Source organism: Phyllostomus discolor, chromosome 12 (genome assembly GCF_004126475.2).
Source record: "Phyllostomus discolor isolate MPI-MPIP mPhyDis1 chromosome 12, mPhyDis1.pri.v3, whole genome shotgun sequence".
In the NCBI taxonomy this organism is placed as follows: Eukaryota; Metazoa; Chordata; class Mammalia; order Chiroptera; family Phyllostomidae; genus Phyllostomus; species Phyllostomus discolor.
The window spans coordinates 67,119,304-67,191,392 of NC_040914.2; positions in this window are offsets into that span (position 1 = coordinate 67,119,304).

Below are 72,089 nucleotides of genomic sequence, written 5' to 3' on the forward strand. Positions count from 1 at the left end.
CACACTTCCTCCGGAAGCATACCGTGGTTAAAGGTGTGCTTCTGGGGAGTTCAGTCAGCTGATTGGCCGATCTTACCTCTTTCCCTCAAAACAGAACAAATTGTATCTGACTAGAAAAATGTGGTTTATTTTTTTTTAATAAATGGGATTTTTAACTTCGTTTTTATTACTGACACTAGTACAGATGTCCCTACTCCCCCAGCCTTTGCCCACTTCACCCAGCCCCCACCCCCATTACTCTGGCCGTCACCACACTTGTCTGTGTCCGTGGGTCATGCATGTATGTTCTTCAGCTGATCCCTTCACCTTCTTTCATCCAGCCCCCTCCCCCTCCCCTCTGACAGCTGTCTGTCTGCTCCATGTATCCAGGCCTCCGTTCCTGTTTGGTTCATAACTTTATTTTGTTCATCAGATTCCTCAAACAAGTGAGATCATGTGGCATGTGTCTTTCTCTGATGGGCTTATTTCACTTAGCATAAAATGTTAAGTTTTCACATGTTATTTGTCCTTCATATTACCAGATGTACTAACATTCAAATCTTTAAAAAGTACTTCAAAATATTTAATATTGGTAGTAAAGTACTAATCTACAAAAAATCAACATTCCTATTGATATGTTCTTATTTCTCCAATCTATGTTCCTTGTGAAATTCCTTCATTAAATCCTTACTATGTTATGTGTTCATTCTATTATCAACGGTTCATTAGGACTGAAATACTTCAGACATAATATAGTAAACCCATAATGGATGGGTCACAATGTGGATGTGAACTATTTTTCCAAGATTTACCATAACAACATCAGTTTATATACATATATATAAATATATGTGTGTGTGTGTATACACACATATACACACATATATTTATATATATAATATTTGGAATATATATATTCCAAATATTTTAAACTTTACCATTTCTACCAAACATATGATTATACTGTTATTAGAAGTTTCACATTATAATTTCCAATTTCCAGCTGAATGATTTTGTCCTAGGCCCGTCCACATTCGGGCGTCATCAAAGTGTATCAGGCTCTGTTTGTGAAGCTCCTTAGACCTGCTCAGCTCACCTGCACTTCTGTTTTAGTTTGTCAAAGAGTTGTCATCTATTTCTTACTCTTGAAGGATAATTTTGCTGGGTACAATTTTGCTAGGTTGATGTGTTTTATTTTGTTTTTCTTTCAACACTTAAAATATCTCACACTACTCTCTTCTTGCTTGGAGGGTTTCTGACAAAGAGTTCGCTGTAGTTATTGCCCTTGTTATTCTAGAGATAAGGTGACATCTTCCTGCCCCCAGCGTCCTTTAAGATTTTATCTGGGTCTTAGAGTTTCTGCAGTTTGAATGGGATACAATTAGGTGTGGATTTTTGTTTCAAGTTGACTATGCTCTCTAGGGTTTAGTGTCTAATTAATCTTGGAAATATATTGGCTGTTATTGCATTAGATGTTTCTGTTTCTTTCTGGTACTCTCCAATTAATCATATATTATCCTTTCTGAAATGGTCCCACCGTTCTTGGATAGCCTGTTGTGAAGTGGTTTGTTTTGTTTTGTGTTTTCCTTTTGCTTTTAAGTTTAGGAAGTTTCTGTTGGCGTATCTTCAAGCTAATTGATTCTTTTCTCGGCCAGGTCCAGTCCACCGATGAGCCCGCCAGAGGTGGGCTTCACCCACCCCATCCTCTCACCCCCACAGTTTCCACTGCCCACCTGTTCCCACCACTTGTCTGTTCCCGCACGTGGCCTCATTTTGCCACTGGAGCCTCTTTGTAGCTCCAGAGGCTTCTGCTCATGGTACCCTCTGCTCATGGTACCCACAGAATACCCTGTGATTCTCTGTACTTGCCTGCATCTCAAGACTTAGGGCAGTTTTTCACCCTGCCACCTCAGCTCTCTCGTGTGTCCAAGTCATTGTTTTTCAGATTTTATTGTTGTTGTTTCTAAGGCCAGAACTGGCACCTTCTAAGCCCCTTCCATGCTGAAGCTGTCATCATAGGCCCATAGCTACTCTGCTTTATCGTTCTGATACATGTTGTTCCTTTCTCATGTTTCACTCCACTTTTATCTAAACATTTATCTAAATATTTTGTTTCCAATAATTGCATAACCTCTAGTTCCTAGGTTCTGATTATATTTTTTCCCGACACCTCTGCTGATATGCCCCTTTCCTTCAGATGTCTTATAATTACGCATTGTGATCTCATCCTTTGTGGGGCTACCTGGGAAAAATCAACCTCTTGGGTGAATGGGGTCTTTCTTCTGCAGATGTGTTATTACCTCCTGCAAGAGAGAGGTATGCGGTATCGACCACGGACAACTTTACATTTATTCTCAGCCTGAGTTTTTCCCAATTAAAATGGTATTGTAAGTTCAAAGCCCAAATACATAGGAGGGCATGCCTCTGCTTATAAATACCGGGTGGGGCAAAAGCAGGTTTACAGTTTTCTGTTAAACAGAGTTTACTCTTGGACTACTATTTATTAATCATTGTATTATGTTTTATTTTAAAACTATAAACCTCCTTTTGCTCTAGGTGATTTTTTAAAATTTATAGTCAGGCTGACACAGGCACAGTCCTGCAGTGGCTCCTATATTAAGATGGTAGGAATTGGAAGTCTCTGCTAGAATGTCTTCGAGGATTTAAAAATTCACCTGTCTAAATGTGAACCCTTGACCGCTTCCCTCATAGATTAGCTGTGTTACAAGGGAATTGTTACAACAATCAGCAAGGTATCATCATATCATGTTGTGATACCCTCAACAAACACCATCCAGTTACAACACACCAACAGAGTCAAGAGTTAGTGAATTGAACACAGCGTTTGCCACAATAATCTAAAGCCATGGGCTTTAAGCTGTCTAGAGCAATTCCTATCAGGCCCTGCATCGGCCTTATAAGCCAATGAAAAAAAAAGACTTAAAAATTAATCACCACCATATAAATATTGCATGATTTCTGCAGAACACAATGTCAGTATTTCAGTGCAGAGCTCCCCGAGCATGAGTTCTGCCTCATGAGTTTCCGATGCTGTAAGTTACTGGCTATGTTGAGATATTGTCGCCCATGACGAAAATAGGGTTCTCTTAACATAATGACTAATTCTTGATGCTCTCTCCAAACCCACCCGCCCCAACCTGTGGCCATCATTAGCTCTCCTCTCTCTGTAAGTGGCAGGTCTCCTAGAGTTGTTCAGGCTAAAAAAATCTTGGGGTCCTCTCAATACCCCTCTCTTTCTCCACTCCTATCTACTCCTCCAGCAAATCCTGAAAGCTCAGTCTTCCAAAAGACCCAGATTCCAAACATCTCTCTCCTGTGCATTTGTGTAACCTGGTAACCAACCTGCGTGCTTCTGCCTTGTCTGCAACAAAGTCTGCCCTCCATGGGGCAGCCCCAGTGCGCCTTTCTTGTCTGTTCAGAATAGCTCACTTTACTCACCGAGTCAGACCACATCCCACCCTGCTCATGACACTCGTGACTCATCTCCCTCAGAATAAAATCCAAAGTTCCAAAGCCACATGCTGGCAAGGCCCTGCGGGATGTGGCCGGGAACCTTAGAGACGCTGTCTCTGACTGGGGGACATAACACTGTACCACGTCCTCTTGTCACTTTATCCCCTACTCTGTTTTACTATGTTTTATTGTCATCATGCAACTAATAACACACTTCCCGATGTTGATTTGTTTGCTCATTATTACCTATTAACAATTTGTCTCCAAGGAGCTTCCTGTTAGTTCTACAGGAGCCAGGTCACTGCCAGGAACAAGGAGGCACTTCACTAATACTTGTTCATTCATTGAAAAACACTTATTTCACTATCTTCTGTGCTTAGGATAAAATGTTGCGCCAAATGCCCATATCTTCAATACATTGTCAAACATGTAGCAATAAAAAGTGTGCATGGATACGATGAAGAAAGGGTGTGTAAACAGGGTCTCTGGCCTGCTCTAGGGAACTGCGAGTCCCTTCTTGGGAGAACTGACATCCTGCAAACTCGGGTGTATGACAGATGTCTTGAGTGACAAGGGCATGTCAGGCCGAGGATTGGCCGTGCAGAGGCCCTGTGGCGGGAGGGAGTAGGTTAGGTAGCTGAGAGAAGCCCCTGTGTCTGCTGGATACAGAAAAAGGGGGGGGGGGGGTTCCTGAGAGGAAGGCTGTGGTTGTGGTGGGCTGAGCGGGAGAGTCTGGACAGACTTGATAAGAGCATTCTTTATCCTTGGATAATTGAGCAGTGAGTGCAGTTTCAGGCAGGCAGATCAGCTGGTCAGGTTCCTACTGTAAGAAAACAATTACGCCACCAGTGCAGAAAATTTAGCGACTTCTGCAGTAATCTAGGGGCATAAAGGTGACACTATGAACTAAGAGATTACCATCGAACTACCTGTGCATAGTCTCCAAGAGATGCTTGGAGGTTAAAAGGGGCATGACTTAGTGAGTCATCAGACTCAGAGAAAATAGGGAGGAATCAGAAATCCATTCTAGATGAATGGTTTGCTCAGATGTAAGGCAGGTGGTGTTATGCCCTAGTTTGGGAAGGGAGGGAAGGTGCAAATTAATGAACTTGGACTCACACTTTTCTGTTGCTTGGGCACTGGTATTTAGAGGCTGTATTATTGTTCTGAGGAAACTCTGCCCTCCCAGTTATGCAAACGGCACCAGTCGGGAGCCTGGTCACTCAGAGGTTATCCTCATATGTGCGAATGCTTCCTAACTGTGGCACAGTGCAGAACTGACCGAGCAAATAACCTTCAGCTGCCCCTCATGACCTTTATTTTCTCTTTGCTGTGCTGCTGAGGAGTGATTTATTCATGCCGTTTGCAAGACAAGGTAGAGAATTGGAACCTAAAGAACATTTTTAAAGTAATTCTTGTCACCAATTTCAAATTTGAAATATGTAATAAATAATATCTAAATAATAAAGCAATACATCTCCTATGAACAGTTCTCTATAAGAAGCAGGTCTCATGGATTATCTTCATTGCCAATAAAGAGAATCTTAAATCAGAGGCAAAATATTAGCCACTGAAATATTAGTGTCAGTAGAAAAATACAGAGGTGCCTCCTCATTTAGTTTCTGTGCCGGCTACCTGAGTGTTTCACAGTAAGTGAGAGAAATAACTCAGCTAAGCATGTTGTTAAATTAAAAACTGGTAGTGGGTAGGTTTGAAATAATGATTCTATTTTACACAAACATTATTAAATATGTCTTTAAGGCAACCATCTGGGCTTGAATTATTAACTATGTAATCTTTACCTGGATGTTTTGATACAAAAACCCCAAAATAGCTAAATAATTATATACATATTTCACTTTTTATATAAATGGCCACGACTCTTAAAAAAAACCACAATTGTAAATATTCCATCAGTGGTAAGGAACTATAAATATAATACCTACATTTTGCATTTTGGTTCAGAGTAGAGTATATTATTGAAGGAAACATAAAAACAGCATTTGATCTAATTCAGAAGGGAGCGAGTGAAAATAATACACACCATGCATGTGACCATTTTCCATGATTGCAAAGTATTTTCTGACTTAGAAAGCCAGCCGAATGTCCCACAGGAGAAAGAATCACAAGCAGCTTCCTTTGAAGCGAATCTGACTTGAACTACCTGGTGCAGAAAGCACACGGAGAGGCGTCTCACCTGCGGTGACTTGGAGGGAGTCACCACACTCTCCCTGAGCACGAGTGGGTAATTAAAGTCGGAGTGGAAATCCCAGAAGGAGAAGTTATTTGAAAACAGATCAGTTATCCTCAAACAGGTATGAATAAATGATAAGCCTCACATAAAAACATGGGATTATCATCTTTGTGCTTATATGGTATTTATCTTGATATTCTGGAGACAATGCAAATTGCAAAACTACAAGAAAAGTATGTAACAACACTTGAATTATTGAACACACTTGGCTTATAAGAAACGTCTCGCTGGTGTCCAGCGGTGGGCTGACGCGAATACAGTCGCCGTGAAGCCTGGTGTGCGTGCCTTTGTGCGGGCGCACGGTTTCATTTCCTTGAGTAAATATCGAGGAGTTGAACTGCTGGATGATAGGCGAAGTGCACGTTTAACTTTTTAAGGACCCCTGAAACTGCTTTCCTAAGTGGTTTTACAGTCTCACATCCTGTCGGGCGACACAGGGGAGTTCCAGCTGGGACGAACCCTCTCTGTCCTTCGGCGTTTGTTTGTTGTCAGGTGCCGTGGTGTCTCGCTGTGGTGTCGATCTGCACACCCCTCGTGACGAGTGAGCGTCTTTGCACGTTCTGAACAGCAATCTGTACACTTCATTTCGTAAGCTGTGTGGGCAAATACTTTGCCAGTTTATTTAAGTTTCTTATTGAGAAAAAAATTGGATTTACAGAAAAACTGTGACCACCATACACAGTGTTCCCATAAACTTGGCATCTAGTTGCCCCTACTATTCGTTAGCATGGAGCATTTAGCTCATTTTGCCAGGCTGATACTGATATATGACTATTAACTAAAGTCCACACTTCCTTCAGATTTTCTTTTACCTTATGTGTTTTTTCCTGCCCCTAATCTCATTCACGAGAACCTGTACATTCAGTAGTCACCTCTCCATAACTAGTCCTACCTGTGATAGTTTCTCAGACTCTGCTTGTTTTTGATGACCTTGGCAGTTTTTAGTAGTAGTTAGGGATTTTGTAAAAATGTCCCTCTATTGGGATTTTCCTAATATGTCTCTTATGGTTAGCCTAAGGTTACAGGTTTGGGGATGAAGAAAACAGGCAAAGTGTCACTTTTATCACCTCATATCAAGAGTACATAAGTCAATGTGACTTAAAACTGTTGAACTTAACCTTGATCATTGATTGGGCTGCAGTAGTACTTGTGAGGTTTCTCCCCCTTCCACACTGTGTTCTCTGGAAGGAAGTCACTATGTGCAGCCCACACTTGAGAAGGACTTAGGCTTCACCTCCCTGGGGGCAGAGTATCTACGTGAAATACCTGGAATCCTTCTGCAGAGCACATTTCTCTCGTGTCCTCCATCTGGTTACTGACCCAGTCCTGTGTTGGTAACGGTATGAGCTCGTGGATATTCACCTTGTACTTTGTGTCGAGATCCAGTACTCCTATGTCTTGGTGCTCCAATCATCCCAGCTGAGCCACTAGAAACTTCCAGGTGGATCAGGTGTCCCTCTGACATGTCCCCTCAACACAGCTTGTGGTTTGCTTGTGCGGTTGGTTGTTTTGAGCGCACCCGTGCTTCTCGGCACCTCGAGATGCACCAGGCTCACCTTGCGTATTTCCTGTCCCAGTCCCACAGTAAGCATTTCTCCAAAGGCCCCTAGATCACGGGACTGGCAATGCAGGTGACCAGGAGAAATACTTTTCTGTATATAGTTCTGAGTAAACAGGGAAAGGTTTTCATGGCAATTTGATAAAGCAGGATAATCCAAATAATCTCTCTTTATCAACTTTCTATTCTACTGTTTGAATAGAGACCTTGGAATCTGTGTGATGCATCATGTTAACCCTTACAAAAAGTGATCTCTAGATGTTTCAAATATTCGAAAAAACCGTCACACAGAATTTTATGACGAGTGTAACATTTCACTGGAGCCACCCTGTCCCGTGTTGTTTCCAGTTCTGCCGTACTCCGGGGCACGAGAAAGCCGGCCCGAGGCACTCGCTGCCCACCTGCCCCACCTGCAGTTTCCTGGGCAGTGTGCGCTGTGGAAGGCACGCAGGAGCCTTCCAGCTGCTCAGGGAGATAAGAGGACTGCATTTTTTTAACTGAATCTATTGGGATGACTTTGGTTAAAAAATATATAGGCTTCTGGTCTACGTCATCTGTATATTATACTGTGTGTTCACCATCTCGAGTTCAGTCCCCTTCCATCACCTTTTATCCCCATTTACCCTCTCCTCCCTCCCCCCAGCCTCTTCCCTCTGGCAGTCACCACACTGCTGTCTGTCCATGACCCTTTCTTTTTTTTCTTTACTTAATCCTGTCACCCTTCTCACCCAGCCCCCAACCCCCTCCCGTCTGACAGCTGTCAGTCTGTTCTCTTTATCCGTGAGTCTGTCTCCATTTTGTTAGCCTACTTTGCTCTTTAGATTCCACCTATGAGTGAAATAATACGGTGGTACTTGTCTTTCTCTGACTGGCTCGAGTACTGCATTTCAAAGATAGCAAATTCCTGCCTTAGACATCAAGGAATGTAGTCTTATTCCAATTCTGTCGTACATTAAGTACCTCATAGAGATACTGTAAAAAAAAATCACTGTTTGGGGGGCACTTTCTGTTAGATGAGGACGTTAGATTAGAGGATTGATCTTGAAAGATTCTTCTGAGCGCTAACATTCAGCTCTGCAGAGACCACTGCAGTTATGTATAATTAAGAGCTGAAATGCTGGCTGTAATTAACTACCTGTGGTCAGAGAACAGGAAGAATGATGTTAGCGAGAACAATGGGGAGGAAGTGATGAAAGAGGAGTGAGCAGGGACTTCAGGTGGCTGCAGGATACTTGGTGCTTGGATTTATCACCAAAGTCAAACATTTATGACCTGGTAATCACCCTTATGTTTTATTTCATGTGACTACAGCGGCGCTCATCTGAGCCACGTCCACTCCACTTGATCAGTTGTTTTATTAAATGGCTTCCTGCTTATTGTGATTGGAGCGGGGCTCAGAAGAAATGCAGGGCGAGTGTTTCACTTAAGAATAAAACACAGAACCCAACTTCTTTTCGAGAGTGAACTCCTAAATTTAGTTGTTCCTTACTAATGAACCATTCCTAGTGCCGATAGTATCAGTGCTGGAAGGAAGATAAAATGGCTTTTTAAATGGTTCCCAGATGTTGGAGAGTTCTGGTTAGGTATTCGACTGGAGTTAGTGTTCCTGGCCCCAAGAATTGTGTGAAGCCGCACTCGCAGTCACAGAGCAGCTTGCAGGAGGATCCACCAAGTGTGGCAAATGATGTTTGCTACCAACTGCTGCTCATCATTTTCTCGGACAGATTCGGCTCACGATTAGAAACTAGAGGAAAGCTCCCCATGGCGTTCGCATGTGAGCTCACGGAACGGGCCGCCATCGGTAAACATTCTAAGTGTTGAAGCAGCATCTCCTTCCAGTCCCAGGGAAAAATGCACAGAGCAGGATGACATTAGTAACAGGAATGGATGTGTCTCCTAGGTTTAGGTCATGTATCACTGCAGCACATGGGGATTCATGGGGTTGAAGACAGACAATGAGAGAAAAGGTCATGTTTTGTCTGATTCCTTGCAAGTCGAATGTCCCAGATTAAAGAGTTAGGAATGTGTTTGGGCTATGTTAAGAAAATCTCAAGATCACTTGGATGGTAAAGTTCAGGTGATAAAACTTTTTTTTTTATCAATGAGAATCTGTTCTTGGTGATTATCGCATTATTTTTTTAAAAGATAAATATTCACCTATTATAACCATATTAGCATTCTCACATGTGTTCTTTAGTCTTTCTGCTAGGCTGGTAATTGTTAATTGAAGGGTACTATATCTGTACCTGGAGTGAAAAATAAAAGCCAATGATAGGAAGCAGAAAGCAAGGTGTCAATTAAGCCCTAAATAACACGCTTGGCCCTGTTGAGCTGGTGCCCTGGGGGAGGAGGAAGTGCTCCTCCCTCTTTGTGTGAATGAGGCAACCAAGAATCACGGCTTTACCCTGACTCAATGCGGAAACTGCAACAATTCACGCTACTTGTCAGAATTTCAGTTCCTACGAAACATGAGTGAGAGGAAAAGGAGTGTCTGTCAGATCGCTCGCAGACACAAATAAGTGACATTTACGTCAGTGACAACCCTACCACCGGCGAAGAACCTGCAGATACAAGGGAGGCTCCACAGAAGTGCAGGGCATAAATAGCAAAAGGAACTAAAACACCAAGAAGACTGCCAGACTAAAAACAAAATCCTGACAAGAATCTCGGTTGGAAGGAGGTGTACTATCCCAAAGATAATAAAATATTTGCATGCCAAAGTTTGATCTTCATAATTCAAATGAGGAAACCGAGGCTCAGAGGCGTAGTGATTGGTTCGAAGGCAGGGAGTGTGAAGAGGGCGTGACTGGGGTCCTGGGTCCCCAACTGCCAGGAAGACGCTCCCGATGCCTCAGCTGCTTAGGCTCCCCAGGGCCATCCCGTGACTGTCATCGTGGTTTTAATGTCCTGTTTTCCCTTTTTTCCCCATGGTCATGGGGTATTAGATGTTCCCCTCCCACCATTCGTTCAGCAAATACTGGCTGAGCACGTACTATGTGCCAGGCCTGTAAGCAAGGGTTACTGTTGTAGGGGATGGGACTTTTTATTTGTCATGAGAAGCCCTCCAAACAAAGATTATACAAAAATATTATCCACAGATAAAACTCCAGGCTTCTCCAGTACTTCTATAGTAGGTTGGAGTAAGCTCAGATTATTTGCTAGCAACCAACAGAAAACCGAAAGTGGATGTTTATATTAAAATGATTTGAACATGGCCTTCAAGCAGCTAAAAGTTTGAAATAGAAATCTTCAAGGCAAATCTTTTTGGTTTCCTAAAAATATTCAGAAAGTTATTGGTCTTAAGTATATGTAGCAAGTGCGTACTAAATGAAATTCATCCGCTTGAACATGAACCCACCACTCTCAGAAAGAACACTGGCTCGGTGTCAGGGAATAAACCATTGTGTTTCTGTAGGACTGGAAATATACTTATTGATTTCAATATTTGAACATTTTATTTTAATCGTATGTACCGTTGACGCTTGAACGATGTGGGAGTGAGGCGAGCCAATCCCCAGTGCAGTCAAAAATCCACCTGTAAGTTTGTGCTCTCCAAACACTGAACTACAAATCCATCCCTTGGTGCGGAGGGAGATTGGTCCCAAACCCCTGACAGACACCCAAATCTGCAATGCTCACGTCCCCTGTGTAAGACGGTGCAGATGGGTGCATGCCATTGGCCCTCCGCGGGCTCCCAGCTGCAGATGGAAAAGGGTGCAGTGATTTACTGGAAAAAATCCATGTGGAAGTCAAACTTAGCAGTTCAGACCCGTGTTGTCCAAGGGTCAACTGTATTTATTTAACTTATTTTAATTTTGAAAGGCTATTAATTATAGAGATATACTTACAGAGATTAATAGAGATATCGACGCCTCTAGCACATCAGCTCTCTGCTGCTCTGTGACATGAGTAATGTATAAAGAAAAATTGTAAAAGCACTAACAAGAATGCTTTCGAACATTTATATTATTTTCCCCACCCTTAGCCTAAGTTGATATTTTCACCCATCTCTGGGAGATGTAACTAGACTTCTGTAATACTTATGTAAACATGTCAACCATAAATGAAACAAAATTTGAGCCTGCGGTTTCTTTAAAATTCCTCTAGCACTGCAAAAGTACTATGGGTAATCTTGGTGTCACTTAAAGTAATTTTACATAGAAGCAAATGAAATATTGCTTCAGAAAATGCATTAGATACCCAAATGATTTAAATTGCTTATTAAACAGGGAAGAAAACAACAACAAATACAGTGAGAAATTTGTAAAGCAAGTGAGCAAACCAAACCTCATATTAAATAAATTGATACAACTGTTAAAATCAGTTCAAAGACTACATAAAACATAGAGTGACAAATGTGTTTGAAGTATAAAAAGCATGCCAAATAAACTTGGCTATTTTTTACGGATAATTATCAAAAGATGAGAGTGTAAAATAAAACAATGTCTTAAATCTCACAGTTAGCGTCTGTGATTGATGAGATGCTGGAACTAAACCAACGTGCTCAATCTGATCATTGTCTCCCCCATGAAACTCGTCAGCTGTGATTGGCCGGTATTGGAATCTCTAACTATAAAGTGGTTTTTATTCATACGTGCTTAATGTTATCTCTAGCTCTTCTCACTTTCAGTATATCTTACATTTAGCAGAAAGAAAGAAAGTGACATTTTCACTTTGCACGTGGGAAATACCTTGCCAGGGCCTGTAATTCATTAGACGCACTGTTTCTGTTTCCTACTCACCACAGAAGTCAGTCTTGTCTGTAAACTATAGGTCGCCATCTTTCCAGCCATACTAAAAAATGTTCTCACCGTTTTCCAAGCCTTTGTAAACCAGTTTGTTTGGCTTCTTCTTTTTTTTTTCTTCCCCAAGCTCTCGGTAATATTTTTCTTCTTCCTGATGCCACATATTTTAGATTTTTGCTATGGCAGCATTATCTTTGTAGGTTCTACTTCTTGTACCATGTTTCTCATTCTGCATAGCAGAGCATCTCAAAACTTAGTGATTTAAAAGAGTAATGATGTTTTGTTATCGTTTACTTGGTCTATGGGCCAGCTGGGCAGTTGTCTGGCCTCAGCTGGCTGCAGGTCAGCTGGGCATCTCTCTCTCATCTCTGGGGGTCATCTGGCTATAGCTTCCTGCATGCAGCTTCCTACCCACCAGCAGGCTACTCAGGCTGTTTCTCAGTGGGGACAGAGGGTTCTGAAAGACAGTACAAGCAAGCAGCCTCCGTGAGTCATAGGCTTGGGACTGGAGAGCATTACGCTAAGCAAAATAAGCCAGCCAGTAAAAGACAAATACCATGTGATCTCACTTATAAGAGGAACCTCATAAACAAAATAAACTAATGAGCAAAACAGAACCAGAGGCATGGAAACTTGGAACAGACTGACAGTGACCAGCGGGGAGGGAGAAGGAGGATAAAGGTGGAAAGAAGGGGAAGGGACCAGTCAAAGAACATGTATGGATGACCCACAGACATGGACACCAGTGTGGGGATTGACACTGGGAGGAGGAGATTGTGTGGAGGAGGGCAAAGGGGGAAAATTGGGACAACTGTAATAGAATAACAATAAAAAACCCTGGCATAACGATACTTCCTTTGACTTCTATCAGCCAAGAAAACAACAACAAATCATGAGACCAGCCTAGATTTGAGAAATGGGGAAGTCAGTCTCTCTCTGTCACCCTCTTTCTCTTTCTCTCTCTCCCGGAGAGGCTGAATCATAGAGGACAACAACAGGAGGAAATAAAGTCGGGTCAAATCAACATTCCCCCCCCACCACATTTCCTATGTTCTGAGTTAATTAATGAACTAATTAATTAAGTACAGGAGCACACACGCCACAGAGAGCCTGTGTCATCAAGGAGAAAGACCCCCCTTCTGAATGACCAAAAGTAGTATATGTTTATGAGTATCTAGCCATTTACTAAGGGCAAATTATACTGATTATATCTAGTTTAATCTATACAGTGTGGTTCTATAAAATATGTGTAATGATTCCTTTTTTCCTTTCCATACTTTCCACCAAATAGTGCGAGTGAAGTCAACAATATCATAACTGGAATTTTAATGCCACCCGCAGAAGTAAGGAGATCAGCTTTTGTTCTTATTTACATTTTTGGCATTTCATAAAATACACTAGGTATGCATCTTATTTCATTTCTCTCATGCCCTAAAATCAAAAAATAAAATTATTTCCCATGGTAATTTTTGTATCTATAATTTATTACAATTAAATGAGTGAACAAAATGTAGCAAACTTCCTGATGGCTTAAAAACCATCCGGATTCCTTGTGGGCTGGTTCCATGGGGCTCCTTTAATAGGTCTCTGGTCCCTGTTACATAGTTTCCACTCCTGCTTCCTCCCCGTTCCTTCTTTGAGCTCCCTCCCTCTGCTTTCTGAGCTGAAATCACACCAATGATAGGGAAATAGCACTTTTTGCTCTTTTTTTCATGATAGCAATAAAAGATTTCCCAAGAAGAACCATATTATCAGATAATTATGGGCTAGAGGCATATCGTATTTATTTATATTTTAAATATGTGTAGGTATTTAAAATATAAATAAACATGTAAGGTTGATAGGCCTGCATTTGTGTTAAAAACTATTAAAATGTAAAGATATAAAGGATTGTTATAGAAGTGCTCTATAGGTGTCCCTTGCTATATCACGGTTCGCTTACTGCGGCTTCACTGTATCGTGGGCTAGCTGATAGAGCGAGGGACCGCTGTGTACTTCACTGGTGAGTACCCATATAGAATTTTATATGTTGTGAAAATTATATAGCTTTAAGAGTGTAGAACATGTTTAAGAGCATATGAAGTGTTTATAAGAGTGTAGGAAAGGTTTATAGGAGTGTGGGAAGGGTTTATAAAGCCTTAAAATATATATAAATAAAATAAATATAACACCACTATTTTGAGGATTTTCACCTATCGAGGGGGTCTCTGGAACGTAACTCCCGCGATAGGTGAGGGATCACTGTACTCATTTTCTTGGGAAACTTTAAGGGTTCATTTCTTTCAATAGCTCACCAAGTGGCCCCCTCCTACTCACACAGATTACATAAAATCCTAACCACGCAGGTGTAAGTGCCTTCAGTGCGGAAACTAGGCACTATTATGGACACTTGGCACTTCTGCACTGTATCTTCGAAAGCACCGTCCCTACTAACTGAGCTCGCTGGTCCTCAACCCTGGCTACATATTAGAATCGCTCGAGCAGCTTTAGAAGATGTCACTCTGCAGAGATATTCCCTCTGATTAGTATATGGCTGGGCCATTGTTATGTTTTAAAATGATCCCTGAGTGATTCTATTTTCAGCCCAAGTATTACTACCCGCTCAGTGAATGTCACTTTAAGTTAATATTTAATTGTTAAAAAACACTAATTTGTTTCTGACCTTACTGACACATTTTGAAGCAACAGATCATTGTCGTTCTCATGATCTTCCTTCCTGATAATGGTTATTGTTAGGTTATCTGAGCTGAGTCACCACGTGGCAGAGACTCAACATTGTGTGATAGGGTGTACTTAGCATACTAATCACTTCAACTAATCAGAGTTTGAGGACATAATTAGTAGCCTAGGGAAAATAAACAAAGATAGCTACAGGTTCTTAGCAGCATCTTCAGGCCTTCATCTCTCTGGCGTGGGAAAGCTAAATAAACGCACTCTCCTTTGGGATGGGCCGAGTTAAACGGTGGCATATATTATCACTCAGCACCTTTGATGAGTTACAATATTAATTAAATGTGACAACTGAAGGGCATCCTCTGCAAATGAGGATAACTTTATAATGCGATTTTTAGCCTGGCTATCTAGGTCAGAAATAAGAAGTGACTTCTGTTGGTTTCCATATAGGCCAATAAAACTACATTTTTCCATAAAGTGAAATATCTGTAGACATGCCAAGCCAGTGCATGTTTTTAGGTAAGGGAGAGACACACTTGGAATTTTCTTATTAAAGATTTGGGGCAGAGGAAGAAAAGCATCCGATTATTAATGAGTCTACTGGTTGTGGAAGAGAGCAATGTTGATACCCAAGACCGCATCTGGTAACATCTGGAGGCATTTTTGATTGTTGTTGATTGGGGGAAGATGCCTCCAGCATCTAGGGGACAAGCCAGGGATGTTGCTAAATTTCCTGCACTGAATGAACCGGCCCATCCCCCTAACACGCACGTATGCACACACACACACATGCACACACACTCTGGCCCATGTGTCAACAGTGCTGAGGCTGGGGAATCTTTCAATTGTCTGATACAACATCAGTAAGATCTGAATTAGGGCAACTGCAGTGGAGTTGAGGTCAAGTTTCATTCATTCATTAAATATTGATGTGGATCTACTTTTGTGCCAATGACTGTGGTGCACTCCGGATGAAAAGGACAAAGGCATGGACAGGACAGGGCAGCCTGGTCCTCACGAGGCTCACAGCCCAGTGGGGGAATACCAATGAGCAAGGAGCTACTCGGATACAACATGTTTTGTGTTTGGATTGTGGTGGTGGAAACTCACGCTGTGACGGAAGCACATGGAGCGTTAGCCTCCCACAAGAGGCTTACATTGTGTCAGAGGAGGAAGATATGAAACTTTTCATTATTTAATCACAGTTGATCTGTGTGTAACGGAAGAAGTTCTTCCAAGCACACATATGCTATTACAAGAGCAGTGGGTCTGCATGTAACTTCCTGATCTGCATAATACTCTGTTGAGGAGGTAACATTTAAGGTACAATTTTAAGGTAAAGAGAAGTGTCCTGCAAGTTGATCAAAGGCCATGTGCAAACATACTGAGTCAGAAGGAGGAGAACAGGAAATGGTGACCAAACCAGAAAAAGTTGTGGGTGGCAAGGAGGAGGCTGGTAATGGAGAAAGCAGGGGCAGGGGCATGTGGACCGGTCACTGTGTCTAACCCAGCAACAAAAACCGATTGCCTGCGAGGGCTGATCTATAACAGAACAACATCCACTGACCCCAGTGGAACCCTTTGATGATGTGAAAATGAAAATGGCGCCCCTCACTCAGTGCAGCCGTGCTTTCTCAATGGTGCGGGGTGCGACCAGAGATCGGGATTCACTTGCCCCCTCTTGATGCTGAAGAAAGGAATCATCTAGAAAGGTCTTGTGAGCTTTGGAATTGTGACTTTGGTATACACACACACCCACACACATACTCAGGTATGTTATTTAAGTCTCAGGAAACCATTGCAGTGTCTATGAATTTGCTTATTAAAAGCCATCAGAATTAAAGAAATAAAGCATCCCTAAATGTGGCATGTAGTGAATTGTGGCCTTCCCAAAAGACATTTTTAAATTGCAAATGAGGCTTTCTAGCTTTTTTTTAAAAAAAAGAGATTAATACTGAAAGCAGGGAATTTTGGGGGGTCAGTTTTATATTTTCTTAATAAAAATTGGTTTTGGAGAGAAATGGTATCCCTCTAATGTCATAGTATTTGTATGAAAGATTGTGCCTTTCCCAGGGGTAGTAATTAAATAACTGGGAATTAGTGAGCAAAGAATATAGCTGTTTCTCTGCCTTTAAAATACATCTGTGAGGTTTGGCATAGCCACGCTGTGGTAACATTGTGGGTCTGTGTAGTGTTTAAAACATTTAATGCACAATTTACCTGCGATGTGATTAAAATGAACAGTGAACTAACAATTTGTACACAGAAGCAAAATGGCAGAGAGAACCAGCAGAGACATCAGAATCTAACAGACCTGACTGTGAGCCTGGGCTCTGGCCCCGCACTGGCCCAGCGGCCAGGTGGGTTTGTGGGAAAGCTGGTTCCATCGCTGTGGTGGCTCATATCTGACTGTCACTCAAAAACTAAATATTGTTGGAAAAAAATATGTAAAAAACAGAAAGCAAGACACTGTGATCATCTGTCAAACAGATACTATCAGTAGAACCACATGGCTTCTGTGCAGAGTGACGCTCTATTTGGAGTAGCTGACACCATATTCATGGTAAGATGCAGGTACCAGCATATGACTTATTTTAACTCCTTGAGAATATTCACCTAAACCTGCACAAGTGAAAAGGCAGACTTTTATATTAGGATGCAGAAAACACATGACTTCAAACTGACAAATTATTTCTTGCCTCTAACATTTTCATAATTTGAAGTCATTTGAACATTGAAATGACATACTATTATTTAAAGTAGCATCGATGTGGTCAAGAGCACAAACACGTCTTTTTAAAAAAATGGTGCTGAATTCAAATTTCTATCATTAATGATAACTAGGCATAATAAAAATAATTAACAAAATATTTGCATTTTTAGTTTTAAGAGAGCTGTGACATGAGTTTTAATGAATATTTTCAAATTGCCCAGAGGGCCTGAAGAGCTTGTTATAATGTCACTTGCAATTAAATGACAGAAAAACAATGACAGATGATGGCTTTGTTTCCAGGGAATTATGCTAGGATATAGAAAATCAATATGGAAAGCTAGAATATTTTCCAAGTTGTAAATTTGCTTTGAACTTGTCTGTATACTTAGAACCCAAAGTTTGGTAAATTTCCCATACCAAAATAAAATAGTGTGGTTCCTTATTTACAATGAAAGGTGAGTTGACCTGTGATTTAAAATGTAAAACAAAGTGTCGAAGCTGCCAAAGCATCTTTAACAGACTGGACAAGGGAGAGGGTAATTAAAATTGGACAGACTAAGCAATTAATTCCATGGTTCATCAAATCACTAAATCTCCCTACTATTTTTTTACGATTTTAAAACAAACCCCGTGATACCCGAAAGGCTTCCTCCTTGTAAGTTAAGCATGTAAAACCACATCTGCTTCTTCAGGATAATTAACGCATTGACATTCAAATCAATTGATAAGAGCACAAGTTAGTGCCATTAGGTAATTAATAATTTAAGGAAACGGGCGCGGAGTGCTCACTGTGTCCCAAGTAGTGCACCGAGTGCTGGTGAGCCAGGTGCGCTAGTGAGTCAGACAGTCACTGCGCTCACAGAACATGTGGCGTGTAGGAGACGACACCCCAATCCTGATTTTCGGCTTATCAGGAAGCGACTGTGGGCCAAGCTGGACCTAGAAAATGATCAGGGGCCGGTTAGTTTGGGCCAGTAGTAAAGGTGGAAAGGAAGGGTTTAGACTGTGTTGAACAGGAGAATGAATACACAGATACAACACAACATGACAACAACCACGCCCCACGTGTCCTTGGAACAAAGTAAGTGTGAGCACTCACTTCCACACGGCACTCTCTGCTTTGGAGGCCTGGTGGCGGGGGCATCCGGGGAGAAGTGGAAAGTCAAGCGGCATGAGGTGACAGCCCACTGTTCAAGGGTTCACCCCTAGGCCCCCATCAGGTCAAAAACTGAACTGGATGGTCTACAGTCCCACCCAGTCCTGGCAATTCAATTCTGACTCGTGCTTTAGGAGCTAATTCAGTGATGAGAAGACCGCCTGCAAGGAGAGGGCTTTCAGACTGAGATCTGGGGAGAGTCAGGGCTCAGCAGAGCTGCCGCGGAGGAGTACCCGGAGTGGCCCTCATGGCCGCACGCAGACGTCCCTCCTCTCTCCCCACCCCAGCCTGAGCAGCCCCTCTCTGCTCATTATTACCCAAGATAGGAACAGAAATGGCTTTTCTGCCTTAAAAATATGAAGGCAAATGGAAGAGAATAGCTAATTCAGTACTAAATTCTAGTATTTAATAAATTACATATTTAAATAAAACAGGAAGTAACTATATAAACACACATATATTTACATTAGGAAATGTATAAATGATATGTAAAATAAATTAAAGAGGAGATACACACGTAAATTAAAGTCATTTTGGCTCTTGGGTGGCTCTTTCTCAAGACACCAGCTGGGCTGCTTGCTGGACGTACGCCATGGACCAGGTCATCTCACTCCAGCCTCAGTTTCCTCTGAACCATGGGAGCAACAAGGGAGTCTGTGTCCTAGCGTGGCTGCAGGGATTAACGGAGTCAGCACATAAAGTGCACAGAACAGAACCTCGTACAGAGGGACTTCCCAGTCACTGCCACGTGTTTTCCTTATGTGGATGACCAGAGGCATCTGTGGCATCAAGGATTTTAACTGGATTTTTAAAAGATGGAGGAAGCCCAGCATCTGGATTCTGCTTTTGATTTGTAACGAAGATTTTTGAGTCCACGGTGATTAATAGCTTTTGTCAGATGGAGAGGCTGTGTTTGTGAGAGAAGGGTGTATTATAGTCAAGACCTTTCTTCTGCACTTTAAGAACGAAGCCAGGATGATTCAGAGTGTGCAGTTGCACGATGAGTAATGGGGTAGTGTAGAGAGTGCGGAGTTTCCCTGAGAGTGAAAATGCAGGGTAGATGCCGAATGGCCGGTGGGTTGTATGGCAAAGTCTTTGTCGCCAGGAAGAGAAAGCAGAGAAGGGGGAGCAGGGGTGTCATATCTAGGTTCGGTGACCTGACCTGGACTTGGGGAGCGGACCAGCATACCACATGCCCCTGGGACTTGGTCAAAGGGTGATGTGAGTGACAGAAAACTCTACCAGAACCTTCCCATGATGGTACCACCTCCATATCACCCCTCAGGTGGCATGAGAGCTATACAATGCCGAGGGTGAAAGGGGGTCCCTGGATAAATGTCTTGAAATAGTGTCTCGTGTCTGAGCCCTCACAGGTGGCACTGCCAAGCACAGTGCCCCGAGGTTCCCATGTGCTTAGATCAGGGACACATCAAGTGCACACTCCCCCAGTCACCTGTGGAGGCCTTGGAGTAGGAGAGGGGACTGAAGACAGTGGGAACCTTTTCACTGGAGACAAAGGGCTAGAAGCAGCAGCAGTGGGTACCAGGCATCATCAGTCCCCCACCCGCATCAATGGCAGGAAAGGTAAGTCACTCTAAGGCCGATCTCACTGCAGGGTACCCAGGAACTGCCCCCACCATTCACTTTTGGGGGAGGAGCAGAAGGAACAGAAAAAGACTCACACACATTATTAGGGTTTGCAAGTCGCCCTCCACCAGTTGCCCTCTTGGGAATAAGGAGGGGGGAAAAAAAAAGAAACATGGGTTATTGACCATGAAAAGGGATTTAAACTTTGCTGGCACTTTCTCCGAATGAACCAGAATTAGATGGAAAGAGATGGTTTTGAACCGGAAGAAACTGTTGCCTTTGAATTTGTTTTTATTCATTTCGTGGGTTCCCCACCTCCCTGTCATGGATTTCTACTTTAAGGAGTTGGGTTCCAGAGCAAGCTACAGAACATTAAAACAAACAACCAAACTATTTTTATTGGACATGTCACTTTGAACAGGATAAAATCAGACCCCTCTGCAGAACATAAACGGCCTTCAGGTTTTGCATTCTCTAGCTGTCACTGATGGAGTGAGCACCAGCTTCTCCCTTTCCCACAGGGCCCCTCCCCAATCACAGAGTCCTAGTGCACCTGGCTCAGAGTAGTCTCCCTGGTGTGAGGTTCTTAAGATGGCTTTGCGTGCACACCCAGTGTCTGTCCCAAAGCCAAACTATCCCTGAATGGCAACTCGGTGTTTTCTCCCTTTGTGATTTCTCTAGGGTGCCAACCACTCAGTGAAAGCTGACCATGAAGCAGGGACCATTTTTTTATTTTTACTTTCTCTCTGCACCCTGAAGCACTTATTATGAACATCCACCTTGCTTTTAATAGCTTCCCCTTGGGTGAGCTGGGAGGAGTGCCATGGAACTCTCAGAATTAGAAGCAACCTTAGAGAGAATCTAGTCGAACTTTATACATAAACTGAGGTCCAGGTAAGCTAGGTCCAGCCCAGAGCCCAAGGAGACCTCAAACTGCACCAGGGCAAGCTTCCAGATCCACTGATCGGGCCCATCATTCCATTTATGAACCTTGATGATAGAGTCATTACCTGAAAATATTGTTAGCTCCTGCAGAAAGGAATTTTGGCCACGGTTAGCCACTTTTTCTGAGTGCTTGATTTCCTGAGGGAACAACCGCTGGCTGTTTACCCATCTGGGGCCTGATGCAGATGAGGGAGCGGAATCTGGTTTAGATTGCGTTCAGAAGAGGGAAAGCGCTTTGATTTATGGGTCCCCCCAAAGCCAACTTCACTGCAGAAGGGAAGGGCTTCCAATCGAGAATTCCTAGGCTTTATGGGAGTTGGGGAAAAGTAGGAGCTATTGATGTAGGAGGTTAATGCCTGTCACAGCCTGGGCGTTTGCAGTGGCTTCCTTCACAGCGTGTTTGCTTTAAGAATAAAGAGGTCTTTATGGTTAGTGGAATTTTAATGAGAATTACAATGGCCCCCCAGATGCTTACAACTCATTTAAATAACCCATAACCTCTATGTTTATCATGAGAGGGAACATGCCAATTTAAAGTACTACAAACATTCTTTTGAAAAACTTTACAGTTTCCACAGGCATTTTACATAATTTTCTTCTACATTCTGCAATTTAAAAATTGCAGGATGTGTGCCACTATGGAAGTGACCTCTGGTCTGTCTGTTCCTCAAATGTGTGAGTGATAAGCCTTGGGGATATGCCTCCCCTTGTAATAACTTTCAGTGCTGTTTGTCCCTAAATAGTCCCTTCTGCTGTTACACTTTTGAGCCGTGTGACTTTAGAGTAGGTATTGTAAAGAATGCAAATATGGAATGAAATAAAAGCACAAACAAAATGAAATAAAATTCATTTCTGAAAAATGAACCAAAATAGCCTAAAGAGTACAGAAAAGGAAGATAAGTGATGTCACTGAAGTCAGTATTTGTTAACCCCTCATAAATATTTCCTTCCGTAAATAAAGCTGAAACCTCAGCTTACACGTAGTCAGAGTCCCCTAGAGGGCTTGCTGAAAGCACTGCTGGGCTCCACCCGCCGAATCTACCATTGAGCAAATCTAGGCTGGGGCCTGAAGACCTGCCTTCCTAGCAGGGCCAGGTGCTGCTGGTGCTGCTGATTCTAACACCCTACTGAGAATTGCTCCACGTGATATGCAAAGGATTTTTAAATTGTGGTGAAACATATATAAATAAAATTTACCATTTGCACCAAGGAACAAAGAGATCACAGTTCAGTGGCATTAATGACATTCACTCCACTGTGCAACCATTACCACCATCCACCTCCAGAACTTTTCATCATCCCAACTGGAACTCAGTACCCGCTGTCAAACAGTTCCCACTCCTCTCTCCCCCTAGGCACTGGCAGCTGCTATTCTACTTTCTGTCTCTATGAATTTGCCTGTTCGTGGTACGTTAAAAAGTTCAATCACCTAATATTTGTTCTTTTGTAACTCTTATTACAGTTAGTATAATATGGCCAAGGCTCATCCCCATTGTAGCATACCTCAAAATTTCCTTCCTTTTTCTTTTCCCCCCAGGTTTTATTGAGGAATAATTGACATACATCCCTGCATAGCATGATGGTTTGATTTACAGTTATTGTGAAATGATTAATAGGTTCAGTTAACATCCACCTTCTCTTAGAGGTACAATAAAAATAACAAAAGAAGAAGGGAAAAAATTCTCCTTGTGATGAGAACTCTTAGGATTTATTTACCTTCTTAGCTTTCCTATACATCATGCGGCAGTGCTAGCTAGAAGCATCATGTTGTCCATTACATCCCTAGTATTTAGTTACCTTATAACTGGAAGTTTAGACCTTTGGACAATCTTTTTCATTTCACCCTTCCGCTATGCTCCATCTCTGATAAACACAACTATGGTCACTTTCTCTATCACTTCATTTGTTTTTCTTAGATTACACATATAAGTGAGATCATACAGTATTTGTCTTTCTTTGGCATATCTGACTCAGCATAATGCTTTTGATGTCCATTCCTGCTGTTACAAATGGTAAGAATTCCTCACAAAGGACCCAAGTAGATATTTCTTTAAAGAAGATACATAAATTGCCAACAGGTACATGATAAAATGATATACACCACTAGGTATTAGGGAAATGTGCATGAAAACAACGAGATATCACCTCACGCCAGGCAGAATGGCCATCATCACAAAGACAAGAGGCAACAAATGCTACCTTGGGTGTGGAGAGGAGGGAAACCTTGTGCACTCTTGGTGAAACAATAATGGGTACAGCCACTGTGAAAAACAGAATGGAGCTTCCTAAAAAGATTAAAAACAGAATCACCAATTTTACCTAATATTCAAGGAAGATCTAACACCTGTCCTTCTCAAATTATTTCAAAAAACTCAAGGAGGTGGGAAGACTCCCAAGCTCGTTTTGCAAGGCCAGTATTATCCTAATTCCAAAAGCAGATAATGATACCACAAAGATAGAAAATGATAAGCCCATATCCCTGATAAACATAGATGCTAATAGATATTAGTACACAGGATCCAGTAATATATTAGAAAGATCATACACCACGATCAAGCAGGATTTACCATATCCCAGGGATGCAAGGTTGGTATAATGTTTGCAATTCAATAAATCTGATACACCACATAAACAAAATGAAGACTAGAAACCACATAATCATATCAATCAATGTAGAAAAAGCATTTGATAAATCCAGCAGCCATTATGATAAAACCTTTTAGCAAAGTTGGGAATAGAGGGATCATACCTCAATGTAAGAAAAGTCACACATCTAAAACCTACAGCCAACATCATACTCAACTGAAAAAACCCAAAAGTGTTTCCTTGAGATTAGAAACAAGACAGGGATGTCTGCTTTCACGACCCATTCAATATAGTACTGGAAATAATAGCCACAGTAATCAGATAAGAAGAAGAAATAAAAGGCATTCAAATTGGAAAGGAAGAAGTAAAACTGTCGTTATTTGAAGATGACATGATAGTCTATATAAAGAACCCTAAAGATTCCACCAAAAACTACTAGAACAGATTAATGAATTCAGCAAAGTAGCAGAATACAAAATAAATTTCCAGAAATCAGTTGCATTATTATACACCAGTGATGAACTATCAGCAGGGATACTAAGAAAACAATTTTTTACAATTGCATTAAAAAAATAAAATGCCTAGGAATAAACTTAAGCAAGGATGTAAATGACCTGTACTCACAAAATTATAAGACACTGAAGAAAGAAATTGAAGAAAACACAATATAAATGGAAGCATATATTATGTTTATGGATAGGAAAAATTAACATCATTATAATGTCCACAACACCCAAAGCATCTATAGATTCAATGCAATTCACAGGACTAAAAAAAATATTCCAAAAATTTATATGGAATGAAAGAGACCCTAAATAGCCATAGCAATCTTGAGAAAGAAAAACAAGGTAGGAAGAATCATGCTACCTGATATTAAACAATACTTAAAGGATATAGTAATCAAAACAGTGTGGTTCTGGCAGAAAAACAGACATGTAGATCAATGGAGCAGAGTAGAGAGTCCAGAAATAAATCCATGCCCTTACTGTCAATTAATGTTTGATAAGTAAGACGAGGACATGTAATGGGGTAAAGATAGTGTATTCAATAAAAGGTATTGGGACAGTGCAAAAAAAATGAAATTAGACCACCTTCTTATACCACACAAAAGAATAAACTCAAATGAATTAAAGATATAAGTGTAAGACTCAAAAGCACAAAAATCTTAGAAGAAAACAGGGGCAATAAAATCTTGGACATTTCCCTTAGTAATATTTTTCTGATATATGTACACACACACACACACACACACACACATACATACAGGCAAGCAGAACAAAAAATAAATGGGACTATATCAAACTAAAAAGTTTTTGCATAGTAATGGAAACCATCAACAAAATGAAAAAATAACCCACTGAATGGGAGAACATATTTGCCAATACATTGGATCCAAATTTTATAAAGAACTTTTAACACTCCAAATCAGAAAAGCAAACAGTCCAATTGAAAATGGTAAAGCACCTGAACAGACACTTCTTCAAAGATGACATACCGATGGCCAATAGATGTATAAAAAGATGTGCAATGTCACAAATCAGAGACATGCAAATTAAAACCACAATGAGATACCACCTCACACCTGTCAGAATCGCTATCATCAATAACTCAACAAACAACAAATGTAGGCAAAAATGCGGAGAAAAGGGAACCCCTGTGCAGTGTTGGTGGGAATGCACACTGGTGCACTGCTGGGGAAAACTATGGAATTTCCTCAAAAAATGCAAAATGTAACTGCCGTACAACCCAGGGAGGGATCCCACTTCTGGTGATACACCCAAAGAAATCTGCAACACTAACTCAAAGAATGTTAGCACCCCTGCATTCACTGCAGAGTTATTTACAACAGTCAAGGCTGGAAGCAGCCTGGGTGCCCATCAGCAGAGGAACGGAGAAAAAGCTGTGAAAGGGAAAGTGGAAGAGACTACAGGGGGGATAAATGGTGACGGAAGCAGAATGGACTCGGGGTGCTGAACACACATACAATGTACAGATGACGTGTTGTAGAATTGTACACCTGATACCTATAGAATTTAAACAATGTCACCCCAATAAATTCAATTATTTAAAAAAAAGTCATGGTGATTAAAAAAAAAAAAGATAGGATCACCACATAACCCAGCCATTTCACTTCTGGGAATATATCCAAGGAAAACAAAAGCCCTAACTTGGAAAGGTACTTCGTGCCCATGTTGAAAGCAGCATTATGTACAGTGGCCAAAACATGTGAATTACCCAAGTGCCCCCCGGTAATGAATGAAGAAAGAAGTTGTGGCTTGTGTATACAATGGAACATTTGTATGTCATAAAACAAGAAAATACTCATTTTGTAAGGCTGATGTTCCATTGTACGTGTATAGCGCATTCTGTTTATGCAGTCACCTTTCAGTGGACACCACGCTGTTTCTAACTGGTTATTATGAATAATGCTGCTTTAACTATGGGTATGAAATATCTGCTCAAGTACTTTCAGTCCTTTCAATCCTTTTTGGGAATATAACCAGTGGTGAAATTGCTTGTGCTAAACATTTTACATGCATGATTTTACTTCACCTTTAGAAAAAGATGTGTTTTTATCCCCACTTTAAAGGTGAGGAGACCAAGACACCCAGAATTCCCCTCATTTTCTTCAGGTCTGACAGCCCCGGTAAGAAGAGCCTGGTTTCCGGCACAGGCAGGCGGGCTCCGGCTGCTGCTGGACCCTGAGCTGTCTTCTCCACCTGGAGGAAGCATTTTATTTTTCATAGACAACTTCCCTCATTAATACAGACATTAATTTTCTACAATGAAGGTGGAAGTAATTACCTTTCAAAAATAATGGCTAGCGTGGGATTAAATACTCAAGTGTATGTAAGAATTTTGTTAGAAGATAAAGCAAATTATTCTTTCTAGTTTGTTGATTGACACACTTCTCTAAATTATTTCTGAAACAAAGTGGACTAACCTGTTTCGAAAATCTGCCATTTAGGGGTCAAGACTATTTTCAGTTACCCAAACAGTTCAACTCCGGGCAGTGAAGATGGCCATCGGACGGTGGACTGGAACTGTCCTTCAGGTGATCAGAGAGTGGGAGTGGCCTATTGCCCTGTGTTCGGTTCTCTGAATAATTAAAGCAAACCATCCACTGTGAAACTGCTGCAGTGGGGTTTTTATGCAGTTAAGTTAAATGAGTATGTTGCATGAATTAGAAGCCCTGAGCTGAATATTGTAGGGAAAACCCAGCAAGCACATGACACAGGATAACAGAACAATGTGACTGAGAAAATCATAGGTGGCCACTGTCAGTCAAGCCACCAGCTTCTATGTATTTCGAGAATGCACGTTCCTCCTATGTGGACTGTCTACTTCTGCACCCCAGCCTTAAAAGAGCTAGTATGTGTGACAGCTTTTAAGTATGACAGACAAGGAAGACAGTGGATTAAAATGGTTCAAAGGGATGAGGGTATCATTAATTATGGATATTTTAAATATGTTTTAAAGGTGTGCATTTGTTCTTCTTCATTTGTAATCAGGATGTGGTGGGTTTTGAGGCTGTGTGTCGGCAAATATGCATTTTCATTCTTCGAGCACTGTCTCGGGTCTCACACGTACATTTTTTTCCTTGCCAGCCTCAGTACTCTGAGACTATTGGAAGATTATTAGAGGACTATTGTGTTTTTATTGAAGTCCAACCTTTAGGTGAAAGAGACATAGGAGAGGATAAAAGTATCTGAGAAAGGCATTATCCCCACTCTTTGGTCTGGTTCCTCTGATAGTCAGATGCCGAAATACCCCTAGAACTCTAGGGAAGAGAAGGAGTTCTGTTACAGAAGCAATGAATTGATGAGCCCTGTGTCCTGCACCTGACAGTCTTGCAAATATCTAGCCTTCCTTGCTGCTGCCGGCTCTTCCAGTTGATCCTTAAATTCCATAATTTTCCATCTTGTCGGTGCAGCTCTCAATGAACTGCCATTTATGGGAGATTCTACCTCGCTCCACTCTTCCAGAAAATAGTCTCCTCCCCCTGAATTACCATGAACATGGTTTCAGTAGTTCTTTCAGTGTAACACCCAAGATTGCCAGTTCATGAATTTGGAATTTATATCATCTTTGACTAACAAGGGGCTTTTACCATATCCCCTAGGTTTCCACTTTCATTTAAGTATTTTTCTCTTCGCATTTCAAAGGTTGGTGATAATTAACGAAATGGGAGAAACACAAATTAAGGATATAAAATTGCATGTCTCTTTTTAAAGCATCTTGCCCCACCCCAAGTCAAGCCTTTCTTTACCATGTTGATTTTCTTGTACAAAAAGACATCAATTTTTTTTTCTGGTATTCAGATGTCAGGTATAAGCTTAGATGTATTTTGGATGAGAGTGTCCATGATTAAATAGCTTGATTTACTATTTATCTTATTATTCTATTTACCTCTCTATTAGCTTGTGAGTTAGTGTATTCTTTTGTTAGAAGTTACTCTAGAGATTGCAGCAGGTGTCCTTGATTAATTAAAGTCTAATTTAAATGAACACTTCGCCACGCCCTTGTCAATGCATGGACCGCGGAGAACTTACCTCTTTTGGGGGCTCGTGAACTGGGAATGTTGAATATTTCATTTTCTGTGAATTTCAAATTCCACAAGACATTATGCTGTAGTGTTATGTACAATAAATAGTGGATTGCTTTTTGATTTCAGGGAGGGACTGTTTATTAAGAAGGGGAAGGACTGCTGTAGAAGTTGCATTGAGTCCATGCCCCTCGTGTGGAACGTCAGAAAACAAGCCAGGGAACGGGCAGCTCGGTGACTGTTACTGACACACCGCTGACTGGAAACATAGTGTTCTTGCGTCACTGCTGAGTGCTGAATATTGGTTATGTTATTCCTTCTATCTTCGTGTTTGTGTTTGTCCTTTTTGTTTGTTTAAAAATGTTTTGCCTCCCTTTCCTGAAAGATGTTTTTAATGGACACAGAGTTCTTTAGTGACTGTTATTTTCTTTTAGCACTTTCTAGAAATAATAAGAAATAATTGTATTTTGGTTTTCATTGTTTCACGTTGAGAAGCTGGCTATCGTTTTTATTATTCCTTCTATAAAGGTAATGCATTTTCCCCCCTTGGGCTGATATTTGATGTTCTGTATGTCATTAGCTTTCAGCAGTGTTTAGGTGTGGTTTTCTAATAATTATCCTGCTTGAGGTTTGTACGTCTTAAGTTTGTGGCTTACTTCCTTTCCTAATTCTGAAAAATCATCTGCAATTGTATTTTCAGATATTGCTTCTGCTGCATTTTCTTTCTCCTCTTTTCTGCAAAGTGCAAGTACATGTTTGTCATTTTGGTGTTTGCCGTGCCTTTCTCAGTCTCTGCTTCATCCTTCATATCGTATTCTCATGCACTCCCCTAAGCTCTCTCTCAAGCTGTGTCTCGGCTGCCATTATATTCATCAACTCAGCGACTGTTTGTTTTGTACAGTTTTGTTTCTAGAACTTTCATTTTGCATTTTATTTGAGTTTCCAGTTCTCTGCCAATTCCGTACTTTGCCAATTTTCATACTTTGAACATTTTAATTATCATTATTTCAAGGTACATATCCGATATTTTCATGGTTTTTCTTTTGCATCTGTTTTTATTATATGGTTTTTCTTTGGTCCTTAGTCGTTTCTTCTTTTATGTCCAATGTGTTTTATTGAATTCTGTATGCTTACATAAAAACGTGGAATTAAGGATTTCCTTTTGCTTCAGACAGACAACTAGATTGGAGACCACTGTAATCGCGTTGGGCATTGAGCAGATTTGTGAATTAGATGTTTCAGTGGCAGGTGCTGGTTTCTGCTTCACCTATGACCTTGAGTGGAGATTTCAGGGACCCAGCAGGAGCCCTTATTGATTGTCAAGGGTCTTTCCTCCTGGGCGAATATAAACTCCATTTCTGCTTCCTCCCCCTGTAGGCCTGTGGAAATTTTTCTCTTCTCAGGCTCTTAGCAGCCAAGTTTAGAACCATCATTGCCTTGAGTGGAGAACGGGGCCCAGTGCCAGACTCGCATCTCTTGGCTTCTGTCGTTTTCTCACATCTTGGTTCCTCAGATGCCCATTGCCTTCAAGAGAGCTCTCGGATGCCTCCAGACAGTTTTGTTTGTTTCTGTCCAGTTTCTTCACGAGTTCTTAAGGCAACTGTCAGTCAGTCTGTCACAAACCAGGCTGCTGGTATCAAGCTGAACTGCCCTCCTCAGACCATAAAAGCTAAAAGAAATTTGATGGGATGTTTGGACACGCACTGCTGTATTAAAGGGAGATCCCACGGCCTGGTCTCACCGGTGTCCCTGAATCCCACCCCCTTCCTCCAGACAGCTCACGGGCCTGCAGGGCTAATCCGATTCGCATGCTCTGGCTCAGATGCCTCCTGCATACCAATGCACAGACCAGCAAGGTGATAGCATCTTCCATTTTTGCAAGTATTGCTTGCTGGAAATTAAAATATTACTTGTTTAGCCCTGGCTGGTGTAGCTCAGTGTATTGAGCATGGGCCTGCAAACCAAAGGGTCACTGGTTCAGTTCCCAGTTGGGGCACATGCCTGGGTTGCAGACCAGGTCCCCAGTAGGGGGCACGTGAGAGACAACCATACATTGATGTTTCTCTCCTTTCTTTCTCCCTCCCTTTCCCTCTAAAAATAAATAAAATCTTTAAAAAATTACTTGTTTAATATTTTTTCCTAAATGATAGAGGAAATGTGGATACTGAAGAGAGTAAGAATTTGCAATAAGAATCAGTATAGTTGCAAAGCAAGAGAATAGATAAAGGCAGTGTGAGGTTGTTGGTAGATCTAAAAAACTGAGCAAATGTAATAACAGTAGTATTTCCATGGAGCATATTATCTTCTCTTTGGGGAGAAATAGTCTTATTGCATAGAACCAAGGGCATGCTAACCTTAACAGATAAACATAAATATAAGAGCAGAACAAAGCAAAAGCTAAAGCCAAACCAATGTTCAGCTCTGGTTTAGGTTGACTTTGTTGATAAATGATGGTGAATCTTGATCTTTTTATGAATAATTAAAATTTAAGAAAATTAATATGTTGTGAAAATTATGCACCTGAGTAGAATACAGTACCTTCATCCTCACACACGCCTCCATCTGGATGTATCTCTTCCAGATGTTGGCAGGCAGATAAATAAGGCAAGCAGAACATTTCAAATAGGACAGTGTTATTCAAGCCATCAGAGCTACTGCAATAATCCATCTTGTATTACATGCAGAAGGCCAAGTCGAGTACTAATGCTTTCATAAAAAGATTATCCTAACGTGAGAAATGGTGAAATAGCAATGTCCAACATGCTCTGTTCAGAAAGTTCAGATTATAAGTATTCTTCACTTTGCAGAATCTGAGGAAGACAATAATCCCAGATAGAGAGAAGACAAATACTATTTCCATGTAAAGACGAACAACAGAAACTTATGGTTTGGTTTGACTATAAAATAATGCTAATTATATTAAGGTAAGTTTGAGGGGTCCTGAGGGACTGAGTTCACTTTGTTAGAGAAGATGGACATGTCACAAGGGTTACAATCTGATGCATTGAGAATGAGCACAGCCACGTAACCGTCATCTTTGTTGAGATAAAGTGCATTTCCAGTAACCCCAAAACCCTGACTCACTGTTCCTGGTCATATGTTCTGCCCAAAATAACCACCGTTTGGACTTCTAATCCCATTGACTGTTAGTGAAATTTCTATAAATGTGCTAAGACATCATATTCACATTTATGTCTAATTTCTGTTGCTCAACAATATGTTGTTACGATTTATCCCTGGTTGTTTTTATAGTACAAAGTAAGTTACTTCTATTTCTATATAGTACTATTCAGTTGCATGGACACACCATAAAGTGTCTATTCTATGGCTGGGGGGCATGTGAGGTCTGAGTTACTACAAACGATGCTGCCATGAGCATGACCGCTTTTCCATCTGTGCAGGATGGCAGTTAAGTTGCTGAGTCATCGGGTACCCATGCGTTCATATTTAGGGCCAAAGAACTGTCCAGAATGCCGGTAACCATTACCCCCTTCAGCAGCAGGACACAGGTTGCGCTCTTCCACACCCTCTCCGACACGCCGCCACCCTCTCAATTTCCCTCTGCTGGTCAGGTAGTACGAATTTTGGAAAGACTGATGAGGTAGAGTATCTTGGTTTTTTTCATTTGTGAAGTGGGATTTGTTAAAGTTGTTGATCGATTCTGTACACGAGTCCTTTGTTACAGATAGCAGATACTGTCCCCCACTCTCTGTTTCGCCTGTCTAATCTCTTGTTGGTGTCTTTTAATGACCAAAATTTCTTAACACTCATGAAGTCCTATTCATCAAACTTTTCCTATATGATGACTGCTTTTACTCTCAAAAATCCTATTTTATTTAACTGTATATATCTAAGGTGTCCATCATGATGCTTTAAAATACATATACACAGTTGCATGATTACTACATTCAAGCTAATTAAGGTATCTCCTCAGGTAGTTGGCAATTGTTGTTGTTGTTGTTGTGTGTGTGTGTGTGTGTGTGTGTGATGACAGCCCCTGAAATCTATTCTTTCAGAAAATGGACATTATTCAGTATAATATTATTAGCCATTGTCATCAGGCTCTGCATGAGATCTCCAGATTTATTCAGGCTCCATAACCACAGCTTTGTACCCTGACCAATATCTCCCCCTCCCCCGGCCTTCCCCCTCCCCACCCCTGGTAACAACTCTTCTACCCTCTGCTTCCACGTGTTTGGTATCATAACAGCCAAGGTTTGGAAACAACCTACATGTCTATTGACAGATGAGTAAAGAAATTGTGATTTATATTGATATCTGCCACACACACACACACACACACACACACACACTGTAGTAGTATTCACAGCCTTTAAACAGGAGATCCTGACATTTGCTATAACATGGATGAACCAGGAACACATTATAATCACTGCCTTTTGCATCTAGTTTAAAAAAACTTGCCTCCTCCAAAATCATAAAGGAATTTTTTATAGATTTCGATTCTCTGCAGAAATCCTTTACCTTATCTCTCCTCTCGATATAAATCACCGTTTTAAACTTCTTTCTGCTTACTTTAAAATATGGATGATCACTGGCTCCATTTCTAATGCTGCTATTTTCTTAGGCCTATTTCTTTGTTTACCTCTGACCTTTTTCAAATTAAGTGTTGTCCATTTTACATGAAACATTTTACAGGCTCTAAATGCTGATATATTCCTCCAGGGAAAGAGAGTTCAGGTTCTTTCCCATAGTTAATTTAGGCATTCCCCAATGCAAGCAGGATGGGCACAGATTCAGGGGTGAGTGGAGGCATTTCATAAGACCTGGTCCATTTTCCCGTCACTCATATCACAGGTGTATCAGGATCCCTTTCTTCTTTGGGAACCTAGATGCCAGTTTTTTTCACTTCCCTGTGCAGTGAATCTACATAAAATCTGAGTGTCTTCTCAGACCATTAGGAGCCAACCCCTGCTTAGCCTTCTGCCCTATGACCCCTTTTCATGAGCAACGTTGAAATGAAAATTGGAGCAGAGTTAGGGTTTTCTCCTTTTTCCTTCACTGAGGGATTTGGCCCCTCCGGTCCTGGCTACTTTAAAAGGCCTGACCCCCCAGTATTTGGCTGCTCCTCCTGTCAGACTGTCAGGAACACGGCTCGGCTGCTACTCCCTGCTCAGCTTCCCTGCATCTGGCCCCAGCTGCTTCACGGTCTGCAAGTGCCTTCGTGGAACCTGGAGTTGGGTTCACCTCCATGTTTTCCTTTTCTCCAGGTTCTTGGCACCGTCCATTCTAACTGCCTCCATGCCTCTCGGCTACCTTCAGAAATATGTGTTTTTATTGCATTTACCAGTGTTCTTGGCACTCCGTGTGGTCAGTTGCAAAGTACTCCATTAGGGGCAGAAATCTTCAATCCCCACACTCTTGAGTTTAAAAATAAAGCCAGGAAAATGAAAGAAAGTGATTGAGAGAATAAAATTACCATCTCTCTAAAATACTTACGTAAATGCGTGATCATATTCCAAATGAGATTGTTTGCTGATTTGACAATTCAAATAGCTCGTGGAGTTACAGTCATTTGGCCCCTCAAGATTCCAGCATTAGATGTAATTTGGGAACTATTATTATATATTTAATTCAATAGAATGCCTAATTTAATTTATTTCACTTAAAAATCTAAGAACTAGCCAATTCTTGCCACGGAAAGCACTTTCGTGATTAGCTCTACTACTAGCTGGTGTGTATTGCATACAGACACTTTAATCCGCATCTTCATTGAGTACAACTCATTAAATACACAAAATGAGTACTGCTATATATTTCTTGATTATGTGGAAATAGGCAGAGGGAGAAAAGAAAGTTGTTCTAAAGTACACTGTAGTAACCAGAGAAGTCAAAATTGTAATGCAAGTGTGTTTCATTCCAACGCCCAAAGGTACACGCATTGCCTATGCTGTTCAATAAATTTAGCTGGAGGTATATTTGGAGAGGTAAAGACTGAGTATAAATATAATTATACATACGGAATGTTCATACAAAGCTACTTACTAAAAAAAAAAAACCTCTAGCATTCCTAATGTATGTACCAACAAAAAGGACAAATGAAGAAAATGTTTTCCACCTCTACTCATCATAGTCACCTAATCTGTTCCAATTCTTTCATGGTTTGCGGTCCCCGCCGGGGAAGCCAGCTGTGATTACACAGGCTTCACCAGGGGCTGCAGCTGGCCCCGGGTCGGGCTTGTTAGCTCAATAACATGGGAGTGAGTATGAAGGCTGTGGGGGCCCCGGCGATGATAATACTGTTGGACTTCAGGATGTTATTAACAATTTGCAATACAAATGAGTTGTCTGCAGGAGGGGAGATCACACTGTGATCATACCTAATCAATGTAAGAATTAAAAACAAGCGGACATGTGGGAAGGCACAGATGTGGATATGAGGAGCTGAGCTCCAGCCTGCCATTAGCCTGACAATCACCGGATTCAAGGTCAGAACGAATGCGCTCAGGTTATCTCATTATCCTTTCCCACCTCTTTCACTGAGCATGGGCAAAGCTGGAAAATCTTCCTGCACAAATGTGGATAGAAATTACTCCTTGACTTCTATCTGAAAGAGGCTCGTGGGGCCACTCCCTAGAGATCACACAGACTAAACTGAAATACAAATAAATTCACCACTCACCCAGAACATTAACCACCACAACATGCTTAGTGGTATCTTCATAATATTGTAATCTAATCTCTTTACTTAAATTCTTTCAGTGCATTAACTCTCAAGCATTTAAAGCAACCCCACATTCCCGGTGTCTAGAAGCCAACTGAAATGCCGTAGGAAACAAGAGTTGAGCACCTTTCAACAGACAGAAAGATTAGGGGCATAGGAGGACTTAAAAGTATGTCATGTTCCATGTCCATAATTTATAGTCCCCAGTCTCATAATTTATAGTGTAAAATGAGTGCTGCGTTTAGTCGAACTTGCCTTTGATTTAGCTCAAAGGATAGGTTTTGCTTGTTGTTTGTTTCACTGTTCTAGTGGAACCCTTGCAGTGGGTCTTAAAATTACATTTTCACTTCGTACCTGTTCTAAAATTTAATGTTCATTATTTTGGCAACACATTTTAAAGGTGATTGAGAAATGATTCACTGATAGCAATGAAATGATCTTTAAAATATCACCAGCAGGCTAAGGCTGGTTGTGTTGTAGTCTGTCCTTCCAAGTTTAACCAGATCTTTCCTCCTGTTTCAGTTTTAATGGTTTTTTTTTTTTTTTTTTTTTTGGCACAATACAACATAAGTTGTATTTTGTCCTCCTTAGTGTATTACATCAGTAGGCACAGGCTGTCACTTAATCCTATTAATAGTAATGTTAACTGATCCCTTGGTTAAGGCACTGTGCACCAGATTTCTCCACTGAAAAGTTATCTTGATCCTTTTGTTATTAATAAGTAGTCTGTGGTGAGAGATTTTGAAACCGCCTTAGCGTCTTGTTCTGAAAGAAACTTTCACCTAGTGGTTTTAACGACCATTGAGGTATCAGTTTTGTCTAGCTAATTTCAAAACAGTGGTTTTTCTGTATCCCTTCTACCTTTGTAGAAATGCCATGTGTACGGCTGCTTACTGATGTTGTGAAATACATGGAAGAACCAGTTTGTGGAAGGGGCTAATGTTATGCTGACAAATCACCCGTAAACGCCCATTAGATCGGATGCCAGTTCTTTGGGGAAGTTGGCACAACAATCTGCGAACTCGAATATGACTGGCACGAAACCCTTTCCATTTCTCGGTACACTTTTGATTGGCGCATAGGAGTTTTCAGTTCACGCCAGCTCTTGAAACATTTGCATGGCTTAGAAAGAACATGCCAGAAAGGTGGAGAGGCAGAGGATTTTCTAGACTGAATCCCGTACTCAGAGGTGTGCTTTTCTGTGTCTGGGTCTGTACGTGGCTACTGATAAGAGGAGGTGATGCTGGCTTTTCTCAGTCCAAGAACCTAGAAGTTCTTCCTTTCAGTTTTGACCAGTTGCTTCTGTCTTTTAAATGTGCATATGCAAATACAAATATGTTAACCAAATCTATTTAAGAGGGCTTCATGTTTTTTAAAATGGTGTGGCTCAGTGCTTTGCAAAACTTTCTAGCTTTATGAAAGCCTTTTGATGGTGACAATTAAATTATTTTATGAACTCTAACTAATAGCTTACTTATATTTCACATAAATCTAGTGGTCCTCAAGCTCTAGATGTATCTAGAATTATTGGCATCAAATCTCAACTTACTGAGTGATGTGCTATGTCCTCAATTTTGCTTACAGAAAATATTTTTAGACATCGTGAAAGCAGAATGAGTATTGGGAATAGTGGATCTTGCCAAAAGGCAACCTTGCCAATAAATATAGAAGTTTATTTTAAAAATTTTAATAAGCACACTAAAGCTGAATTCTGGTTTTATCAGCAAAGGTAGATGAGATATTTTCTGAAATTTGGTTGGTTTGGCATTTGGGGGAAAGTTTTTCTTCTAAAGCTGGTAGCTCTGTGGTCTAGAAATATGCTTCATAAGAATCATCCTTATTTAGCCTTGAAATTTCAATAGCGACATATTAAATGCATTAGGTAAAAGACAGCACTTCAGCGTGGGAGAAAACTGGGTGGAAGAGCAAGAAATGAACGAGATCTAGTTTAGAGCGGGCTCTGGAGATGCTGGTGAGTCCGTGCTGTGGGCACAGCACCCCCACCAGCCCCTGACCAGTCAGTCACTCCAGGTCAATGAAATGTTGGAAGTGGCCTTGAAAGAATAAAAAGGAAAAACAAGATTATGTAGCAATTTGTTTTGACAATATTTTTCTTTTCACGCTATTTGCATGTATTAAATATGGAATACAGGACAGTACGAAGGAGAGGAAAAGGTCAACTTTGAGAGGTGTGCAATCAGCATGTTTTGTCTTGTGTGGGAACGGAATGAAATGTAGGACGACTATCTGGCCCAGTTAGCTTTCTTAAGTGACGTAAACTGCCGTCTCATCGAGACGAGTTCATTATTGCAGTGAGTCAGAGAGTGGACAGGTCATTTGTCATGACCGCATCGGTCACTCCGCGGGGACTCAGACTCAGCCCGATGCTCATATGTGTGCACATGCAGACAAGGCATTGTGTGTAGGTCATCTGCTGAAGGTGACACCTGCCATGTAGTCTCAAGATATAAATTAATTTGTAATTTAAAACTGCTCATGACCAACTGAAAATAAGCAAATTATATTTCAGAGTTGCTCAAATATAATAGTCTTTCAAATTATTGATTGCTAGAGAGCATGGTAATGTCCTGATGCTACAGAATTACAGTAGTAACAACAGAAAACATTACTGGCCATTTTACTGTCTACCAGGCTCCATGCCAAGCTTTGTAAAGACAGACATTTACGAATTTCCCCTGAGAGCCCTTCGAGTTACCATCTATTTTATATGTGAGGAATTTGAGGTTCAAGAATGTTAGAGATTGTACCCAAGGTCATTCAGGAAAAGTAAGTTTCCATATGCAGTGGTGGGCAAAAGTAGGTGTACAGTAGTGTGTACATGAAACAGAGTTTATTCTTATACTATTATTTATTCTTGTATTATAGATTTTTTTCATATAACTATAAACCCACTTTTGCCTACCCTATGTACCCTTGAGGGAACTGATAAAATATGTGAGATTTATAAACATTTCTTCTTTCCTTTATCTTAAAAATATGAACCTATGTATTCAAGATGTCACCATCTAGTCCTTTTGGGGTTGCATACAGTCTGGAAAATTAAAACAAATGTTTGTTTACAGCTTCAGAGTTCAGTAACATGTGGCAGTGGACAAAAATATCACCCTCGTTGTATAAAGATTTATTAAATTATACCAGTAGCGATGGAGCTTTTCTTAGCTTCCGTGGTTTTTCAGACAAACCATATTTCAGACTGTACTGTGGCCTTTATTTTTTTTTCAGTAGATTATTCTTTAAAGTCAATTTGTGTTAAGGACTATGCAGTGCACATTATTTTAGAAGCTTTCTTTTCATGTTTAAAGTGTCCCTGGTGTTTTTGCTAAGATGTATATTGGAGGAAGTGTGTGCAAAAAAGAGAAATGTATAGCAAAGCATTACAAATGGAAAGTAAATAGATAACTTCTCAAGACACCAAACGTTTACTTTTTTGCTCCTGTGTTGCACAAATCAAAATGAAGTTTTATAGGCACTGCATTTGATTTGTTTCCTTCACCAAAGGATAATGTTTTGAGGCAGAATCCATCTGAGAATTCACCTGTGTATGAATATATGTTTGTAAGCCTGCGTGTTTGCGACAAGTTCTTGTTTCATCTGGCTGAGGCTGCTACACTTTTCTTTCCTTAATCGAAAATTTCCTTTGGGATATGTTTCTTCTTTGCCTGAGATTTTTTTTTTCACTAATTAAGAAATTAGAACTCTTCCATTAAAATTATGGAGGCGAAGGAAAAAAAAAAAACCATGGGCAGACAAAGAGAACGGCGCCTGACAAAGAAAGAGTGGGGGAAATGGCAGGGAAGATTATTGGTGAGATTTTATTTCAAGGCCAGTACTTCTGCTTTTAAATTTATAAAGCATTTTATTCCACTAATTAGGTGCCTGAGACCCTAGGATGTTGAGGTTAATTTAGTAAGATATCAAAGCTCAGTAATGTGATATAACAGCGATGACACTCACAGCTTCTCTGGATTTGCACTTCCTCCTCTGTAAAATGAAAAAGCAAAATACATGCCATCTAGTGTGGCCTATTCCAGATCCATCAAACAGGTGAGACTCGCAGACTTGTGTTTGTATTACATCACTGACTTTATAAATGAAATAACACTTCTGAATGTGGTTCCTTGTTAGACCTGCCCTTAGTCCTTGGTAGAGGATATTACTTGCCCACAGTCTCTAGAAGGGGTATGCTTATTTTTCCTGGCCTTCCACCTTCCCCTCCCCCATCGTGGTCATGGGTGATCACACAAGAATGGACACCTGATCAAACACAGCTAACCCTGTTCTGTTTTATGTCCTGTGAACTTACTTGGGGGTAACCACAGCAAACCCAAGTACAGGGAAGCAGAGAGTGGAGCGTGTGCACAGGAGAGTGGGGGTAAGAGACCACCAGGCTCAGGACAGAGCTGCCCAGACCTCGGTGCAGCCCCTGTTCCCAGAGACAGGTCACTCAAGGCCAGGAAGTGCTTTTTATCCTGGGTTTGGATTCCAAAGGGGCTCCTGCCATAAAAATTTTCTTCATTGTATAGAATTTAGGTAGAACTGGGGGCCTCCTTTCCTTAGAATCAAAATGAAACCTTCAAAAATATTTCATTGGGAAGTTCTGTATTCAGTGGACAAAAGTCAGTTGTAAAAATAAATGAAGTCCCAGAATCACTTATCATTTTGATAAAAATATATGAGTATGTCATATATACTAGGCATTTTGCAAGGGTCGGTGGATACAGCAGTCAACAAAATGGACAAATGTCTTTGTCCTTATGAAGCTTGAGCTTCAGCGGGGAGGAGAGGTGCTAAATACTGTGAAGGAGTCATAGTTGTTAATAATGTCCTTTAAAGGGGAAAACCAACATGAGGGACAGGACAGGAAATCCTGGGGTCAGAGCAAGGGGATTGCACTGTTCAATGAAGCGTCCAGAAGAACACCTATGTGACCAAATGGCACCTGAAGATGATGAGGGAGTGAGCCGAGAGGACAGCCAGTGGCAGAGAAATCCAGGAAGAGGGAAGGAGAAAACAGGGTTTGAGGTGGGAGCATGACAAGCAGGTCAGGTTTCCAGTTCTGCAAGTAAGGACCTTGGAAGTCACCACTGGGTCCTAACAGGTGAAAAGCTGAACAGACTGAAAAGCCAGCAACTGCTCCTGGCTCCCTTGGGTGCAGAAAGGTGAGGACATGGCAAACCGCTGATGCGAGATCGGAGAAACAGACGCAGATAAGAGGGAGTTGCATTGGCTTCCTGGAACACAGCAGTGTGAGCTACTGTGCGGACAGGGAACTGGAAGCTGAACTCTGACTGCGGAACAGCTCGCTGGTGGCTCAGTGTGCACAAGTCTGAGAGTTAAAAACTTGAGGGGACCCCGTCGTAAGGACCTGCCCATACTACTGAGAGGTGTACTTCCAGAAGCTCAAACAGGTTCCCAAAGTAAATATTAATATCGGGGAAAATCCCCTGCTGAAAGGGAGAAGGAATCATTTTTGAAATGCACCTGAGCACTCTGTTCTTAAGTCCTGCTCTCGGGAGACACTGCTTAACCAGTACCTAACCTGCTCAGGTATCGGCATCACAGCCTCCCCGGTGTGGGGAAGGGGCATACCCAACTCCAGCCCACTTTCCCCATCCTGTCCCACCAAGCGGGGGAGGGGATAAAAACTGAGATGGACTTGTGCAGTTCGCAGGCCGGAGGCACTTTGAAAGACTGAGACCTATCAGATTGTAGAACGCTTCCCCTCCCCCCGCACCTCACCGCCACATCACTGCTGGCTTATTTCCTGCAGTTCCTTTCGCCCTGTACATCATGTCTGCCTATCAAGAAGAACGTCACAGGGCATGTCAAAAGGAAATACACACAATTTGAAGAGACGAGGCAAGCATCAGAACCAGACATGGAGGGGCTATTGGAATTATCAGACCGTGAATTTAAAACAACTGTGATTAATGTGTTAAGGGTTCTGATAGATACAGCAGTCAACATGCCAGAAGAGATGGGCAGTGTGAGCAGAGAGATGGAAATCCTAAGGAGCAAAAATAAATTACAAATATAAAAATATTGTGACACAGATGAAGGTGCTTTTGATAGGCTTAATAGTTGACTGGACATGCCTGAGGGAAGAATCTCTGAGCTTAAGCACACCTTATCAGAATCCTCCAAAACTGAAAATCGAAGACAAGAAAAACTGAAAGACCACCACCACCACTAGGACAGAATATGCAAGGACGGTGGGGCAACTACCAAAGGTGCCCACGTTACCCATGACGTGGTGCAGCGATATGTGGAAGTGGACTTGGATTAATTGCAAGTGTGTAATTAATAGGGCACCTTTAGGTAGCTATTAGGTAATAGGGTAACTCTAGGGCAACAACTAAAAACAGTGAAAAAAGTATAACCGATATACTAAAAAGAGAGAGAAAATGGAATCATATAAAATGCACTTAAAAGGCAGAAAGAATAGAAGACAAATATAGGAACAAAGAGCAAAGGCAACAAAGAGAAAACAGCAATAAATATTGTAGATATTATTCTTATATCAATACCAATAACTACTATAGCAATATCAATAATCACTTATTCAGTAACCCCTTTGAATGTCAATGGTCTAAATGTACCAATTAACAGAGATTGTCTGAATGGATCAAAAAACATAACCCAACTCTATGTTGTCTACAATAGGTCCACTTAAATACAAAGAAACATATAGGTTTAAGGTACATAGATGGAGGGAAATAAATCGTGCTGATAGTGAGGTGGTAGGGTGGCTAGAGTGGAGGGACTGTGAGGAGGGTTTTGGGGTAGAGATCCCTGGACGCGCAGAAAGGGAATCCGGAGGGAAGCCCCAACCACGCATTTACCAGTTAAATGCCAAGGGCAAGTGGATGTCCTCCCCTGGGAAAGGAGCAGCCTGTGAACTCCAGTGTCCGCAGGCAACAAAAACGACATGTAATTTACTGTTTAGGAAGCATTTTGGCTCTGTATCACTCAGTCCTCCTGATATGAGGTTCCTCTTTGGAAATCCGCAGAAGAAACTGACGAGGAGTGAAGGCTCCCAAACTCATAGTGTGAGACCAGAATTACCCTCATACAAAAACCAGATAAAGATACTACAAAAAGAAAATTATAGGCCAATATCCCTGATTAACATCAATGTAAAAATCCTCAACAAAACATCAGCAAAGCAAATTCAGCAATACACTGCAAAGATCGTACACCATGACCTTTATGACAGAGACACCTGTATGTATGAATGTCACATAACTGGCAGCACATAGTATGTAGTCTACTAAGTCTGGCCTTTTTCACTTGGCATAAACCCTCAGAGAGCCATCTAAGGCAGTTATTGTGTGTATCAGGAGTTCTTTCCTATATATTGCTGTGTGGCATTCTGCCATGTAGTTGTAATTTTTCCATTCATCCACTGAGTGACTTTGCATTGTTTCTAGCTTTCTGGTAATTACAAATAAAGCTGCAGAAACATTCATGTAAGGTTTTTGTGGACCCCGTCTTCTATTTTCCTTGGGTAGATACTCAGTGCAGCACTGCTGGGTCGTGTGCCAGACTCTAACCAAGGGTGGTATCCTTTTGCTTTTCCAACCAACAACATATGAGAGTTCTGGTGGTTCCACCCCTTTGCCAGTATTCCTCACTGTCCATTTTTAAAGGGGATTTTTAGAACAGAGCTGATGATGAGAGAGAAAGCTTGAATTCAAACATAAGTCTTTTCACTCTGGATGATATAAATGAAATGAACCTGAAAGTGGTTCTCTACAGAATTATGTAAAGGTTTTTATGTGTCGTGTTTATTTTGTATATGGGATCCCAAGGCAATGAATCATAAGTTATTACCTAATCATTAAAATACAGAAGGTCAGATTAGAAAAGTCCCCAAATAGATTGAGCGTCCTAATTTCATTTCATTTACTGACTTCATGGCAGAACAAAACCTGTCTTTCATCAGTCTCAATAACCCAAAGAATTTGGAAGACTGAAATTTTAAGAATTTGGAAATTACTAATTTTACTTTGGGCACAATTTAGCTATATTTTCCTTAGAATAAGAAATGCGTCTGAAGCCTGATGGAGGTCCCTCCTAACTCGAGGGATTTCGTATTGAGAAAAGAGTAAACTGTGTGCCCTGTGCTCTCTCCCATGGCCATGAATTGAAGACCCTCTCTCAGTGAAGCTCATGAGCGTGTTGGTGGCAGGTCAGAGCCCCTCTCGCCGCCCAGGGAGATGCCCTGTTTCACCCACGGTGTATAATTAGTGCTGTCCTCACTACATTTTCAGGAAATAATAATTGATGGCCTTTGCCACCGCAGCTCTTCACGTAAGCGGGAGCTATTTTGAAGCTCCTTGCCAATAGAAATTCATCCTTGAGAAGTGGAGGGTGTATGGTGGAGAATATCAAACAGATTCTTAAGGAATGGGTTTCTGTCTTGCTCATTTCATGCTGCTGCCAATGATGTTTGTAGTCCCTCTCTTGGGAGTGTCATGCTATTGCATCTTTTCCCCCCTTTTTCGCTAGATTTTCCTTATTCCTTGTGCATGGTATCCTATTCTGTCTCGGTGAGAACAGATTGCAATCATTTCCTAAAGCATGCTTGTGTTTCACATGAGAAAATTATTTCAACTAACAATCTATTACCAGGAAGATGAAAGACGATCCTGAAAAATGGTTTCATTTGTTTCACATAGTTTTCACTCAAAATGCAAGATTTTTTAAAAATCTTGCCATGTGTTTTATTAATTTCAGAGTATTTTGGAAGTCTTGGACGGCACTGAGGAAACAGCTGTTTGCATCTGTGATGTAAATTACTGTGAGGAAATTCAGTCTCTTCTTGGTTATCTTCCTCACCAATAAGCCCTACACTCTTCAAAAGAAGCCAAAATGGCAGACACTGAGGCTTTCATTCTGTTTTGAGCCTATATCATGTGCCAAAGAGAAAAATACCCAGTTTTATGTTGGCCGTTGATTTCTGTTTCCCTCTGCACACTCCAGCCCACCCAGCCATCAGGTGTTTCTTAGTGGCTTTCGTCTGACTCAGGACTTCAGTTACTTTCCCTGGGGAGGTTCCAGGTCCATCCCTACTCCTGCCTTTACCTTCTTTCCCCCACCCAGGGGAAAAAAAAAGTCAAAGAATTAAGATAGCAGCAGCCTGTGAAACCGAGCCTTTGGTTCTCCTTCCTAACCCTACCACTTCCAGCTCTGTGTGGTTGGGGAAGTCATTTAACCTCTCTGTGGCTCGCCTTCCAACTCGGAAAAGTGGGTTAGTTACACAGGCTATCTGATGATTAGATGCGCTAATACATCGGCACACAGTTGTTTTCCTGGCACGTGGTCGGGGTCACACTGCGGTCAGCCAGCGATTTGGGTCACAGTCCACGTGGAGTAATTCAGCCCTTCCTCTTTGCACTCTCAGGGCTCCGCTGACACCCAGGCCCCCGGGTTCTCTTCTCCTATCGCACAGCGCATGCTAAATAATTTACACACAAAAAAACGGGTTCCTGACGCCGAGAAATTCTGATATTAGATTGTGCGAGAATCCCTCTGTCTCCTTGTAAAGGATCCCCGTCTTACAAAGTGAACAGCCTGGGAAGTGGCGTGGTGACGCCATGTCCTTCTCAGCTATGCTGTTACTTTTATTAACACTGTCTGCAAAAACAGTGAGGAGGGCTAACCTGGGGTGGCAGCTAACAATTAGGAACCAGGCATTGGGATACATTACTTACATTTATCATTTTATAAAAAAAATAAAGATTAATATCGTCCGCTCTGTTTTGTGATGAGTCTTACGTTAAGTCGATGTGGCAGCAGTTTCAGGGAACTGGGATCATTTCACCGTTGCTGTGCAGTCAGACGCCCTGGAGTAGTGGGCAAAGAATGGGCTCTGGAATTTTTTAAAGGGTAAAATACCCCTTTTAAGTTTTTAAAAAGGGTAAGATATGAAGCTGGGCATTCCAACCCACAGCAAAATGTCCTCCTTACACATAGTACGTACTCACTAAACTGTATCTACTTCCCAGTCCTCACACAGACCACAGATAGAAAAATTAATCTTTAGCATCTCATTAGTTGAATAATTCATTCAATTCCTCACCTTGTGGCTGCTTCCTGTAAAAGCTGGTAAGATGTAATTTATACCAGATTCAGGCCTAAGACTTATGCAGTCAAAAAAAGCAGCAGAGGTCGTAGGGCCCTAGGTGGCTACACTTCCAAGGTGGATGCCACAGCCCACACGGAGGCAGGACTGAAAGTGGAAGGGACAAAGGGAATTCAGGTCCATAGCAAGAGGCCAGGGTCGAGAATGGACATGGGCAAAATCAAGTGACTTTGGTAGTGTTTGCTACATGAAAAATGACCCCCAACTCTCGAGGCATACAGAAATAAGCAATTTATTTTCATGGCCCTCCAGGTCAGCTGGGGTTTGTCTGGTCCAGGCAGAGCTGGCTGAGCAGCTCTGCTTCTGGCTGCAACAGCTGGGGCGGCTCTGCTCCACAAGTTTTGCATCCTTCCTAGATAATGAGAGCCAGGGCTTGTCCCTCTCACGGCCAAGCCTGGCACGCAGAAGGACAGGTGGAAATGCACAAGTCTTCTTAATGCCTAAGCTCAGATTTGCACAATCTCCCTTCTGCCAACGCATCACAGGACAAAGTACTTAGGATGGTCCAGCTGTTACACAAAGCTTTGCCATGTTCTTGCCAATCCTGACAAAGTTCTAGCTGCTCCAAGGAGCTCAATCATGTTATCGAGCGAGGCTCACTAAAAAGGCCAGCAAACCACCCTAAAAATCATCTTCAGCCCTACAATTACTCAGCACCCAAATTCTCAGCCTGTGGCCCAGCCTTCTGCATGGCAACAGTTACTTCATTATTTCATTCTTTTGACCAATGCTACAAATACTGAGCACATCCAGGGAACTGGGGCTGTTTCTCAATTATAAGATGCCAGCAGCCCTGCCATTGAGACAACGGTGTAAGTCATAATGGCAATTCTCTTAGAGTTGCACGTGACAAAATCTTGAAAGAAGTTTGTGATGTGGGTATTAGTCACTTTAAGAAGCATCTTAACAATGCATTTATCTTTGCAGGAGGGTTTTCTAAACACAAAATATTTGCAGTCAGAAAACTAAACTACTTTTAAAGCTTTAATTTATATTCTGTCTCTGATTTTTCATCCCAGTTATTGGCTTTAAAATAATGTCATATGCACTCCACATTCTACAAGTGTAAATATAAATGAAACTCATAAAATTTATCATGGCTCACTGAACCACAAGTAAATGGCTTCTCTCTTTTTGGTATTATAACAAATTAATTGTCAGTCATTTGCCTAAAATATCTTCTTATTTTAATTCATGGTTGATGCATTTTTTTTCTCATGAATGTGGGTGTTTTTTTTTAAGCTCCTTTTGTTCGTGGTACTCATTACAAGTACAACTGGTGTCCTCCCAGGTCCCAGGCGCATCCATCCATCAACCACTCTAGGTCTGGGCTACTCACGCCTCATGTAAACCAGCCTCCTCCCCCTCCTGGGAATTGCCCCTAGTTCCTGGGAGCTGCTTCTCTCAGGGAGTAAATTCCTGTGCTCTTCACCACGATATAGTCTTAAGGTGGCTTGCAACACTGGATATGGTGTAGGACATCATGTTGGTCCATTATATTTATGCCATCATATTAGTCCAAGGCAGAGGCAAAGAGAAACAAACACTCCAGATGCCCTGATTGTGAGAGAGAAACTCCACCAAGGAAGGCTCACATGTTGTAGATTTGTTCAGGTTCTGCATACTCCACACTTGAGGGCATCGTTCTGACCTACTTGTTAGGTTTTGTGGAAGACTTTTAGTCTTGAGTGTGGTTCTGGGGGGGGAAAAAAACAGTTTGCTGTAGTTGCTCCTGGCTGAGGCACATGTGACCTGCTGCTTCAGCCACATGATTCAACAGACCTCCTGGAACTACAAGTATCTATTGTAAAAGAAAAAACAAAGACATGGTATAGTGTATCTTCAAATACACAGAAACGAGTTACGATATTTGCAGATGTGTGTAATTGACCCTAATCATGGGAGACACTGCTAACATCAACCAGGCTTTTCATGGTTATGCTAATCTTGGTTTCTTCACTATAAAGCGTCTATTTCTTCCCTTTCCATATTTGATTCTTTGAAAGCTAGTGATTAAATCCATCCCACACTCAGCGGGAAAGAAATGGTTATACCATCTGGAGGGGATGTATCCTTCCCCGGAGCAGATGAATTATTTGGAATTCTTCTGTAAGGAAGATTCATTCCTTCTCCCATATTTATTTCTGCAATCATTTATTTATATCAATATGGGCTCAGATGTTTCTTATTTGAGTTATAATAAAAAACTGTGATTTTGTGTTGTTCATGATTTTCCAGCTTTGGTCATGGGGAGCTTGCTCCATTTAACTCCTGTACATGCTTCACGTGCCTGCCTCATTTTTGTTTTTACCTTGGCAAGTCTTTACTTTCTGGCACTACAAGATCTTCCAATTCCATCTTGTATTTCCTACCCCAGACCAAGAATCAGGCATCTCTTCAAAGAGCCATGAGGCTATTTTAAACTGTACTCTAGAAAAATGAAACATACCAAAGAAAAGTTTATACACCATAGAATAAGTTTATCGTGAAGTGCGTTTCTGAGAAAATGGTTACGATGCTGGAAAATATCCTCTTCTGGCATATAATTTGCCTTCTCTGCTCTCTTTCATTCTCCTTATTTTCAGTGGTGACTACTTTCCAACTCTTCAACATGGACATGGTCACAAATGCTTATGATGATAATGACAACCCAGAACACGTAGATTTTGTAGATTTGCATCATAATTAACCTTGCTTCATCACAGTACACAAATGGCTCTTCCTCCTTTGGGTATTGCTAGCGGCTCAGATGGTTGAAACTGGGAAGAATGTAACATCTTCTTAATATAACGCCTTCAGTCATTCAATGGGAAACCTAAGGAGTCGCTCCTGAGGGACTGAACAGAGGGGTAAGGGACGGACAAGACATCAGGAAGCATGCCCTTGACCCATGGTGACCTTTCTCCATTCTGAGGGTGACAGGCAAGGCCCAGGCACTTTGTTGCAAGCACGGAGAAGAGAGCAGGGGCTCTTCCTTCTGCGCACGTCTGTTCACCTGCTCTCTGACCCACGGTAATAGCAGTTTGATTACTTGTTTAGACACTAGCTAATTGAAAACCCATACACTGGAAAGATAAAAATTCCAGTGTTTTCCATTTTTAGAGCAAGTGTAATGTAAAAAAAGCCCTGAAGTTAATGAACTTTAAATTAAGTTCATTGAAACACATTCAAATTAAAATGTGTTTCAATAAAAGACTTCACAATTCATTTACGACTCTCACCTGTTCTTTGCCCTCTCTACAGGAGTCGCTTTCTTGTCATTCTCATACGTTTTCTTGAATACATTATGTAAATGAGGGAGCCGGTAATTTGCTGAAAGGCTTTAGACTGGTGAGAAGCTTTGAATATAGCCACTCGAAATTTTCAAATACTTGCATTAATAATTGTTGGGTGTGATAATTTATTTCTAATAATAATTTAATTTCCTGGGGATGAAACTTTATGGCATCATCTTTATGGGGGCTGAGAAAATGCTTCCATTAAATTCAAAGAAGTCAAAATGCAAAGCTTAATTAGTAGAATATATTTACCAGTAAGACATAACTAAGTGCACATAAATCAATTAAAATAAATGTACCAGTATGATGATCTTTTTAATAGTTGTGCTCATTTTGCTCTGTTCCATTAAAGTGTCTTCTCTTTGTTTTATTCACCGCGCTCCTGGCTTTGCCGCCTCATGCACTCCTCCTCACTCTCCTTCACGGGCTCATCCTCTGCTTATGACCTCTATGTGCTGCTTTGTCCCGAGAATCCAGGTTCGGTTCTCCTCTCCATCTACCCATGTCCAATAAGACTCCTTCTTTTCAAAAACATTTGTTTTATCATCTGATTACATGGTTTGGTTGTAGTTCTGTTCAGGTTGCATATGGGCTACACCTGTCTTTTTAAATTTTTAAAATTTATTGATTGATTTTAGACAGAGAGAAGAAGGGAGAGAGAGAAGCATCTATGTGTTGTTCCACTCATTGATGCATTCAATGGTAGATTCTTGTATGTGACCAGGGATCGAATCTGCAACCTTGGTGTATCAGGATGTCACTCTAACCAACTGAGCTACCCTGCCAGGACTTTTTTCTTTTTTTAATACTTTTAACTTAAGGATAGTCAGTATACAATATTATATTGGTTCTATTAGTGTACAATATAGTCATTCAACATTTTTATTTCACAGTGTGATCACATCACTAATTCTAGTAATCAACCATCAGCACGCAAATTTATCACAATATTTTTTACTATCATCGCTTCCCCTTTTTACCCATCCCCCCACCCCTCTCTTCTGGTAACCATCCTTGTGGTCTCTGAGTTTGTATTTGTTAAATTTAGTTTTTTATATTCTACATATAAATGGAACCCTATGGGATTTGTCTTTATTTGCCTGACTTATTTCACTTTGCATAACACCCTCTACGTTATAGCTAATGGCAAGATTTCATTCTCTTTCATTGATGTGTAATAGCTGATTCTGTGTGTGTGTGCATGCAGGTGTGTGTGTATTTCACATCCTCTGTATCCACTCATGTATGGATGGACATCTGAGTTGCTTCCATATCTTGGCTATTGTAAGTAATGCTGTCATACAATGAACGTAAGGGTACAGGTATCTTTTTGAATTAGTGCTCTCATTTTCTTTGGATAAATACCCAGATTGGAATCGCTGGGTCGTATGGCATATCTATTTTTATTTTTTGGAGGAATCTCCATAATGTTTTCCATAGGAGCTGCACCAGCTGGCAGTCCCACCAACAGTGCAATAAGACTTAATCAAGTCACAACTTTAAATACCATCCATATATTTCCAACCCTGACAATTTCGACTCTTCCATTCGACTGCACCTGAGACTTACCCCCGGACTCTCCACTGGGTATCTCAAACTTCTGGCCCCCTGGTCTACCCCTGCACCTCATACCCCAGTCTTCCCCATGTCATTAAAGGGCTGAAATCTACCGTCTTCCTTTGGCCAAATGTTAGACTTTATCAATGATCTTCATTTTCTGTTACCCCTACATCTAATCCATTGGTCTAGCTCCAAAGTATTTCTGGAATTATCCACTTATCTAAATGTGTTTTTTTTGCATCTGATTCCTTAAACTTAGCATGAAGTTTTTGAGGCTCATTCATATTGCAGCCTGTATCAGTTATTTGAACCTTTTTAGTGCTGATTAGTTTTCCATTGTGTAAATATACCGTGCTTGTTGATCCATTCGCAGTTGAGAGACATTTGGACTGTTTCTACTTTTGACTATTAAGAATGCTGCTGCTGTAAACATTGCATAAAAGTCTTTGTATGGAAATACTTCTCCCCTTTACTTGGCTAGATCCCTAGGAGTAGAATTCCCAAGTCGTATGGTAAATAGGTAAATTGGTAAGAAACTACCAAACTGCTCTCCAGGGTGGCTGCCCTATTTCAGACCCGCAGCTCCGTGGGTTTCCCGTTTCCCTACCTCAGTGCCACCTTCTGTCTGATCCCAATCACTTTTATTCTACAAACGTCAAGGCAGTGAATTCTAATGGAAACCACTAATTCACATGCTGAGCAAATGTGAATGCCCTTTGACATTGTGTTTCTGAAGGTTTCTTTAAAAGCCATAATAATGAATAAATAAAAGGAAGCTGGGAATGGCTATGCTATAAGCGAGGATAACCATTTCCCAGTGTAGCAGACCAACTCAACCGTTCTGGAGAGTTCTGCTCATCAAATTAGGTTAAAATGAACCTGCCTCGCTGTTGCAGCCACACAGCCAGCTAGGCTCTCCAGGACTTGAACACCACGCACCCACCACATCACCACGCACATGTCACAGAGAGGGGCGAGATTAACCGCTGTGCACAGAAAAAAGTCTGTAATTAAATACAAGAAGCCAATACAATAAAGTATTACTAAAAATGAACACCAGTGACTATTAAAAAAATAAACACAGTCCCTAAAGAGTTTTATTTACTTCTAGGGAGTTAAATACTTGTTCAAAACATACATAAATATTAGAATGAATTTTATGGTAAGTCATCAAGGGTAGAACAAGGCAAATGTTCGAAACTGATGGATGGTATACTGTAAGTTAATTACTAGCTTGAATTTAAACTGAGGTCACTTTATACCCTTTAAGAATTATTAGGGTCCTAATGAATTTCTCTATAATATTTGAATCTAAAATATATAAAGAGTAAACCCACTGGAAGCTCCCCTGTGCAAGAAGATTTTTGAAGTCATCATTTTTTATAGAATAACAATGAAAAACTAATGTAATATCTTTTAAGATCTTCCAATAGTCATAATATGCACAAACTTTGTTAACAGATGTTAAGTTTTCCATTATAGACAAACAGTATAAGACAAGTTGAAAGATTATTTACTTTATGTTTTGGAATATTACATTTACCCAAAGGTCAAGAATATGATATGTGAATATAGCGTAATAATCATTTCTGGCAGAGGGTAATCAAGGAGATCAATAATATCACCTTTTGCTTTGTTATTGAAAACAAAATGAATTTCCTATCTTCTTTATATCATATTTCTTGTGTATTTCTCTCCCTGTGTTTGTCACCCTTCTTATACACAATAAACATACATTAGAGAATATAAATGCAACACTTTTTCAGGGTTACCGTATTCTAAAAAGCAAATATTTACATTGACATTACATTTATAGATTTTTTTTTATCCTCACTTGAAGACTTGCTTATTGATTTTAGAGAGAGGGGCAGGAGGGAGAGAAACATCAATGTAAGCATCATTGATTGTTTGCTTCCCTCACACATCCTGACCGGGGACCAAGCCTGCAACCTAGGCACGTGCCCTGACCAAGAGTTGAACCTGCAACATTTTGAGTGATGTTCCAACCAACTGAGCCACACCAGCCAGGGCTACTCATAGGTTTTAAAATTAAAATCAACTTATAAAACTCACTTATCATAGGGCCCTACAGAAATTATTATAATTGGAATTTTGGAATTATTCAACAAAATGGTATAACATGCAGACAGTTCTAATTCAAGTAAATAACAATGTAACATCTCTAGCAGCCCAAACAGTCTCTTAAATAAGTACTTACACTCTTTTATTTTTTTTTAGATTTTATTTACCGTATCTTTGGACTATAAGACACACCTTTCCCCTACCCAAATTTGGGAGGAATAATGGTTGTTAATGCTGTTTATTGAGTTCTGTTTACATTTATATTGGTGAAATATGTTATTTATGTTATTAAATATTTTGCCACATTTTTTGCTTCAAAATTTTTTTTCCCATTTGCCTCCTCTAAAACCTAGGTGCATCTTATGGTCCGAAAAATATGGTAGAGAGAGAGGGAAAGGGAGGGAGGAAGAAAGGGAGAGAAACACCAATGTGTTGTTGCCTCTCACATGCCTCCCGCTGGGGACCTGGCCTGCAACCCAGGCATGTGCCCTGACTGGGAATCAAACTGGTGACCCTTTGGTTCATGGCCCATGCTCAATCCACTGAGCTACACCAGCCAGGGCTTAAATAAGTACTTATACTCTTTAATGAGCAGCTGTTTATGTTCCTGGGCACTATGCTGAATACTGCATATTGCCTAATTTAATCTTTCCTCCCATTCTATGCATAAGTACACTTACTCAGTTTTCACAGGTGAGACAACAAAGAGTTACCAAGTTTAACCTTTTGTCCCTGATCCTTGGCCTCAAAGTGCTGTGTCTCAGATTTGAATTTTTTTTTTAAGATTTTATTTATTTTTAGAGAGGGAAGGGAGGGAGAAAGAGAGAGAGAGAGAGAAAGATCAATGTGCAGTTGCTGGGTGTCATGGCCTGCAACCTAGGCATGTACCCTGACTGGGAATCGAACCTGTGACACTTTGGTTTGCAGCCTGTGCTCAATCCACTGAGCTACGCCAGCCAGGGCAGATTTGAATCTTGGCATAGCTGATGACACAGCTCAGTGGGGTCATTATTATGCTCCTCTATCTTCTAACTCCCTGTTGAAGGAGGCTGCACATAAGTGAGACACCGGAGTCATCTCAGTGTCCCTAGGCAAGCAAAGGTCACGTGGGCCTGTGGTCCTTAAGAGGATCCACTGTTGGAGTCCCTTATTGGGACAGCATCCAGAAGTAGGAGGAGGATGATTCAAGGTAGAAAAGAAAATAGAGGCTGGGGACACAGAGTAACAAATTAATTAGAGGTTTGGACAGAATGCTGTGAAGGGCACGCTTGTCTTTTGTGTGTTTCCCACTGGCTTTCTCCCTCTTACTAATTTTAGAGACCCTGTGCTTACCAGGGGCAACTAAGGCAGAACTGTGGCCATGTTACCTCTCAGATCCAGATCTCGCCTGTACCGATTCTGCTGTTTCCACATTCCTACCAGAAACGTACCAGGCGTTACAAGACAGTAGAGATGACTAAACCACCATTGTGATCCTCCAGGAATCTATACTTAGAGATAAACAACAAATTCATCCACTCCAACCTCCTGATTGAACCTATAATGTTTGCAGGACTAGAACTCACAAACATTTCATCCAACCTGCTTTTGGAAAGCCCACACTTGTCTAGGAAAGAGTCACGCGTGAACACTTTGCATGTTGCCCAATGCATGTATAATACAGAATGAGTACGGGCTTGGTAAGCACATCAGAGGGTCATGTCTGTTCTCACACTCATCTCCAGAAATACGACAGTAGATGTCACAGCCAAGATTACTATAGCATGCATGCTTTGCTGGGAATCATGGTACAAGCGTGAGCCGATGACCACTGCTCTAACCTTCGCCCACTGAAACACACACGGCGTGTAATAGAAGTAGGTGAGGAGAGGCGCACCTCTCCATGCATCTCTCCAGTTCACCAGCGTCTTTCTGAGCATTATGATGGACACCACGTTGCAGTGGTAAAAACAGGGTCTACGAATACCATGTATTAAAATATCTTTTTAGCAAAGTATTAGCTGGGCTAATTCTATCTGGCATTTCCATTTTGAGCCAATTTGCTTGATTTCGTGGGGTTTCTATGCTAGGCGGACATGCCAGATTGAGACTGACAGCAGCTTCCATCCTTTGGCACAGAAGTCAGCAGTGTCACAGTCACTGTCATGAACTGAGGACAGGCCACCCCTCGTGTTCTCTCAGGAACACCCTCCCCCAAATCTGTGAGACTCTCGTGTGGGAGCCTCAAAGTATGTCTGCAGCTTCACTTCTAGAGCACCCAGTGAGGGAGGAACACGGGCTTCGTTTTAAAATGATTAGGGAAATTTATATCATTTGCTGTATAGTATGCTGGAAGAATAAATTACCTTAGAAAAATTTTTCTAATAAAGACAATTTGTTAAGTGCCAGGAAAAACGTTACAATGTGTAGCTCTTAAAGAATAGCAATGAAATTCACCAATAGAAGTTATTCAAAGTTCTTCAGTTATTGTTATTGCATGCACAAAATCAATTATGTCAAAAAACATTTGAGCTGCTTACAGAGCATAACAAAATTAAAGTCTCTAATTTGCATTTGAATATATTTGCAGATCTCTAATATGTTTTCAGGAAAGTATTCCTTGAAGAGAGAATAGATGGACAGATGTATACTGGTATGTGTGTCTATCGGTATGTAGACATACAGACGTAATTCCCATCAGCTGTGAATCACAATGAAGAATGGAAGTCGTAATTCTTTTCTGATTTTAGGTCTGACAAATGACAGAAGGAGGGGCTCATTGCAGAATGTATATTTAATGCAAACCCTTTGCAGAGCGATACCAGTAGATACAAATGCTTCCGTGCAGCCTCTGTAGGTTTGTACAGTTGAAAACTGGCAATCAAAGGGCAGCTTTTGAGTACCTCCCCTAAGTTCTACTAGCAGATACTTTAAATGATGTCCCTACTCCCAAAATGTGGTTGGCAGATTTCCTTTTGTGGCATGTAATTCCCCCATTCAAATGAAAGTGTGGCCCTCTTATTCATACAACGCAATGGGCAACAGCTTAAATGACATTAACAGTGTATTATCACCTGTGTGAAAATTATACAATGACAGTTTCAAGAATGCATTTATCCCTCTCTAGGAAGTGCCCCTAGTTCCTTGCACCCTTGAACATTTACTTGGCCTTCAGACAGCAAATAAGAAAAGGTGTGTTCTTTTACCCATGCAGGTGCATGGACAAATATACACACACACATCTTTATTGATCAAATGGAGAAAGGGAGAAGAAGGGATGCTTGCCAAGAAGTTACATTATATTTAAATCAATAAGACAACTAATGGTATCAGTAGTCTGTCTGTCAGGAAGTACATGTCTTAAAAGAAGATTTGCTTCCTCCAGTGCCACTCAATACTTCTTTGGGCATTGTCTTAGGTCAGACTGGAGATTGGGGCAGGGATAACTCATGCGAACCACATGGACAAATCGTATCAAACAGGAGGGAACAGAGTCTCACCCTTGACTTACCTCCTGGTGCACTATGTCCTATTAACACATTGTATGCGGGAAATGTATTTATACGTTTTATGTTGACTGGTAGTAGAGCGTGCGATAAAAACTACCCGCAAACAATGTGTTAAAATGTAAATTCCTTTTCCTAACTGTTTTTCCATTACACAAGTTAGAAAGAAAAAAATTATGTAAGATTCTAAGCCTTTTCCACCTCCAAACTCTGTGACTTATTTTGCAAATTGAATCTTGTTGATATTTGTGTGAAAAACAGGTATCAGGCTTCTGAGAGGTCTGATTATATTGATTTAGTTATTTCAACGTTTTCCTGCTCCCAAATAATGTATAGTATCAAGGTTCACAAAGTAAGTGGAACAGCCCTTCACATACAATGGGCTCTTTTATTCCAGTGAGATAGGACCAGAGAAAAGAGTTCCTTTTATCTTAATCAGTGGTTTTTATTTATTCAATTCCCACCAGCATCACAACATGCATCCCTATTTGCATGTATTTCTGCTCTTTCTCCTCCTCACCATTCTTTCCTTCCTCTTCCCACTGTGTCGGCAGGGCCCGATGGCAGAGCTGGGCGGGCGACAAGCGCTCCTCAGTACCTGCCCGCCTTAGCGCCATAGACCTGACCCCACCATGGGCGCTCTCTTTCCAAAATGGTAACCACACACACACAGGTGTGTGCATGCATTTCAATCCTCTGCTTTCAGACTCATGTTCATAATATAGATATAAGGTGCCGCCATTTATTTCAAAAGCCTAAGACCTATTTATTGTTCCTTCACCCACCACATTATGAGACATAAAGATTAAGGCCACTGCTTTCCTGAAAAGTCTCTGGCAAACATTTATTGTGGGGAAATATGATTTCTTCAACCCAAACCTGAATAAATATAAGATAATGAGTATCTGAAAATAGATAGGAAATAAGAATAAAACTATTATATTCATTTATAAACTACACAGAAAAGAGAAAGAGGTAAAGCCTCTTTTTAACAGACCTCAATCTTATAGGAAACATTTTAAACAGTCACTATTATTTTAAGGACAAAACAAGCCATCTCGTTTTTTCCCTGAATTTCAAAATGACCATGGTCTCACTAGTTCTGCTTTCTGTATTCTGATTCTGGAGCTGTGATGAGGATGCGTCCCATCTTTAAGGAGAGGGGGTGCAGAAATGACGGGACCTCTGCAGCCCAGACCACGCAGAACAGAGCTCCGACCAGCCCTTCGGGAGTGGCTCTCTAGAGCCTCAGCACACTTTTCAGAGGCTTGAAGAGCTTTGAAAGTAGAATTTTCTCTGGCAAAGCTATGATACAGTTTGCCTCAATGTAATTTCATTCTAGAACAATCTAAAGGAAACCACCAAGAAAATATTTCGATCTACTGGATTCTGACTGTTCCTCATGATCCTGACGTGATGGCCGTAGATGAAGCACTTCATCTGAAACCTCATGTTCACCGCAGGCATGGCCCCGCAGTAACAGAACATAAGGGTGGGTCTCACGGCTTCTGAGGTGTCATGACCCTGGTGACAGTTTCAGAATCGTTGGCAGCGGTGAGCAGTCACAGCTGGCTTGGCACAGGAGACAGAGGGAGTGACCTGAGAACCTCCACAGCATGGCCGCTCTGAGGAGGGGAGAGCTGAGGTCACAGGACAGCAACCCCCGGGTTTTCTAGCTAGCAGACCAGACGTTCCAGGTAGGCATGGAGGCCCGGACGGAGGCACTAGTAATAAATTACAGTCACACTCATCATCTTCATCCCTTGCACCCACCCCACACCTTGCGTGCCCAAGGCTGGCAGCTACCCCTCCCAGGGTCCTGGCCCTCCCCTGCCTCCTCTTCTCTGCTCAGCTCTCCCAATCCCCATCCTGCCCCATCCTCCCTTACCAGCACTCCAGACCCCAATTCCTCAGATTTATATAGTATTCAATTTCTACACCATAAACCTTATTATCAAAATTTGAAAGATCCATATTTCTCCTTTTAAGTGTATTCAAAACAGTCACCTTGCTAATTTTCCTTGAAGAGGAGGTTCTCATCTATTAATCTTAGCCTTGGCATTTGTCACATGCTTGTCACTACAGTATGTGACAAATGCTGCTCAAAAAACATCACATTGAATTAATGCATTCAAGAGTCATGAATACATGAATTAAGTAGGTAATTTTGAAGTGTTCACAGTTAATGCAAATGTCTGAAGGCCTTGTACAACCACAAGGCCAGCACAGTCCTCCAACCACCCGTTGGTCATGCCCTAAACCAACCCGGTGAGATTTGGAGTAAAAGGAGAGCTTTGAGATACAGCTTGGATGATTACCGCGTGACTGGGGATTGGTGGAGGGAAAGAAAGGGCTGCCAGTAGAGGTGGTATCACTCTGAGCTTCGAAGATCGAGGGAACAACAGTAGGATAGCCAGAGTTTAATAACTGAACGAAGCCTGACCCTTCAAACCCACACCACACGCTGACATTGTTTGTGTCCTAAATTACACATTGGTGCATTAGGAATGTATGCACAGTTCTTCATTGGATTTTGGCCTTCCATGTTGAGGAGCTCAGGGAGGCTGAGTTTGGGTGAGTCCCAGCTCTCTGCCAGGGGCTACCAGGTGGGTAGCGAAGCTCTGTGCAACGAGATGAAGGGGGAAAATCATACAGAAAGGATCTGGCGATGGCTGGCCTAGGAACCAAGCTCCCAGAAACATGGCCGATCGGTGAAGACTAAGGCGAATGTGATCATCCTAACATTTTCTCTTTTTCTCTAAATAATGGTCACTGACAACACAAATGACATGATTCTTCCGCAAGCAGAGCAGTCCTCTGAGTTGCTCCCTACCCCATGATTGTTGTGACAGCAGTGATCTGGATGGCCTTTGGAGATGTGAATCCATCACCAGCACAACCCACCCTCAGTCACGTAATGCTGTCCGTGTGCATGAACTCAGGTCAGCCCTAGCCCATAACAGAAGACGAAAGCAAAAAAGAGACTTTGACTCCAGATCAGCACCACAAATCGTTCTGTGGGAGGCGTGGGCTAGGAGTCCTCTATTCTACTTCCTTCCTTAGTTTGGCTAATTACATTCCTCAGAGAGCACGGTCGCATGCATCTCAAACTTACTCATCAACCTACTGCCAGAGAAAAGGGAAAGCTAAATTGATGCTAAATTGGCTCAAGTTTAGTTCCCAAATATCATAGTTGCTCCTCTTGAAAATGTAATTTCCAAAGTGGCAGGTTGCTAGGCAAGACTGCTATTACTCCAAAGAGAATTCCTTCTTGTGGTTCTCGTGTTTGACCTTCAATTATATGCTCAAGAAACCTTGAATTGTGAAGAGTCATAATTGATGTCATATATTCCCCAGAACCTCAAGTTTAACTTGTTACAACTAAAGACCTCTATTTTTTTCTGTAAAGATATATATGTAAAACATATTCCTATCCACACTGGAAAAGCATGAAACAGAAGTAGATCAAAATGCTGTAGGTCTAGGTGAGATGAAATATAGGTAGTCCTAGTCTAATTGTTGATTGATAATTAAATTACTTTCAGGCGAACTGTGTAATACCTGTTATCTGATTAAAGAAAGCATGCCTGCTCTTTTAAAAGAGGGATACTTTCTGCTGCTAAACTTTAGGCTAGCTCACCGGCGGAGGTCCCACAAGTACATGTGTTACACAGGCCACTAGGGAACGCGACGGGACAGCCAACAGAGGGAGCCCAGGAATGAGAGGCACTCGGGTTGTCCACGGTGAGTTTGATGGAAGAGTCATCCCAGAGCCACAATAACGTGATTTTCCCACCCGCACTCCCACGTTCACCCTCAGATGTGCAGTGTGGAAATACAATAGTATGTCAGCAAACAAGCTGAGTTCTGAATAACTCAAAAAATCAGAAAAGAACACATTCATAGCCAGAGGGTTATGTGATTGTACTTTCACTTCTCAACCAGGAACCTTGCTTTAGAATGCCCTTTTCTTCCCTTAAGGCATCATGAATGATTAAAAACTTGGTAATACAAAACAGAAAATCAATGACGAAACATAGAACAGAGAGATGTTAGCTAATCAATACTTTGCTATCATGTACGTAAAATACAATTTCTTTATGCTTATCAGCTTCACATTCAGACACATGACTTTGAATGGGTTCCAAGATGGGTCCGACATATGTGTAAGTGTCGGTTCCTTTAGGTTACCTGTTACCTCCCAATAAACACAAGAAAGCTGCGGAGGAAAGTCATCTGAGAGACAGAAAGACACATCCCACCAGGACGCGCCTCTGAAGTTTTCACCTGGACCTGTTTCGTTTTGCCACCGTCCGTCAGTCCGCGTGGTCTTTCCACTGCATTCAGTTTCTGAAGAGACCCTAGTTAATTAGAGTGCATTTTATGTTTAACTTCTAAAAAGTGATCAAGTAAACAGAAAGTTATAAACAAAATAGGACTGTAGATAGCAACCTGCCCTGAGTCTCAGGCACATCTAACTACAATATGGCAGAAAATGGAAGGAGAAAAGCCTAGCAGAGGGCTATGGAATCTGCATCTTAAATCAGGGCCTGCACTGTTTGGAAATAAAGTTGAAAGCCACAAAGGAACCTGAGACTTCCCACATTACAGAGGGAATACTCTCAGGAGCACTTGCTTCTGACAGCATTCGACATCTGTGAACGTCAAGTTTATGGGCCGATCTGCAAGAGGACTCCAGAGTTCAGTATTCTGGCAGTACATTTAATTTCACTTGAAGGATAGTTTCTGTTTGGTTTTTCCTCCCGGGATAAAATTAGCTGGGAACCTCGCAATGTTTTTTTTGTGGTTTGAAGCCTTATCTTTGTTTATTCTTTGTACTTAGAGCCACAGTGGCGGTTCAGGCCTAGATTCATTCCATGAGGAGGGAGAAACAGGCGAACAGAAGCTGGAAAACCAGAATGCATCAGGGATTCGAGTGAGGGTAGGAGAGCGCAGCAAGTGAACTCTTTATTAAGAGAGAAAGTTCCCAGCATAGTGTTAAACCATAGGGAGCTTCAGATAACAAAAACAAAAACAAAGAAACAGACCTCGGATATCTTCCTTAGTATATTCCTGGAAGCAAATAGGAGGTCAACGGAACTGACACGTACACAATCTCCAGATATAAAAATGAAACATAGTTTTTTCCTTTCTAATAGTTCACACGAGACTATGAAAATGGGAGCTAGCATTAGGGGAGCCAAAATGTTCTTTTGAGAGCACTGTAAAAGCCTTCCAGCAGCCACGTGTCGGTGCAGGCGGATATAACGGGGAAGAAAGAACGTCTCTGGCGTCAGGGAACACGGCAGGCAGCTCAGCTTTCTTACTCTTCAAAACTCTCCCCGTCCCACCTGGGTGCTCCATCTCCAGCGACACAGTGTTTGCTACACCACGCCTCTATTTGCGGGAACACTGAAGTCACTGGGACACTCCTTTATGGAGCCTCAGTGGTGTTTTGAGCAAAACATGGGAGGAGAGAAGAAAGCTTTACCCCACTGTTTACGGTTGAGCGTGAAACATCAGACTGTATTCATAGATCAAAGAGACAAGTCCTGCTTAGTTCCCTCCCATGGAACGGGTGTGGGGTTTTGTGGGGCGCGATCCCAGTCACCAGTAGCTTTGCCTCGGACATGTTCGAATGGTCACACACACAAGACAAGCATCCATGGCCACAACATAACCTGGGACAGGTGCGAGTGTGTCGGCTATTATCTTCCACTGGGAAGAGCATTTGGTGCAAATCTATTCTAGATATTCTGGCCAGAAAAGAGGCACAAAGGTGGTTTTCAATGTATCATATCCCAGGTTTCATAACTGAAACATCATGGAATCACTTCCCTCCACTTTCACATACGTTTTGATACTGCCATGGCTGTTTACTGGCCACAAACCACAAATGAAGCAGACGTTTCTATGGGTCCTGGACCTTTGTCCTCTTAGGTTTGCCACGCCAAAGACCCAGATGCAATAGATTTCATTTTTCTGCAAATCAAATGAGGTTTTTAATGAGTAAGAAAGACTTGAAGAACTACCACATCTTGTCACCCTTTGCCCCCACCAAAATATCATTTTAGAGTTTTCCCTTATGTCTCAAAACCCAGGCACACGGGTCATGGAGCAGCATTTGTGAGCTCTAGTCTCTGCTGTTGGGGGCCTCACGCATGCCCAGGTCTTACCATTCCTGCGTGTCTAAGGCACCCGTGGAACCTGTTCCTATATCAGGTTACATGACAAAAAGGAGATTGCAGATATAGTTAAGGCCGTGGGCCTTGAAACGGAGATTATTCTGGGTCATCTGGGTAGACCCACTCTAATCACATGATCCCTGAAAAGTGGAAAACTTGCCCCAGCTGAAGTCTGAGAGATGGAGCAGAAAGGAAAGTCAGAGTGGCTCAGAGCATGGGAGGGCCTCCATCTACCATCGCTGGCGGGAAGCCGCATGGAAGGTAGGAGGAGGAAGGGGGGCAGTCTCTAGGTGCAAAGGACCTCAGTCCTACAGCGGCAAGGAACTGAACGTGGCCAACCCCTGAAGGAACTTGGAAACAGACTTATCCCCAGCGTCTCCAGGAAGGAACGCAATGTAGCTGACCCCTTATGGCAGCCTTGTGAGACTCTAAGCAGAGAATTCAGTTGAGTCGAACTGTCCCTGGACTTCTGACTTACAGAACTGTGAAATAAGAAGGGATACTGTGTTGTCACTGAGTTTGTGGTGACGTGTTACAGAAAACTAAGACACAGACCAACCTCCACGGGCAAGGTCTCGTCTCTTTCTCTGGCCTCTGGAGCCCACGCTGCCCTAGTAGGACACAGGACGGAAGTGCCAGGGAGTTGATGGCAGACGGACAGTCAGAGCTGGGGGATACACACCCTTGCTCCTTCAGCCAGGTGACTTCCAGGTGTGTGCTCCCCACTGGGGCCCAGCGTCTCCTGGCAGGGCTAAGCTCCGGGCGCCCTCCCTGGCACCATGCCTAATGGGGCCTCTGCCTGCTCAGCTTCCTCCCCTTCTGCATATCACTTCTGCTGTTTGCTGGAATCAATTTCCAGTTACGCAATTTAGATCATGTCTCAGGGTCTGCTTCTGCGGGGATGCAAACTAAGACAACACTATTCTTATCTCATCTCTTCCATAAATTTAAATCAGCTGGTAATTATGAAAACATTAATAGCTAAACTTTTCCCCAAGAATTTATGATATACCTGCATATCTTCACAATAGCAAGCACTTTACGTTCATCATCCAATTCAATCCCTCAGAACAAACAAACAAACAATCATGAGGTCAGAACTAGATTATCCACCACTGAGCGGAGAAGAAAATTGAGGTTTAGGGTTGCTACGTAAGTGCTCAAAGTTTCACAGGTAATACAAAGAAAGAGATTCGTACCATATCTATGTGATTCTCAAACCCCGGCTCCTACACAATGCTGTGTAGCCTTTGTCAGGCCTTCTTTATTTCAGTGTACAGACTATTCCCATTACAGGAATCATTTTATGAAATTCATCCCAACAGATAATGTGAGGAGTGTACAGGGTTCTTCGAGTTTCTGGAACCCTGCCTGAGAAAAGCTGCGTTTGACCATAAATCTTAGGGGCTATGCCTTTGTCACTGCTCCTGACATCGCCAGTGCACGCTCCCTGAATATATGAATCTCTAATCTCCTCTACGGATCAGAGTTCCTTTGCTTAGTGACCCTGCTAAGATCTCTTCTGTCTCCTCATTTTCATTTTAGGCAGTCTTTTATCTCCAAAGGCTCTGTTAGGAGCCTGTTGAAAGACTGCTTCTGCAGGCCAGAGACTTACACTTGCCAGGTTGTGCAGGGCTGACCTAAGGAATCTTTGCTAAACCTGAGCGTGGACAGGAGATACAGAGAGCGGGCAAGCATAGTGCCCTCTGCTCTTTGGTGTAGAGACTCTTTCTTCACTAGCACACTCCCCAGAGGCTATTCTGTAACAGTACTGATGCTAGCTGAACATTTATACACGTTATTTTACTGTCTCGTGTGATCTCTGATAAGCAGCAGCCACGAATGGATGCCCAAATTGGAGAAGATTAACAAATGAAATGACTCACTCAAGATTGTCCCTTGATATAATGATAAAGCTACAATAATAACATGACCCATTTCTCCTAGTTTAGGGCTCACAGTGAGCACCAAAATGTGCCAGAGAGTTTCTTTACAAAAATTTTTTTTGAAGAAATGATACCACACAAATTCATAACATCCACACAGGGTGTTTTTATAAGGAAATCATATACTTATCTGTAGCCTTTGAATAAACCAAGTTTCCTTCCCCATGGGCCCCATTGTAACTTCTCCCCTGAATCTGACACGAGAAATTATTGAAGAAGGTAGGAATAAAGTGTCATCTCTCTGCAGGAGGAAAGTAGACACAACTAAGCAAAGCAGAAAATTAGCTTGTGAGACAATCTGTGTAAAATACTCAGCACAGTGCCTGGCAATAGTAAGTAGTACATGCTTCATAAATGTGAGCCTTCGTTGCCTGTTGTTCCTGTTCTACAACAGTGTGCGAGCGGTTTAAGTGGCCGACAGCCAGCACGCATGCATGGCGGCCTCACAGAGCTCGGCCTCTCCGCCCGGGGGGCATGCTGGCACAGAGCGCCGAAACCCAGCCACGCAGGAAGCTCAACTCAGCACCTAGTATCTCTGCCACTTTGACAGATGTGTTAGCTTGGGCTGTCTTAACAAAATTCCATTGGTTGGGTGGCTTAGACAAGAGAAATTAATTTTCTCACAGTTCTGGAGGCTGGCAGCCTGAGATCTGGGGGCTGGCAAGGTTGCATCCTGGTGAGAGCCCTCCTCCCGGCCTGTAGACGGCCCCCTTACATCCTCACTGTGTTCTCACGTGGCCTTTCCTTGATGCACACATGCGAAGAGAATGAGCTTGCTCTTTCTCTTCTTATAGGGCCTTAGTCCCAGTGCAATGTCTCACCCTCAATGAACCGCTCCTACCCTAAGTATCTTCCCAAGGCCCCCTCTCTGAACAGCATCACATTAGGGGTCAGGGCTTCCTGTGTGCCCTTCGGGCGGTGGCACACATTCGGTCCCATGGTTCACAGCAACAGACTTTCAGTTGCAGTTGTCCCAATCAAGTGGAACTTTAGAACAGGACCACAAAGTCTTTTTCTCTAGGTTTTTTGAGAGCTGTATAAAGTGGCATAGGAGAGCGAACTCCCAGGGGTTTACACCTAATGGATGATGAATAAATGTCAGCCTCCCTGCCCTGCCTCCGAGATCCTGCACCATTAAACCCACTCGCTCCTCTCACATAATAAATAGATCAGTAACACTTAGCCAGAAGGCACGGCCAACGAGGGCCATTCATTTCCATTCTCTGGGTCTCAGCTTCTCTATCTGTATAATGAGCTCAGATCAGAGGTTTCCTAAAATTCAATGCTCCACCATTCCCTGCCAGTGCTTGTTTCATGTTCTTAACTGATGACGAATTCTTCAGGTAATTGATGTTTTATCTAGGATGGAGAACCTTAGTAACAAGAAAATTATAAAACATAGTTAAAGCTCTGAAAAATAGGCTTATAACCAGATTTGATTATGCTATTATTTGCCACAAATTATAAAAGATATATTGTAATATTTTTCACAACTCTTCTGATAATTTTCATTAGGAACTATCCAGCACTTATTAGAATGGTTCAGCATGCTAATTTCATAAAGTAGAATGACTAGCTAATGATATTGACAGCAGTCTTGAAAGTAGGATAGTTTCAATTATATCAACCTAAAGAACTGTGCTGGTTTTCCTTTAGGCAGAAAACAATACAATTATTAAACATTATTGTAGTTATCAATTGCAGAAGAACAAAGTAAAAACCAAAAGCAGAGAGGGTGCACTTGGTACATTAAAACCGAACAAGGTTCTCTCCTAAGCTCTGTCACTCCTGGACAACGCGGTGACACTGGCTTCCTGACGGGCCGGCCCACGGCAATGAACAGTAGTCAGAGATCAATGCAGCGAGATCTCGGTAGGGCGCACTGAAGACTCGAATGACGAGGGTTCCAGTTTCTCTACATCCTGACCAGTTCTTGTCTTTTGTTATTGGGATGATAGCCATCCTAATAACAGGTCTGAGGGCACATCTCACTGTGCTTTTGATTCACATCTCCCCGATGGTGACACTGAGCACCCTTTCATGTACCGGTTGGCTGTCTGCAGGTCATCTTTGGAGACTGTCTCCATGTCTTTAGCTGTTTTTAATCAGGTCATTAGGGATTAGTCTGGGGGAAGACAAAAGGGTTGGCGTTTGGCTTTTGAGTTGTGGGAGTTTCTTTATACAGGGCTGGGAAAAAGGTTTACAGTTGTTTGTATGGGTAATACAGACAAATAATATATTGATAAATAAGTAATAATACAAAAATAAACCCTTTGCGTACTCACAACAGTAAACCTACTTTTGCCCACCCCTCTGTTTTAAAGGCATCCCTTCTCTGACATGAGGCTGGCAAATACTCTCTCCCGTGACACAGGCGCCGCTTCGCTCTTTTGCTTCCTGAGCCGAAGCTTTAGTTTGATGAAGTTCCGCTTGTATGTGTTTGCTGTTCTCGCCTGCGCTTCTGTTGTCATGTCCATGAAATCATTGTCAAGACCAATGTTGCTATGGAAAAACGGTGTGGAAATTATAAATAGGACTACTGTATGGTCCAGAACTGCTGTGTGATCGCATTTCCGGGTATTTATCCAAAAGAAGGAGAATCAGCACCTCGAAGATACAGTAGCATGCCAGTGCTCAGTGACGCACCAGTCCCTATAGCCAAGCTGTAGGAATATCCATTAATAGATGAATGGATACAGTGACTGTAGACACATACAATAAAATATCATTCAGGTTTACAGAAGAATGAAATCCTGTCCATTTCAACAATGAGGATGAACCCAGAGGGCGTTACGCTAAATGAAATAAGCCAGTCACAGAAGGACAAGGAGGGCATGAATCCATTTACACAACGTATGTAAAACGGCCAGACTCGTGGAAACAGAGAGCACTGTGGTGGCTGTCAAGGCTGGAGAAGGGGAATGTGGGGAGATGCGAATCAGTGGGTGTAAAGTCTCAATTATGCGATCAATAAGTCACAGAGGCCCGCTGCACAACACTGTCCCTACTATAGGTAACAGGACTGCACTGTACACTTAAAAGTGTGTTAAGAAGGTAGATCTCATTTTAAGTGTTACTGCCATAATAAAGTAAAATATAATAAAATATTAAAATTAGCAACCAGTAGGCTAAGACTTTGAACGTGCCCTTGAATAAAAAAAAAATAAATCAGGGAAGAAGTGAGAGAATTAGTTGTCTAATTAATAGTTTCAGAAGCTTTTGTTTTCTTTAACAATACTCCTCAGATACCCAAGCATTAAGATGGCATAATCATGGAGGAGGATGGCAAACGCTTCTTTCCAGTTTCGCTCTGTATACTTTTCAACTGCTAAAATCTTTTAAAAGTGTCTACCCAAGCATGGCTTGTGGAAAAGAGATAAAATGCTTTTTTAAAAAAAAAGAAAGAAAAAAAACACATTATGCAGCAGAACTCATTTGAATGATTTATTTTAAAATGTTACCGAAGAAAAGAAAGAAAATTCTTTAGTATACAGAATCTATGCCTGAAATCCTTTGGGGAGATACAAATTTATTTTGCTCACATAATCTGGGCAATAAAATTATGGCATAATCATACAAACATTTTATGAAATAATGTCTGGTAACCGAGGAATGCAAATCACTAGGCAATTTCCAGATCTCCATTTTATTTGCATATTTAGAACGGGCTACTTCTACAAATCTATTTTGCGGACGGTCTAGGATGTGCACGCGCACACACCAATGCTGAGAGTTACTGAGGGAGTGCTATGCCTCGCTCTCCATCTCACTTAAATCTGACAAATACCCTCTTTAACAGATGGCTCCTCTTGCCTCCAGCGACCCCCACACAGTGATTCCTGGGGGAGGCCATTTATCAAGGACGGAGGGAGGTATGCGTTTTGCTGTTTGTCCTGACCGTGATGTCTAGAGAATGCAGTGGAACCATTTTCAAAAAGAATAATTTGGAGAAGCCCTATTTAAGAAATAACATAAATCAAGTGTTGGAATGCTGTGTTAAAGTGATGTTAAATCATCCAAAATTAGATTGCTAGAGATTAAAAACATCCTCCCTCTTGGGTCTGCTTTCATGGTGTCCCACAGATCGGAGGTGGTTGTGGTTTTGTTTCCATTTGTCTCAAGGAATTTTTTATTTCTTACTTGATCTCATTGTTAACCCATTTATTGTTTGGTTATATGTTATTTAGCCTTCATATTTGTGTGGTTTTTAGGGTTTTTTGTAACTACTTTCTAGTTTTATAATGAGGCAGGATAGTAAGAAGCTAGGAACATTCCTTGGCAAGTGGAATGGGGAAACTTAGACAGACGGTTGATTCAAACTGGCCACATCGAGCACCCTGACTCACTTGCCTCCTTAAATAATCTTCAGAACCAAGCCTGGGTCTGTTGACCCCAGAGACACTGTCTCAGTCCAACCGGAGGTAACATCTGGGCCTCAGTTGTGTTTCAGCTCCAAGCCCAGAAAACCAGCAAAAGCAGATGAAGCGATACCATGGCTAACACCAGGACCAGATGCAATGACTAACAATCCCCTCCCCTGGTACCAACCAATCTGTAGAGACCAAGACCCTGATGGATCAGCTTATTGAAGGACATGCCAGGAAAGCTGATGAATATTCCATTGAAATCCTTCTCTGAGACCTCCCCTAAAATTCCTGCCTATAGGAAACCAATAGAAACCTTAAGACAAAGGACACAGAGCACATGCTCTCCAGAGCACACCTGCAGCTCCCTTCCCTCAGGTGCACATCTTTGCTTTTCATTCTCCTGAGCTCTAAGGGTTCCCAGGAGACTTACAACCAGGGGAACAGCTCGTCTGGGGCCAACCCTCTGGACCTGTTGCCAAGAGCCCTCCTTTTGCCTCTGTAACTTGTTTCCTGAGTCCATGGAGCCCAGCATGCCTCACTTTTCTGCCTCCATGACTTACTTTCTGAAAGGCCAAGGCAGCTCTCTAAACAGCCTGCTTGATTCTCCTTTCCAAGTGTACTTTCGCTATGCTTGCTAAATCGACCTCCTTTGTGTTAGAGTTCTTGGCTCTGAATTCTTTCTTTGCTGAAGTCAAGAACCAAGGCTGTTGGACTGAGGGCCAAGATTGCCAGTAACAATACCATTTGTGTCTGTAGAAGATGCTTGATATGTGGCAAGGGTTGGGTAAAAAAGGCGAAAGGATTAAGAAGTACAATTGAGGGCTACAAAATAGTCATGGGGATGTAAAGTCCAGCATAGGGAATATAGTCAACAGTATTGTAATAACTATGTGTGGTGCCAGGTGGGTATTGGAAATATTGATCTTTACAATATACTTTGTAAAGTATATGATTGTCTAACCACTATGAAACCAACCACACCTGAAACTCATACAGAATAATACCAAATGTAAACTGTAATTACAAAAACCAAACCAAACCAATTCTTCTCATAGAGGAAAATTTCACAGGGAGACAGAAGGTAAGAAGAAGTAAAAATAAAGTCCAGTAAAGTTCAGTATCATAATGGTAAGGACAGAGGATTTCTAAAGTTTAGGGCACCGTATTAGTTTCTTATTGCTGCTATAACAAACAATCATAATGTAGGCACTCAACAGGAATTAGTTATTTTACAATTCAAGAGAGCAGAAGTCTGAATGGGTCTCACAGAACAAAAATCGAGGTGTCGGCAGCACTGTGTTTTTTCTGGAGGCTCTAGGGGAGAATGTTTCCTTGCTTTTTCCAGCTTCTAGAGGCTGCATGCATTGCTTATGGTCCCCTCTCATGGTCCCCTTTATCTGCACACTAGCAATTACCTTACTCTGGCTTCTGATTCTGCGTTCACATCCTCTCCCACTTTGACCCTGCTATCTTTCTCTGTCCCCTCTGACTCTTGTGATGATATCGGGCCTGTCCAGATAACCCAGGGTCATCTCCCTATCTCAAGATCCTTAACTTAACCATATTTTCAAAGTCCCTTTTTCCGTGTCAGGTAACACGTTCACACAGGCTCTGAGGAATAAAATGCAGATTTGAGGGACCATTATGCTGCCAACCACAGGGAGTTATAAATGCATATAGATACTAGTGAGCTTTTAAGATGAAAAGGGGAAGCCATGAAGAGAAAATGGAAATAAAGATGAAGACTTCCATTCAAATAACGCATCATCAGCACAAGGAAAAAGATGCAAGATAGCTGAATAACTATCTCAGTTCCTCCCTTCTGACAATGAAAATTTCTTTTAGAGTTACCTATAACATTAGATATAGTTTACCAGTATTTTTCTAAGGTAAAATTTCCATTAGCAAAATGCATAGACCTTACAAAATGTATAATTTTATGAGTTCAGGTAAGTGTAGACACATGACTAACCAACACACTGATCGAGATAAAGACCCTTTCAATCACCCTAAGTTACAATACCTGCATCCTTATGTGAGAGCTTGTCTTCTGCTTGCTCGAATTTATCATGATGTTCAGTTGATATTGCTACTTTATACAGAAATGGCCAAGTGATGTTTCTTTTATTGTTTGCTTTTTAAAATTTTATCAACTGAATACACACATGTACATACACACATGTTTATAAACCCAATTTAAAAATCATAAAACAGTGGTATTTAACTCTAACTTAGTGAGCCTAAAATTTTTACAAACACAATTGAAGCACTTCAGTTGATTTTTTTAAAAAATATTACCACTTACAGCCCAAGTGTCCATCAGTAGATGAGTGGATAAAAAAAGCTGTGCTGCATTTACACAATGGAATACTATGTGGCCGTAAAAAAGAAGGGAATGTTACCCTTTGTGACAGCATTGATAGACCTGGAGAGCATCATGCTAAGTAAAACAAGCCAGTCAGAGAAAGACAAATACCATATGATCTCACTCATATGTGGAATCTAATGAACAAAAAGAATACAAACAGACCTGTAGGTAGAGAACAGACGGACAGCTGTCAGAGGGGAGTGGGGTTGTGGAGCTGTGTGAAAAAGGTGAAGGGATTAAGTAAAAACAAAAAAGAAACCCTCATAGACACAGACAACAGCATGGTGATTACCAGAGAGAAAGGGGGTGGGGGGAGGTAGAAGAGAGTAGATGGGGACAAATGGGGACAAATGGTGATGCAAGGAGACTTAGGGTGGTGAACACACAATACCTTATACAGATGATGTGTTATAGAATTGTACACTTGAAAGCTGTATAATTTTATTAACAAATGTCATCCCAATAAATTCAATAAAAAAGAATATCACCCCTTATAAGCAAGTATTTTTTAAAGAATAAAACTTTGCACATATATTTTAGTTATTGATTCTTCCCATTTTTAATGGAATAAAGTTCTGTTGTCATAATCTGGTGGGTATAATTACTGTAGATATTTTATCATGCTGTCATTATGATTTAATATAATTTTAATGTTTAATTCTTAAATGTGCTCAAAGACACTGCTCAGAGTCCTTTGGGCAATCATAATATATGCTGCAGATGCATGAGGGAAAAAGAGAAAAGCTATTAGTGTTAAGGGTTGATGGCCATTTAAATCTTTCACACATCAGTGGAAGAATAGATTTCTTAGTACTGGAAAGCACAATGCCTACTTGCATATTATAGATTTGTGATTAAATTAAAACTTCAAATTTCACTGGAAACTTGTACAATTAAAAAGGCTTTTGCAAAAGTGTAATCTTCGTGCATTGAGTAAAACTGTATTTTTTCTGTTGATCTTTTTAATGACCTTATTCTAGAACATTACATGGTATTGAGCTTTGAAATGGCAGCAAAGAAACAAGTCCCTTGAAAATCAATTCAACTGATTTCCATTCAAGCAGATGCATTAAGTTTTACACTGGTTGATGTTCTTCTTTCTAAGTAGTAAGAGTCAGACTGAAGACCAACTTTCAACATTCTGCCCAAACCCACTTCCCACCCACATTTCCAAGAGTGCCTCAAAATACTCTTGAACAAACAACATGACAATGACTAATGTCAAGTGATTTGTATTCCAAAAACCTGAACATTGCTAGAATAAAATGAGCTCCATTGATGATAAACTACAAATAAAAATAATTATAATATAATATGCTATAATAATTATTTAAAAAATAAGTATGTGAAATATTTATTGAATATAAAATAGAGATACTTAGATGTAAACATTTACATCTATAAAAAGATATGCCAAACTCAAATACATCCAGAGTATGAAGGGGAAATGCAGCTTCACCATTAGTGCACTTCTTAGTGTTCCTGTAAAAGTAACACCATCTGCCTGGTGCAGGGCTGCAGTCGGGCCAGTAGACCCCAGTCTCAGTCTTATGATGGTCTGAGACCCTGCCAGGTTGATGAATACCACTGTACTATTTACCACTGCATCCTCTTGACTTCAAATTATATATCTCTGTCCCAGACATTTCTGCTAAGCAGAAAGATGTTCATTGAACTGATTTATTTAGTATCTCTGTTGGGGGGACAGTGCTCTATAGTCACCTCGAAATCATCATCTCCGTTCACCTT